Below are 72,089 nucleotides of genomic sequence, written 5' to 3'. Positions count from 1 at the left end.
CGTACGTCGCACCTAATTGCTAAGATTACTTGCATTTAGTTTGAGTTAAATTAATTAGATTTGTGTACAATTACGTTACATTCACACTCTGTAACTAGCGATAAATACTGCTAGATTTGAAAAATATCTGTTGAATATCAAATAGCATTATAAATAGCACGTGTCTACAAAAGAAACATTCAAATGGTTGCAATCATAACAATAAGTTAAAGTATTGTAATATTTACTGTTCCTATCAAAATGTGACAGGGCAGTAGCTTCAAGCATTAGTCTGCAGGGACAAATATTCATCACCTGTATATTTATTTCCGGCTCTGTGCTGTAAAACCACCAAACAGAGGCCAATACAGACAAAGCAGAGGTCTCCCACGCACCGAGTCAGTCCATGGAAATCTTGTCTCGACTCATTACATAGTGAAAGGTTAGAAGGTCTATTTTCAAACTGAGATGAGGCAACCTAATGCCAGCGTTAATAGTAATTCTTTGGCATCCTCCTCATTCATGAAACGGCTGTCGAAAAAATATCCCCATATTTTTATCGGAAAAAGTTAAGCATGGCAATCTCATATTCACCATAGTGTAAAAATCTAGAGAAAATAAGAGCCTCATTGAATAAATTTCATAGAGACATTTTCAAATGACATATATTAAATGTAATTTGACTATTATCTAGCGTAAGAAAATTCATTAGCTCCTGACTGAGCAGAGACTCACGAAAAAACTAAAGCTTATTCACTGTAAAGAAGTTTAGACTAAACACGTTCTGCTCTCTCCTTGCTCAAACTAGCAATTGTCCTTTTGCGACAGAAAATTCGTTATGTTAGTATCTACACCACATAAAATTTTCAGCCTCATTAGTATTAACCAGTATAAATTATAACTGATATTGTAACAAATTCGCTTTAAAACGCTATATCATATTTACTATTAGAAAATATGTCTTACTAAAACCTAGAGAATCGTGCCAAGTTTAAGTTTAAGTGTAGCAAGATGCACAGATGCGCAAAATTAAATTCCTCCTTGTCGCTTCGTACCTTAGGATTTATGTAAAAATATTTGTAATCCGTAAAATCTCTTCTCTGATCCGTTTTATTCCTACAATGCATACATATTTAAATTCAGATTCGAAGATAAATACATATTCATAAATACGTATGTAATGTACAGTAAAGGGGTTTACAACACGGTACTTTTATAACTCGTTTTAATGTTCGTTTTATAACATATAAATATTTTGTTCATAGCATAGTTTTTCATTAATATTCGCTCTTAAATCCTTTTAGAAACAAAAGTTGGACGTGAATTATTCATACATCTTCGTTTTATCTTTAAGATCGCCCAGATAACCAGTTATGAGCTGCCCGCATTCAACGACTTCCCGCGATATTCATTATGACCACCTGGTGGAATCCGACGCACCGTATCTACCGTCTTTTATACAACATTCGAGAACCTTTTAACCCCAACGACCATTCGTACACACGAGATGGTAACAATGATAGTGGTGACAATTCTCCTATAACGCATAACTGATCAAAAGGATTTTACAGCGTGCGTACGCAACCATTTTTTACACGTAAGCAAATTATGCAGTGTTCCTCTGCTTAATTATGAAGGCAACCGTTATTATTAACAAATGTTATAAGTCTCATGAATTGCTTATCGTTGTAATTTAACTATTGCTAATAAGCAATTTGTCAAGCCTAGTAATAGTCACTAAAATTGAATAAATATAATAAATAGATAAATTCAAATCAATTTACAGTTATCGCTGCGTAATTAATTCTTCTAAGGCTCTTCCAGTATTATAGCTTAATCTGAATAAAAGGTAAGTTTTAATTGTAATCTTTTTAAAACGACAACGATGTCTTAGTATAATATATATATATATATAAGAATCGAAAGATCCTCTTAAAATAAATCTAATGACAAGATTCGCATTCTCATGAAGAGAGGTTGGATTATTTTGATGTATATTTTCTACAGTAGCAAGCCACATAAAACGCAAAACAGATGTTAGCTTTAAGGTTCTGAAGTGAAAACCTTCAATTGTAAACGCAACGTAAGACATCCAGATGACGTTGTTAAAGCCATCGGAAGACGCTACACATAGGCCACTTCCAACCGGCCCTATAGAAAATCTATGCAAGAGACCTGTTTAGTGGACGTTCTGGGACTGAAATAATGATGAAGATATTAATTTCCTTACTGATGATGATATGTTGGCTCGTTATGGAACGCACTTATAAATCAAAAAAAATAAGAGGATGCTTACATGTGCTTGTGCGAGCTGGACGAAAAATTAAACCTGTTGGGTGCATGTAGCGACATATATTATAGTATACTTTGTAGATTTATCTTTTAGTATATGTGTAAATATCTCCATAATTTCCTAGTAAAATTACAAGATATTTATTTCTTCATTTCGTTGGCAGCTGTATTAACTGTAGTCTGTATTTCATATTATTAAAAAAAAATTGTAATATACGCATGGGTTCGTGTCATGTGTTTTTGCGTTTTTTAGAATAGATATAAAGAGATACACAAAACTTGCTCAGGTATTTTTTTATTATAAAGAATGTTCAAGAGGATAAACGCATCCATTAAGTTTTGTAACAATATAAACCATTAGAATATAAAAAAGTCAATTATTTTCTTGTAAAAGAATTTAAAACGCTGACATGAGACACTTCAGCTACATATTTAATCCACTTATAACTAAATCCCAACTTCAGTGTCATTAATTTAAATGCGGCAAGCACTTCAAATGTTAACGGCTTTCATCGCCACCGCAATTATTCGACTTTGTTCAACTTTCTGGAACATTGTGGTCTTCCAAATAGCAATAAATTTAAATTTGTTGTTATACTCCGGTACAGAAGAGATATAGTTAAACTATTCTCATTAAAAACATTACTGGTGATGTAAGCGGTTGTCTTTTTGCAAAAAAAAAAATTACTTGCTTGTATTAATAATACTTCATTATGAAGTTGATGATTGACTCAATGTCCAAAGCTTTTGATTCAGTAAAAAAAGTGTGCTGTTCGGTTTGTAGGTAATAATGAGTTTGTTTCTACAAAACGTCTCATCTTTAAACACCGCCGATGAATAGTGAGTCTGTCAATTTTTTACGGGATTAACTTTGAGGAATGCGCTGCAGAACTTCATGACCCTATCCCAACATCCCCATTTCTCTACAGGACGAGTAGGAATTCGGCCTACACTGTCGAGTTTCCTTGGGCTTCTACTCGACATTTCTGATCCGCACAGCCCGAGTGTGGAAAGATCTGCCGACTTCCTTATTACCCGATAATTATAACTAAAGTCTCTTTAGGATCTAAGTGAATAGGTATCTATTAAGTCTGCGTGCTTCATCTTCGACCACATCGTCGCTTTCGATCAGGCAAGTTGGTGATCAAAAACGGATAAGAAAGTGTTATAAAATTGGTATGAGAGCCCAATTAAAAAAAAACATATCATATATCATATCATAATCATATCATAATCATATCATATATCTTGCAACTTCAAATTACGATGGTTCCATGCTCTTTCTGATCTAATAAAAGTCAAAAACAAATTCAATCGGATTTGTTTTCTTTACTTTAGGTAAAAATTCGATGGAAGGGAGAAGGTAGTTATAAGAGATAAATGAAAAAAATAGTTATTTAGTTTATAATAAACTTTATTTGCTATTTCCTAAAGACCATATACGATTAAAATTCACGGTTATCAAATATATTAAGTCGGAAAATACAACATGCAACCTCGCAGAACAGTAATAACGTTGGTGGTGCGACAGAAATAATTTATTTTCAATTTATTTCAAATATAATTTATATAAAAAGTGAATTTAAAATTTTATTTTCATATTTGAAGCGGTCGCTTTTAATTTTGGCGGGAGATATCACGATATCAAATATATTTTCATAACATTTGTACAATTTACAGAAAATTTCAACATTTTCTTCAAAATTACGATATGACGCTAACGTTAAATGAATATAATATGTAATAATAATAATCCGGGTTTTTACACAACAGCAATTGTTGAATACAAAATCTAAAAATTAATAAATCAAAGTTATAAATTTCCAGCGAAGCCTCTTCATATAGTTACTGTATAACTTTGATGATACATTACCGGTAACTATATTGTATGTTTATTATAAATCATTAACATCATTATAGCCGTAGGACGTGCTGGACATAGACCTCCGACATAAATTTCCAATAAGACTGGTTGAACTAGTGTCCGATAACTTTAATAAGGTGATCTATTCACCTTGAGGGTCGACGCGTTACGCTGCGCTTGCATTTCAGGATTTAAAAGCCTCAGCGGCTTCCACTGCCACTTCTTAATTTTTAATAATTTATATAATTGAAGCAGAACTCTAATAAAATCTTTTTCAAAAAAATTATTACAGAACATTCAATACTATAGTAACTATATACTTCAGTTTAATTACAATGTTAAAATAATAATAAGAAAATTTGCATGTAAATATATATTAAATAATTAGCTACTCATTATAAAACATCAAACAAAATTATTAGTTAATGATTATAAAAGAGAAAACTTAAAAATTACAGTCAAAAACTAAAATTAAAGTCGTATTTCTAATTTTGTTTCAAACTTTGTATAAATCTATGAAAATCTGTATCTGTATACACAAGCGGATGTAAATATTGTAACAGAAACTGTTAATAATCAAAGAGAACTGTGAAATAGACTAACGATAACAGCGCGCTAAAAAGTTACTGCGCAGACAATGATTACGAAATATACGATACCGACAATGTTATCAGTAAATATTATTAACTAGAACTTTAGCTATTTCTTCAAATTAAAACTCAAGTTTTTTACCTACCATTGATAGAGTTAAAAGATTTTTATTACATCTTTCAAAACAAAATAATTAATGGCTGATTTGGTTGTTCATAAATAAATTATTGGAGTGACGTACGGACGTCAAGTTTAGTTTACTACCTGCTTAAATGATAAATGCTCCAGACCTGAGAAGAAAAGGCTAAAGCAATTAAGTGGCACAGTATATTTTTCTTATAATATTAAATTACATATTTAATTAACATTGAAACATCCCGAACATTGTTCTTCTATCACTTTTATTATTTATAGTTTATCACTAGTAAATGTTCATAATTGGCATATTTTGCTTGTAACGGTATATATGTACCCGTTAAAACTAAAAACTTTATTTAATTAGTCTCGGAAAAATATTTAACATTTGTGGTCTTCTTACGTGAATAGTAGTAGTTTAACAATTTTGTTCAAAATTTACTGTCAACAGTTGAATTTCTTCTGCTTAGATTTTGGCGAAGGGTAAAATAAATAGTATGTCGTGAACGAAAATAATGTACAAGCATTAAAACCAAAGAGATAACTTCTTAAGAAAAAAAGGTCATATGAAAATGTCAGTGTTAAAGATTAGTAATTTATTTTTGACAGTGTACAAGATTCATCTCTTTTACATGTAATAAGAAAGTCAAAACGACAATACTGAATATGCAAATATGTAAATCAATGAAATGTTTGTGGAAAACGATAAATTGTCTAGTAATTGTGTAATACCGACATAATCCTTGTCATTTTTGGACCCGTCCGTACCGTTCAACAAATAAGTAAATTACCTATTTACATAATCTTGCTTTCGACGGAAGCCGTTGAGCGGAATTTGCAGGAATAAATTGTACACAAAATCTGGTAATTAAAATACTTAAAGAGAACAGAATAGATCGAATTGGATGATAAAATGTACAATGAAATGTACACCGCCAAAATTTTCATAATCAGAACTATAAATGAGGTATTATTCGTTATGATCAAAAACACGTCGAAGTTGTATTCTAATCCTGTTAATTTTATAGAGCATGTCTTTTAAGCTATTGTTGACTCATCGTTGGTGCTCGGAAGATTAAAACTCAAAGATCCTTTGAAAAATAAAACAAAGTACTCATATATTTATAAACATGTTATAAATACAAAGTCGATGTAAATAAACAATAGCTCTTTCAAAACCAAAACGTTAAAACGTTAAAAAATGTAATTGCAATATTACAAATATAATATTCTTGCTTGTTCAAGTGTCTAAAAATAACTCATTAACTTTTCATTATCTGCTCGAGGTTAGCTATTGTGTTCGCAATACCTGTCAAAATCTAGTGTATATTACATAGGCAAAACATTTAGAAACGGCGTCACAAAAAGTCACCTAAGACATTAATATTTCATAACGTAATTTTGAAATAGTATTTATCAATGAAATTAAGTGTGTAATAATATTGTTTTACCTACATAATGTGTGTGAGCATTAGCCCTTTGGGCCCGGCATAGAATAGGCCCACTCCATTTCCTCCCATGGGTGCCGTACAAGACGATAGAGGAATCAAATCAGATGTGAGCTCCAAATTCACATCCGGGGTCCTTGGTGTAGGAGAACGTTATGTTACGTCCTGACCTTGCAGTGGCGCGCTAGCTATCCGCTCGGAAGGTGGGGATCTCCCGCTCTACCCTGAAAAGTTGAGTCAACTTCGTTGAAACTACGGTAGTCTGTGCAAATATTCTATGAGTCTAAAAAAACTGTGAAGTTTTTAGGCGATAGAAGTCTGCCATACACCCATAAAGATAAAATGTACGAATCGTCCATGATACAAAATAATAAAAAGTCAGAATTAAATATAAGTATCTCTTAATATCTGTGAAGATACTTGTGTCCCTATAGAGAGAATATTACAAATATATATCTAATAAAGACGTACAAGTAAAAGAACAAGAGTATGAAATAAGAAATTATTACGCCGTTTTTTTCCTTTGATTTGTATTAGTGGTACTCGTACAAAAATAATAATAATATTAACATGTTAACGTGATTAACATCTTAATATTATCAAGCTATTACGTTTAATGTGTAACATTTGACGAATAGTACGATGCAAAATATATTTATTCTCAAAAACAAGTATCGAGAACGAAACCAACCCAACGCTATTCGGCGTAATTAAAGGTGAGATAGGTTTAGGTCCGTGTCATCTTAAGCCTTTCATTTGTATACATCTGTTATACAACCTTCATCAAGTTGGCTTTTACTTTCAGACTTTAATTAAAGTATGTTATTTTTGTTATATATAAGTTATCAATAATTAATATCAAAAAAATAAATGATTCGTTCTAAAAATAGATTTGTAAGTTCATTGTTGGAACGAAATATTTGTAAACAGTTTACTATGATTTGGTGAATAATTGCAGTATGTTCAAGTTACCTTTTCCATCTTAATCATATTTGACGTAATAATCCATCATCGTTAATTCCTGTATGAACCAAATTGGCATCATATAATACACTTTGATCCGATTCATGTTTTAATTAACATCTAATAATACGATTGCCTAATTCGAATTTTCTCATAAACCAAGGAAGGTTAAAAAATTTATCTTTTACTAGTTATAATGCAATAATAATTAGTGCGAGTTGCAATAAATACCGATCGAAATAAATAATGCATTGTTTAAAAAAATAACTATCAACTTTGCAAGCTAGTTTAGTTATGGTTTCTCGTTTCTACTTTTATATCATACCGAACCATTCAACAACCGTTCTGTCTAGCTTAGGCTGATAAAAGAATAAGTTTTATTAGACAAGTTTTCTTCAGAATAAAATAGGAAAATTTAATTTGACGTTTACTTGAGACCCACTTTCAGAAATATCCTTAATATTGAAAGCGGAGATTGAAGAAAATTGATGGTGAGAACAAGAGACGATGGATTTAGATTTACGGTACTAAACGAAATTTAATCTATCCACGTTTTCTCTGAATAAAAATTATCAATGTTTATACATATTTTAATTATGAATTATTAAATATAGTTATATAATTTATTACAATTACCTCAATATTGTCCAAAACAAACGAATTTTATCACTACCTAAATCAAAAAATAGAAAGGAGAGCGAGATTCGATTCGATACTCAATAATAATGAGAAAATCGTGAACGACAACAGAAGGAATCCTGTGCATACTCCGATAGTTCATATTAGGTTTACTTAGGTTTTGTTGTTATAATAGAACGAATACACATGAGCTTATAGATAAATATACTTTTATTGAGGGTGTTTAACTTTTTCTGAAGTTTTCAGAGCACATAGTGATTACTTTATACAATGAACTATCGACTTTAAGGCTAAAACACCATTTTGGTATATTTATTTTTTGGAAAACCATCAGCTAACACCTTCTTGTTTTTAGTCGATTTCTCATGACTGAGGGTCATCATAAATATAGTCCACAAACGTCAAGCATAGTGGCCAATTATACTCTTCAATCTTCTGTATAATCTGCCGCAGCATGTGTCTTTACCATAACCTAGTTCAAATATTTTCAGCAAATGTTTTATTTTGTAACAGAAAAACGGCAAAAGGTTTATTGAAAATAAATTTGAATCGTATAATAAATTGTGTTTCAAACAATTTACGTATTATTACGTTAATTGATTTAAGCTTTTCTTTGGGAGCTTTATTAGTGTATTTGTGTCTCTATCTTAACTAATAAAAATACTGCGTTAATTAAATATACAGGGAGATTAGTTATATTTATAACAGCTTTAAAAGGGGTGAGTATATCGCCCATTTACAGCAAAACTGTTTAGACCATTTTTACATATTTTCAAATACCCAGGATAAAATGTTGAAAATCTATTGGAATGCGACAGCCCTCAGTCAGCAGGGAAAGCTAGCAAAAAAAAAATAATTTGTAGAAATGGGAATTTTGAAAACACTGTTTCATACTTACGTTTGTAATTATTTAACACCATTGATTTTTGGATATTATGTACCATACCTTAAGTGACAGTAAAACAATCACCCTTTAACGCTTTTCCACCTACTCCACAACTCAGCCTGCACGCTGCGCAAATTTTGATACAAACTCGCCCCATAAGCAGAATGCTTCACCGAGCAAACTGAATATTAAAAGATCCCAACTATTCTCATGTTTCGGTGTCCTCAGTGGGAAAAATTAAATGATTTTAAAATATAAGACTTCGTTTGAGATATAATTATGTAATTGTGATTTATCTTAAGTCCGGAAAAAGAAAAAAATGTATGCAAATTGATTTCACATCAAGTAGTTTACAATAAATTAGAAAATAAATTAAGAAATTTGTGCTAATATTTTTTATTTTACGTTAGTTTTTTAAATGGAACCTAAAAAGTATTTAAAAGATTTTGTATTTTAAAACTGGTACAGTGTCTGTCGTGAGTCATGTAAAAGTCACGAATGAGATGTGATATCCATAATTTCTTTGAAAAGGGAATAAAGATGTATTTTAGACTCCTTAGTCGGCATTAGTTAAGACATATGACATATGCTTTGTTAACTATACATCATGTCATACGTGCCGTAAGTTTGCTTACCTCCTTAGCAGTTTAAAAATTATACATGTTCCCTATAAACCTACTCTAAGAGGCTGATGCGGTTCGAAAATGAGTGGAACTACCATAACTCTTATATTCAAGAACCGGAATTCCATATTTATAATGAAAGCACAAAGTTTAAATCATATTGAGAAATGTCACTCTGACATCATAAAAGGGTTCTTTTTTCTTTCGAACGTACCTGTCCTATAATTTATTTATTTACACTTACACACCATAGACAATAAATAGAGGAAAAAAAGAATCAACTAATACGATACTCTAATATTATTTGGTAAAATTTTACGTAATGTATATTTGCAGTTTTTCATGATTATGTTTCTAAATACAATAAAGATAGAGAATATTTTTTCTTTATTAAAATCTTCGATGCATCTAGAATGTTTACAATAAATAAATTGAACTTATCCCCAATTGTCAGGTCTTTTTCTAATACAAGTAATCAGCACAATTTTCATTAAAAGCCCATAAACAATAAAGTATTAATAGATTAAAAAAATACATTTATTAAAGTTATTTGAGTTTTAATAACATTTACACTCCTGCCTAATTTTTATCTCTGCACCAGCTTCTTGAATGTGTAGAGAATGTGTAATAAGAGAAAGTAAATAGGTTAAGTCATAGTCGAAAGCTACGACGGTTTTAATAAGATTTCACTAAAGAACAGTTGTTCACATAATTATGAAGCCGCAGCGTGTCTTACCGTCCCCACGGGTTTGCTCCTGACGTGAGATTTGGGTAAAGTAATTTGTTACGTACGTCTCAAATTCTTAGACAAACTACAAAATATAGTTTTCACTATTACAAACAGTTATATATCAGCGTTTATGACGGAGGTTATGTTCGTGAAGTGATTTGGAGCTATTTGTGCTCTGAAACAGTGTGAGCTTTGGGCATTATATTCCAAATTACTTCGCTATTCAACTATTATTCAAATAAGATACGAAACTGTCGAATTCCTAAGTACATGCTTACATAAAATTAAACATAAATATGAAATTTTTTTATTATCATTACAAATTTATATGTTAAATTATAAAAATTTATTTTTTTATTCAATAATAAATAAAAAAAAATTCATTTCATACAAATACCACATAGTATAGGTACCAAACCTATTTCCGCAAAAATGCACTTCCTTGTTTTTTTTTAAATCGTCCCGAAATATCGTAGATATTGGCAATGACATATTTTACGATTTATTTGTTTTAACGTATATGAATGAGTTTATACATATTTGTAAATTATATGCTCAGTAATATCTTCTTTTATTATATACACTTTAAACTGCTCTTTTAGCTATTTCTACCATGCAATTGTTATCGTCTAGATCGCTTTATGCGATAAGACCACTTATAAAAACCTTTCACAAATTGTACCTTATATTTTATAATGTTAAATAAAACTTTTTACGTAAATTCCAAATTTTTAGTAACAAGCTTTCCCACTTTTATCGCACATTCGTTCATGAAGAGAACAAAGCATGCAGGTTTATGAAGAAAGGAGTTTCCTTTCTCCATAAACCTTATTGGCGCGGGTTGACGGTTGACACAGACAAACGAGGTTAAACTGACATGTCGCTCTTGCCCGATAGCCGTGCTCGCAGGGCTATTAATTTCGCTTCAGCTACCTAATCCCCTTAAGGTCGCCCAGGTAGTAATTGCTACCTCAGAGGTACAGCGGAAAGGCATGTTTTACGTTGAAAACTACTTTGCTTGCGTATATATTATGGTTAATTTAATCAAAGATCCAAGATTAGTTAGCTGTAAATCTTCAAGCACGACTGAGAACAATTACATTTTCAAATAAAATTAATCTGTAGCTTATTACTTACTTTTATGTTTTCGAAGTTTTAAACACTTTGCAGTATGTTACGGATAGGACAGGTTTTGGTCCGGCAAGCGCACCATAGGACGTCCACCTACAGTTAGACAGACGATCTTGCAGAGGTCATCGGGAAACGCTGGTTGCTTCCGCCGGTTGCCGTTTTCAATCGGTCCTATTGGAAATATACGGAAAAGACAGAAGTCTGAAATGATAATGATGATTATAACTATGTTACTAGATGGTGGGTAAAACTATATGCAACGACGACAAAAACCGAAAGTTTTCTCCTTGATCTCTGAAGACATTGTTGTACTGTTAGTAGAATAAAAGAAATTTCTTCAAAACATTATTGCTTTAAAAGTGTGTTGTTATCATAAAAATTATATTAGTGACTTGGACAAAGCTGACACCGCATATATTTTAAAAAACACTACTGGCGCTATTCCTCCAACAAATATATAATCAACAAATAATAATATTAATCTAGTTAACAATTGTTTTTTTTTTATTCTTGCTCTCAATTAATGATGCAGAAATATGAGAGTATTTTATATTAGTTTCTTATAAAAGATTGTCAATAAGTAAGTAATATACTGCCCTGGATTTGATCTAATATTATCCGTAAGTTTTATGAAAAACTAAGCAATAATGACTACCTAGTAAATAAACTAATAATGTTGTGCTTGTCTAACATTATTATATCATTATTAATAAAATATTTTCATATTATTTACAGGGCTTGTAAATATTTATGTTATCCACGCGATACGCCTGATTTGAAAATGAAAAATGATTATTTCGAAATCAAGTTTAGTTACGTACAAATATGACTTCTTTTAAGAAAATATTTTTACTTATTAGGCCACTTCGCTCTTCCGCCAAATTGTAAACAGTAATCGTAATACGTAACAAAAAAATTATAGTAGTCATGATTTTGTTGTATGGGTAATTCTCATGAAATCTCGAAAAAATGTAAATTAAATTATTCAGAATTATTTTAGTTAATATCTATTAAATTTATCTTAAATTTGTACTATATGTGTTAGTAACTTTAGGGAATATAGTTGTCCCCAGAATAAACGAGTTTTAAATGAAGTAAATCAATATTGATAAACTTTAAAAGTGAGGGAATGATGACTGTGGTGAGGAAATGATGTTTATGTTAGTTTATTATGAAAAATTTAATTATTTATTTTTTGAACACATGTATAACTTTAGTAGGTAATATATATATGAAAATTCTGGAGTTATCTAATAACACAGCTCTGAAAGTGACTCAAATTGCTTACAGCAAAACTTGCTTTCATTTTTATATTAATTGCATTTTCTTTGCAACATGAAACTTAATTAATAATGACTAAAAATATTCAACTCATTTAGAAATTTTCAAAATCTCTTATATAAATCCTAAAATATTGTTTAAAACCATTAATATCAACATTTAGTCTTAAAGTAAACAATATTATATCACACAAGTTAGAATATAATAATATAATAGTCTTTTCTGAATCAGTCTACAATAGAATACCTTGCAGTCAAGTCTTAACTTTTACAATTTAAGCTGATTTATTTCCTTTACGGAAAAATATCCTTTTCTGATAAATTTTGGAGGTTCAATTTTCTGCACAACATCAGTCCAGGGATACAATGCTTCATCCTTGGGTGTAGGCCATCTCCAGGATTTAATTACTCTTTCCATACAATCTACCACAGCGGCATCATCAGAAACTGAAGTTATTTTTCCGGGATAAATTGCGTCGTTCCACTTGATGAGAACGAAATCGCCTATATCATAAGATTCATCAATTTGGGAATCATTATCATTGAAAAAATTATTCGCAGATTGTCTACCACAAGACCGCGTTTGTACTTTTCCAAGTCTTTTTTCAACATGAGGAGTTTTCGAAGATAAGTAGTATCCCAGGTGAAAATGGCTACATTCTCCAATACATTGACAGCAAGAAAGGCTTCTAAACTCTAATATATCACTAGCGAACACAAATTGGCGAATTTTTTGCGTTCCACGGAAAGGCGTAACAGTGACACCTTGAACGTTTTTCAAAAGTGCTGATACTTTAGCTTCAGGAGAGGATAAAACCTTTTTATTTCGCCTTTGAGATCTCTTCTTGTACTTCTCTTTTTGTCGACTTTGCTCTTTTAATTCTTTTTGTAATTTAGCAATTTTTGCATATTGTATTGCTCTACGTTTTCTTAATTGCTTCCTTCTCAAAACAGCTATCATACTTTCACGCTTATTATTATTTTGAAGAACAGGGTCTGCTGCAAGTCTAGAACTTGAAGGTGATACTTTATTGAGGAGACTTGTCAGATTCTTACGGACTTGTGCCTTTCGGTGTCTGTACGATTGACTGTTTTTTTTCCAATTTTTTCTCTTTAATCTTCTTTCTCTGGAACTCATGGCAGTTACAGATTTTATTTGGCCCTTCTGTTTTTTTTTAAGATATGAAATTCGTTCTTTCTCGCGAAGTTTTGCTAACACTTCAGGATTAGATTTCATTTTTTCTCTACGTTTTCGATCATATTCTTTTTTTTTCAATTTTGCTTCTGCATCAGACAGTTTCTTTCCTCGTGCCATTTTTTAGCTCTAAAACAAAACAGAATAGTAAATTTAAGGTTGACATAAGCAAGTTCATTAAAAAACTAAGTTAAAATAGTCTAGACGTCATTACCTCATTAGTTGTCATTCCCTCATTTTGAAATGAAATGAGGGAATGACAAAATAAAACATAACCTCAAAAATCTCCAAATGTAGTAAACTGCTGTATGTAAATTTTTCGGTGATTTTACTGCTTCTAAAAACATACTTTATTTTTAAATCTATATTCGAATATAGTAATTACCTCTTTGTTTTCTTCTCAGTGATGGAATGACTGTCTGAAATGTAATCTTTGAAAAATTGTAAGTTAATCTTCTTCCAACAAGTACTCCGACAATTTTAATACAACTTCGCCATTCTGAGCAATTGTTAGTGTCACCAACTATCAAAAATTAATAGAAGTTCCAATAAAAAATCTCAAGTACGCTAACTTATCGACTGTCGGTAATGGTGTGAGGGAATGACTATTTTTTAAGGGACACATGTCAAATCAACATTTCCTCATTTATTTACGATCAATAATCCTAAATTCGAAGAATTTTTAAAATTTTGATGTATTTTTAATAAAATAGTCACACGCGCAAACATAAATTTTAAGCAATTTCTAGTTAAAAAATTATAACATGTTTTATTTTAAAGTTTGGGACATAGTGAGGGAATGATTTTAAGGGTATTATATATTTATTATTCCTTACAGATATACATAAAGTTTTAAGGTTATTACCAAAATTATTAGCCTAAGTGATGTTCTTTAAAAAAAAAAAAAATACCACCATGAATAGTTTCGAACTGTGTAAAAACTAAAAGGACAAGAATTTCGAGATTCCATGAGAATTACCCGTATACATCTTGGATTAAAATTTTTAATATTTTATTTCTTGGTAATTCGGACGTTTCAGAAATAAAGTCGTGATATATTTAGATAGTTAACTTGCGTATTAATAACCCATGTCAAAACAAGTTATTTGAACATTATAGTTAGGGACTTTTACCCCTGAAGCAAAATGATGTTCGACATTCGCAATGGAATGTATTGGTTGGTTATAGATTTTTATAACATTTTGATTAAAATTTATAGAAGCTACATAAATGATAGAAAACTAACCGAATATATCACAAGACATAGCTTATGTTTTATATACATTTAAATTATAAAAGTATGATATGTATCCGAAGTAAAATTAGAGCAGAGTCTATATTTACCAAGTGAGCAAACTGTTCAGAATAAGTAAAGGAATTATACAACTCTATACACTCTACTACAATTTGAATTTAAAATAAGAATTGACAAATTATTTTTTTTATTTATATCCGTTTTACGAATCAGGCAAGCAAAAGGCTATTTACTAATTTATTTAAGAAATATCAGTTATATTCATACCGAAATACTGACGTGCTCTAACCAATTCGCTAGTGCGCTTTAAAACTTTCGAAGCGAAAAGCTTCCTTCCTTTACGAGAAATATTCTCAACAAAGGGATGGAGCCCGGACGTTTCAATGCCTAGTGATAAAAACGAACTGTCGGAAATAGATCGTGCAATTTCCGTATACATTAATCTCTTTTTACTTTAATAATATTATACTACACACACACGAACATCGTTGCATATTTTTTGTGGTATACTACTGGTTTATTAACAACAATCGTAGTCATTTTCACTATAGCTTTAAAAAAAATACCTCCTTTAAGGACATTTAATTCTGTAAAAAGCAGACATATTTTTTTTTGAAAAATCAAATTAAATGAAGATTATTATCATAAAAACTATGAATATTATTCGAAAGACAAAATACATCAATAGTTAGTTAGCTTTATCCACCCCCTTCCTAAAGAACACACAAGCCAATTAAAAACGAAGAGTCAAGTTTTCTGCACATATTAATATTGAAATAAAAACAGGTCATTATCAATTCTCACTTAGAATTGTGGCCTGAACGTTTGAAAATAGACAATATATAACAAATACAATTTTAACGAACAAATATGGGTTAGATGATACCTTGAAGACAACCTCTGGGTTACCCCAAACTTTATTAAAGAACAAACGGGCGTATTAAAATGCAAATAGTCATGTTTACTTTTCTATTAAAGGTAATGAAGAACATTATCGCTTCTTATCTTAAATAGTTACGTGAATATCAAAATGAAAAACAAAATGTTCTAAATACGATTTAAATAAATAACAAATAATACTACGGTTACATATTTAAGAGATGTCAGAACCTACAAAAATTAAAAGCAATCACCCTTGTTGCGTATTTGTCTTAAAATTAAATAAAAATCATTCTAACCAAAAACCGTGACGTAAATATAAAAATGGTAAAATATATCAAACGCTATTTAAATGAACAAATAAAAGTTACAAAAGCAATTTTGTAAATCACTTCAACAGTTACGTGCTAATGGAAGCTTTCTGTAAAGTTTGCGTTTCGATCACTGTTTTAATGGCGTTCTGACGAATAATTGATAGCAAATGTTATATTGAAACTGACGAGCTGAGTTGAAAATAAACATGTAACTAACATAAAAGTTATTAACTTTAGGAATATTTCTTCTTTGAACAAAAGATCTATTACAATCCATAGACTTTAGGAAGAATGTTAATAGATATGAAAATGATGTCGGAATTTAGTTTTCGGAATCGCATACCTAAATTTGCTTTTCAAAGCCTCTACCGTTGTAATAAAAACACAAAACAATTAACTCTTTCAAAAATTTATGTGTATATTTTAAAAAAAAAAAACAATATTTCGTCGCATTTTCATAGTCAACAAGAAATTTTGTATTATCAAACAGTAGTTGGTAATATTTAAGCTTAATTGGTTTAAAGTGTAAAAACTTTAAAGCGATGAACTTATACCTCCAGTTCATTCGCGTTAAGAATGCGATCAATCATGGAAAATGTTCCACCAATATACCCACGCCTTGTAACAGATCAATCGTTCTTTATTAGCCGTTGTGTTTATAAGCATATCTTCAAGTGGCTAGACTGGCGAAAAATGATTTTTCATTGCATTTTTAACGCTAGTCAGTTTTGCTAACCTAATTCATTTCAAATACCATCTGACAACTCTAAATGCAAAAATTATTAAGATATGTACTGATTTCACAAATATGCGACGTGTCTTTGAAGATGACACAGAAAACTTGTATTGTTACATATAATTTATAAAGAAAATCAATTTGTACAAAAAAAAATATTTACGTCCATAAAATTCCCGACATTACGTAGGTCAATACGTACCTTTATTTATACAACTTGACTATAACCGCTTTCTTTGGTGACTTTTGTGAGAAAGATTAGAATTTTGTAGAATATTTTCTTGTAGCAACATTTTCAAAGCAGGAACTTGCGTGCGACGTGCGCTTTCAGTCTGAAGCCGTATGTCAGAAGACGTGAGAAGTTTAAAAATGTTCCATATTATGTAATTTGTTTCTAGTAATGTCTGAATAAATAAATATTTCACAAAATTTATATTTTCTTTTCTTCAGATGTTGTCGGTTGATATCTCACAGTGGGATCCTGACTCTTATTATCCAATAACTACATATTTTTAAGAGATCCATGGATCACAGTATCGTGCAAGATCTTGGGTTGTCCACCGCTTGAATCCTTGTGATTTTGTTTTTTTTTTACGCTCCATTGAACTTGTGTAATTTAACGGGAGATTTTCGAATAATTTGTCCAAAGAAAAAATATAATGCACAAAAGCGAATTATAAAAGTCATAAATATCATTTTTTGTCAATATTTATATGCGTAATATTAACATTTTACAACTCTTAATAAAGCATTGTTGACGTCATTAATATTTACCGCCTTAATCTTTTTACCACTAAATGAAGAAAGACCTACAATTGCCTCCCTTTCAATTCGTCCTCTACTATTTATTCACTCACTTTCGACCGATGGATTCGTCTATCCATCCACCATTTTACCCTACATGCCGTCATTGAAACGGTAGAAGTGGGCCACTACGGCTTTCTGATTTTAATAGCTACGTCAATCAACATAGTCCGTCGAAAATATCCCACTTTTTTTTCGAAAAATTCCCAGAACAGCTCTCTCTACCACGTAATGACTTTTAACCCGGATATTTGTTTTCAGATCAGTATCCATGGTTCTCTTTCGTAAGTAGTTCTTTAAAATATCGATAGTTTCTCTTTATTTATTTATTTATTGAATTAAGCTATTCATTGAACGTTAAACATAAATGTAACAAATGATATGAAGCATTTAATATCATCGGTGCCATCGTTCATGTAATTAAGTAGTATAATCTTAACAATTCATTTTTCCTGTTTTGTTATATTTTGTTTTTAGACAAAGAAAATTTATCCAATATTTTTACAACTTTAAATAATTTACTTTTACTCTTTATAATTATTCGTATGTCAAAAAATAGCAAGGAACAATAGGTTTAACGGTGTTGTTCATCTTCAACCAAGCCAAAATCAATATGAAAATTTTCTATTTTTTCTGCTACAAGGTTCATAGGTAGTTTAATCCGGTTATAAATTTGGATTTTGGGATTTAAATTGCAAAAGCGCCACTTCAATAGGACTCCGTTCGGAAACAATATTTGCATTCCAATCGAATCGAGATACTGCAACTTTGAGTCAACATTTACTCCCCAAATGAATGCGCCGAATCTCTTATCATCAGTTTTGTGGTTGTACTATTTAATTTTATAATGTTGTCGCATTAATTATGACATAAATTCTTACAACACCTGTTTCATTTGTTTTCAGCTGATTATGAAATAACATGACCATATATAGTACATGCTAAAGTTTATGATCTGCCTTCTTAACTCACCTACACAGTTTTTCACAGACTGGCAGCACACGCCCAAAATGCATCATTAACATTACTCATTATATAAATACATTATTAAATCATTTTGTGAATGGAGACAGCTTGTAACGTTCTTGCTTTATGCGTTGACACACTATTCAAATTAAGTATTTTTCAAATTCATGTACTCTGTTCCGTCACAGCGGTAGGCCGTGTTCATTAATTATACAACGGTGACATGATAACATCTACATGAATGCAGATTGACATACGAAAGTCAGCTATTACGTTGTAACTAAATCTGTCGGCCATACAGTAACTATTGATAGCGTTTTAACATGTTCACAATGGAGCGTATTATGAACACATTTACATAAGTACATATTAGAATTTAATTAAATTTTGAACAGCATAATAATTAGAACAAATAAGTATAATAAAACTTATTATATTCATGCAATATTTAAAAATAATAATCAAAATAATTCTGTATCTATTTAAATACAAATTTTGATATTATAGATATTTACCTGTATGTTATTAAAATGTTTTACACACAATATATGATCCTAATTAAAACTACATGTTTTAAAAAGGATAATGTTTTGTAGTGCTTGGTTTAAATGAAGATTATGTGTAATGTTTTTACATATGTTTGTGTTTAGCCCGTTGATCGGCTTTAAAATAAAACATATTTAAAGTTCTATGTAAAGCTCAACAATATTCTGTAAATAAAAATTAAAAGTAAAATTATTGGAGAAGGTTATAAAACAGAAAATAACAAAATAGTTAAAACAACGTCATTCAATGATTTGTTTATACATAATTTTTAACTCATATACTATATATCTAGTTCATAGTGTACTGTACATTACACAATGTACTTGATGCTATATATGAGATATAACTGTAAAAAATGTTTAATCAAACACATAATCCACACACACTCATCCCTCTTTCATAATACACTCACTACCCTCTATTTTGCTCCTTTTTCTTTAAGGTATCGTAATTTAATTTGAATTGATAATAAAGTGTGCTACATATTTGTCATAGTGTATTTATGAATGTTTATATTCTGTTAAGTACGAACAGTCAGCTGTGAAGGACCACAGAATTAATAAATAAAACCAATAATTTTGATCGCATATACATCTAGTGTTAATAAAACACTCTTCAATAACTTATTTCATATTTCAATATGAATACAGTCTATACAGAGCATATAATCGGTAAAGGTTGCCGATATCGACAATCTAAACCACAAAAGTAGGGTCCGTCGTACGGGTAACGAAATTACTTCCGTCCTTTACAAACTTGCCTCCATTACTATGCGAAGACGATATGAGAAACTTTAAACACGAGTTTTTATCAGATTTTGCTCTTAGTTTGTTGTAAGTTTCAACTTGTTATTGTCACTAGTTATCTTTTGTCTCTGATAAAATATTACATATCGTTTATGCGTTTAATAACTTTAAATTTTTTTAAGAATTTATATCAATTGAATAAAAGTACATGTTTGTAAGAAATAATTATTTTTGTTATTTGTACAGCTAAATTAGGATCTCATTGGTAAACTCAGTCACTCAATGAGCCACGGAGAGCACTTTACTCTGTATATATCTAAGAGATCGAATCAGACATGAGGTGATCTATAAGACGAACTAAAGTAATTGATAATGTCCAGCGGATTGGCAAGTTGGAGTGGCAATGCGCAGGCCACTCGAAGAACAGATGGCCGCTGGGCGCTTAAGGTTCTGGAGTATGTACAACAGACCGACAAGCGCACCGTAAAACATTCACCAACAAGATTTACAGACAACGGTTGGAAGACTGAATTTGAAGAGGGCTCATGTACGGCCTTAATGATGGCGATGACAACTAAGTTATAGACTACAAATTCTTTTGAATTTCTTGTAAAGAAAAAAAGTTATAATTGATAAATTACAAATATAAATTTTCGTAATAAATAACGGACGTTATAGATGTGTTTTTGGCTCACGCAGAGAAAGATCGAAGACCCAATTAATTAAGTAGCTGTTCGAAACACTGTATTAATAAACTAACATAAGCCGTTGGTACTTCGCAGAGATGCCGTCTGTCTGATTCCTCCACGTTACAGTGACTTTTTAGAAATTATATAATTCTTTTATAACCTACGATCCATGCTTCTAAATAGAAACATTAATGTATTTATTTGGAAACGCTTTTTACACGTTGTGTTATGGCGGATTTAATGGCTCTTGGGCATTCAAAACGAAACATGTCGGTAGGTGTGTAAATGACGAGATAGAAAAATAATAGAGAACACATAAAACTCCTACGTATTTCTTATGTAATAAATATATGTATGTGTAACTACTACCTAATTGCTTATAAACATTTACTTGTAACGAAAGATAAACGTTAAATACACTTATCTTTATAGATATATAAATGTGTGTCTGTCTATCTAGACAGATAAACAGACACACATTCATTTATTATCTATAAAGATATCTATCGAGTACAGACGTATTTATTATACAGGCAGTACAGAGGTATCTATTTATATATTTGTATTGATAGATTCAAAAACCGTACATCCAATAACCGTAATTTTTTTTAAAAAATTTAAAGTATACTGTACGGTGTTTGAAAAATTATATGAAGACTAGAAAATAATGTCGCTTTCTTAACTTTAATTCACATTACATATTTAACAAATTTTTATTTCTAATTAACAATATATTCACCTTTATTATCCTATATAGCTTTTGTCATCTAGTATTCAAATTTTCATTGCCGGACTTTCCAGTCCTTAAAATAATTTTTTTCTTATTAGTTTAGTTTTAAGGTATCGAAACTGGTTTTTGTTCAGATATTTAGTTGGATGCAAAACATGGCAACGCGTGAACGGGTACACCCAGTACTATATAAAACACTAGAAGAACATTTCTTGAACCTTCTTTTTTAACAAATAACGATTTGATAATTCACCAATTTAATTTTTTAATTATAAAAATACCTATAAATCGACTCAAAGAAGAACATACCACAAAATAATGCATGAAATAAAAATACTTCCAAGACGATAAACGATTTTTAATTACACCGTTCAAGAAATTATTAATATCTTGTTATATTGTACAATTATGTTATTTCATAAAATAATGAAAACAAGGAACAAAATTATTTGTAACGGAAATTCTTATTATTACGACTCACAGGGTCTTCTTTCTCCATCAATTCTTCGTCAATCAAAATTTCAAAATCCCCTAAAGCCTCCGCCGACGGTATTTTATTCCACCTGGCATCAGGAAAACCATCTGGAGGCACCACGACCGAAATAATATTATCGATCAATTTATATTTCAATATTCTATCGTTATGAGTCGTCGACTGCAGGGACGGCGACGCATTTACTTCCACAAGCCACGGCTTTAGGGTATTATCGATGATAATATCATATCCATAACATTCAAAACAATGTCGATCGTTTGCCATTACCGGTGCAACGGCCTTTAAAGAATGAACTATTAGCCAGTGCATGTCGGAAAATAGTTTCTCGGTAACTGACCGCCCGCGTGTTCCTTCCAAATATAAACGAAAATTTTGCACGCTCATTTTGCCTCCGTGCAAACTGTTATATTCCAGTCCATGTCTCTGCACGCTCACGTTTGTCAAATGGACGTACATATTATCAAGCTCTGTGACGCTTGTATCGTATTTCACTGTACAAAACCTACAGAAGCCGTGTTTAAACAAATACGCTTTCAAGGGCCGGAACGAAGTTACCAAAATATACAGCCTCAGATCGAACTTCTTGCCGCCGATCAAAAGGGGATTGTCAATATACCGCGATATTACGTAACTTTCTTTGCTACTGAGTTGGGGATGAAAGGGTATTTTCGCCTCCCGGGACCACTTCTTCAGCTTTGAAAGTTTGTTTATTAGAAATATTCCAGTACCTTGAGACTTGCCGCAAGGCTTCATGATCCACGTGCTTTGGGGCGACTTTCTATATTCTTCGACGAACATGTTGTAGTCAGCAGGTAACACGTATGTCACTGGAATTAAATCTAAATGCACATACCTAGTCGTAACTTGTCCACTAGGAAGGACGACTTCCGTTTTTTCCGCCAACAGATTGCCCTCTTTTTCAAGTTCTTTGCGATACCTCTTTATGTTTTTCACTAATAAATCTTTACGAGATATTTCATAGTGATTAGGAAAATGATTGATTATTTGACTGTCACTCATTCTGTAACCATTTTCAATACTGAAAATATTGCGACAATTTTGTGTAAAAGACCAATAAAAATTCCATTCATCTTCTGGTCCCACTTGTACCCAACCGCGGCGTTCGAAGTTACTCATTATAACTGATTTCTCTAAATCGGTACAAAATGTTACTCTTTTCTCCATTGTATATTATAACAGTAATTTTAAATATATAAGACAAATCATAAAATATAAAATGGACATTGTCATTTTAATGGACAAGTTTTGTTTTTAAATTTCAACAATTGCTCAGGCAAAGAGATACTAGCTTATCTAATATAAATTTAATCTTTAACTCTGGATCATGTTTGCAGTGTGATGTGGTAGACTAAGATAGTGTTTCATAATTTATAAATATGAGTACACTTAGCATAATATAATTTCTTTTAATTCAAATTTCAATTTAAAGTGTCATTATTGTAGAAGTCCAAATCGATGAAATTACTAACAATGTTTTAATTATTATTAACCGATTTATAATCTAAATCAGCTAATTGAGACAGTAAACAGTCTGAATCAAAAGGGGCTATATCTAATAATGTAAAACTTATAAGATATAATACTGAAATATAAGAGCGTAAGACAATTTAGTAGGCACTTCAGGGTGGTTTAACCACTTGAGCTTCTTTATACACGAATAATATGGCTTCTGTCTTCGCATCTGTTGCTAATTAAATATTAAAAGTAAACTATATGCTATCGGATGATAAAGTTTTAAGACCAAAAAGTATTGCACGAATAATACAAAGAAATAAAAAGTATAGGAAATAGGAATTCAAAATGGTTTAGCATCAAAATAAAGCTAAAAGCGAAAAAAATGTGATTATTACCTTAACCTGTGATATTTTAACTTTGTTAACGAGTGAAATTAGTATGTAGAGGAATGTTAGAGATTTATAGAATGAAAGAAGGGGAAAGTTAAATCACATGACAAATTAAAAAAGAGTAAAGAAATATCAAAAAGTATGTGAAAAGAATGATAAAAAAAAATTAAATGCCCTGTCCCAAATCAGACAGTACGAGAGGATTCCAATAACGGAGGCCATAAAAAATACAAAGGAATTTTTAAACATTTGTTTTTAACAATTGTTTTCTTTTTTTAATTCTATCCTATAAAATATTTTAATTTTTAAAATGCCCCAGAACATATTTAGGCGAAATTACAAATTATCATAAAAAAATTTATGCTTTTACTACTGCCCGTATGTTTGTCTTAATAAGGTTTTATTTTAAGAAAAGATTATGTCAGTGGATAAATAACCCAAAGACTGTCTGAACAGTAAAAAATGTGTCAAATGTTATTTATTGTGTTAAGACTAATTTTATATAATAAAAAAGTCGTGAAAATAATTTATTAACAATTTTTTACAATGGGTGAATGCTTAAATCAGAGGAAACAAAAATCTCAACGTGAAATTTTAAGTTTAAGGAAATTTAATTTTGTCTCCGTTGATTTTAATTAAATTTTTGTTGACACAGTGCAGAGGCTTTCCGTCGACTAACACTGTCGTATTGTTTTTGAAACGGCTAACAGTCGACGTCAAGAATTATCTCTTATTCTATAACATTTTCGCCATATATTTTTCTGAAGATTTCTAAATAAAAAAATATAAGTTATACCAGATAAAATGATGATTACATTTTATTTATAATTCAAATGTAATATGCATATGATAAATTTGTGCTATATAACAAATGTGAATTTACATTTCTACAGTTCTCAGTATTGTCCAAAAAAAAAAATATTTTCCGCCCTTTTACATTGAGACACAACCAGCTTCAAAAATAATTTGTTACAATAAATAATATTCACATAAAACCTACAGCTAAAACTACAATTTTGATTTTTTGTATTTATTTGATTAATAACTTGGAACATTCAAATATTTAACTAAATCAACCGAATCACAAAAGGATAAAAGGTATGTAATATTTAAAAATCTTTAAATATTAATGAGCATAACCTGTATAATTGATTTAGTAACTAATGTATTAAATTATGAAATATATATTTTATTTTGCGAAGAACTAGAGAATATATCAAATTTTAATTTTTTTCTTTTACTGTATAAGCAAAATCTATAAAGTGAAGAATGCAGGCTGATGTTTGAAAGGTAAAATGACATCTAAAAACATTATTTGTTAACTAATCAGCAACCGGGTATCAACACCTTTAGTTCAACATGTGAGTACAATCAGGGTAGTTTACGAAACTACTAATAATTTTGTACAGGTACATTATATCTCATTATGTAAATATAAAGATATTATTTTATAAACATTTAATGTGTGTTTATGTTTAGGTATTTTTTGTTGATGTAAAGATCGTTGGTTTAAAATCTTTTTTCTATTCTCCCTACTATTTCATAATGCATTTCCTAAGAAGTTTTACATCAAAACATAATTTTATTTTTACGATACACGATTTTTATTATTTTTCATTGATCGAGCCGCTGAGGTCGACGGCTCATCCTTCTCCAACAATTCTTCGTCTATGAGTAAATCAAAATTTCCCAAGGCTTCTTGGTTTGGTTGTTTGTTCCAACGAACATCAGGTATACCTTCAGGAGGTAGTACTACCGACAAAATGTTGTCAATCAATTTGTATTTCAATATTCTATCATTAACCGTAGTCGAAGTTAGTGATGGTGAAGCGTTTACTTCAACAAGCCACGGTTTTAACTTATTGTCAATAATGATATCATATCCGTAACATTCGAAACAGTGTCTATCATTTGCCATCACGGATGAAACAGCTTTCAATGAATGTACAATTAACCATTGCATTGCTGCAAACAACTTGTCTGTTACGACTTTACCTCTTGTGCCTTCTAAATATAATTTTAAATTTTGAACACTCATTTTTCCTCCGTGTATGCTATTATAATCGCCACCATGCTTTTGTACACTAACATTCGTGAGATGTACATACATATTATCGAGTTCCGTTACACTCGTATCATATTTAACTGTACAAAATCTACAAAATCCAAGTTGAAATAAATACGCTTTAAGCGGTCTAAACGAAGTAACCAATACGTACAATCTCAAATCAAATTTTTTTCCACCAATCAATAAAGGATTGTCTATGTATCTAGATATAACGTAACTTTCTTTACCCAATTGCGGATGAAAAGGAGCTTTTGCCTCGCGTGACCACTTCTTAAGTTTAGACAATTTGTTTATCAAAAATATACCAGTACCTTGTGACTTTCCACACGGCTTCATTATCCAAGTGCTTTGAGGTGATTTACGATATTCTTCTACGAACATATTGTAATCAGCAGGCAAAACAAAAGTCACGGGCACAAAGTCCAAATGTACGTATCGTGTAACAGTTTGACCGCCGTGAAGCACAACCTCTGCTTTTTCGGCTAATGGACTTCCTTCTCTTTCTAATTCTTTACGGTATCTCTTAATATTTTTCACAAGTAAATCTTTTCTCGACAGTTCGTAGTGATTAGGAAAATGGTTGATAATTTGATTGTCATTCATACGGTAGCCACTCTCAACGCTAAAGAGATTTCTACAGGTTTGTGTGGATGCCCAGTAGAAGTTCCATTCGTCGTCAGGTCCCACATGATGCCAGCCGCGTCTTTCGAAGTTACTCATTAAAACGGACTTTTCTAAATCGGTACAAAAGTTAAGTCGGCATCTTTCTACGACAGGCGCGTTCACGCGTCCGTAGAAACTTGTTGATAGCTTCTTTGTATCGTGATTCATGCTTAAAAACTAGTAATTTACGTGATCACGTATCAAAAAGCACTTGTTACTAAGGTAAACAACTAAAGAGTTTCTAAGCGTTTCAAATTTATCTCATATCGATCTAACAAACTTTAAGACTCAACTTTGGTATGTTTGCTATATTAAACAGATATTTAAATGATCGATTTCAATATTACCAAAACAACTTCATTTATACATTCTAAAAATCAGTATTGCGATATTTTTTCGTAATTTAATAGCTTTTGTTTGAAATTTCACCCTTCAGTTAAACATAATATATTAACGGGTTCTACCCTCTCGTTATACGATAATAAAAACCCGGCTTTCGGTTTTATCAGACATGTTAGATTTAATAAAAATTCGAGATTACGCCGTGGAAGAAAATTTAATAGATTTTATAGCTCTTTTATTATTTTTACGGTCACGCCCATAAAATGAAATATCTTTTGTTTGATATTTTACAAACAACTATAATGTGTCGTAAGTTGTATAGTTAATTTTCATCTAGTTTGTTACATTAAAAGACGAAAGCTTTTGTGAACTATGACTAAGTCATCGATAATGTAATTTGTTTTTACGAACTTTACCCGTTTCGAATTTTTAAATACACAAAAACGCATTCACTTCACGCCTTTATAACGAAAATCATTGGCATGTATTCGTCGCGATAGCAATGAAAGGATTATACATAATAAGGTAGTACACAAAATAAAAATATAAACAAAAATTCAAGGTTTATTTAAAGTGTTTTCTTACATTTATGTATTTAATTTCTCTTACAATATATAAATCTATAGCGGTCAGATTACAGTAGGAAAAGATTGCTACGTGTGATCTGATGTTATAAATATTTGAATCATATAGTATTTATGCCATATGATAGGATAACAAAATCAGCACAAAAGTTCTGTTGTCTATCATACATAGTATAACTAAGTAAAATTTTTTTTAAATAAAAAAATATTTTAAGACTTTGTATTATTTAAAACCACAGCCCATCTTCTGCCTCTTCTTCACTATCCGTGACTTGTAAATCATCTTGTATAGCGGGATCCGGCTTAAACAATAAAAAATAATAATTACAAGATATATTGAACTCGTATATCGTATACATTATGTGAATGATATAGTCATTCACATAATGTATACGATATACGTACATTCACAATGTATACGTATATACGTACATACATACATAATGTATACGAGATACTCGTGGAAACAATCTCTGAAACAATATTTAAGTAACTATTCATGAATAAATTTTATATTTAAAACCACGTGTAACCACAAGGTTAACTGATAATAAAGATAACTGAAGGTCGCCGGAAGACCTAGCGCCTTGTGCCTATACCGATTTTAATCAGTCTCATTTGAAATAATGGGGGATGATATCAATTTTATAATAATTACACAAATTACCAATGAATCAAAGATCATGTAAATTAGATAACTTAAAATTCTTACCTGCCAGTTTTCAGGAGGTTCCTCTTTGAACTGCGGAGGATCAACCGGAGGTCTTTCCATCATCGGTTGGTCCATATTCATATATGGTTCAATTGGCTCCTCCTGGATTAGTATAATAATAAATAAATAATAAAAAATTTAAAGTCCGTGGTTCTAAACGAAACAGTACTTCAAGATACTTCAAGTTGAGTTTCCTAACATTTAAGCATAAGAATATAGTCGTGAAAAGAGATTAATTTTGATATCAACGTGCTATAGTGCTACCGAAACCGTTGTACCGTGTTAGAAAAGCACGGCGAGGAAGAAAGAACATGAGCACCGCAATCACGTTGACTGACGGAATGGAGCCATCGCTATTCCTTCGTCTTGCCGGGCGCATACCTAAAGCACGGTACAGCGGGTTCGGTAGCAATATAGTATACGTTTTAATATTACGTTTTGACCATAAAAGAGTTTTATGTTAAATTCGTGTTTTAGATTCTGTCAGTCTCTACCCTCTACATTCCTATTTATGTATTGATACATAAGCCACGGTTATTTAAAACCTATATGATCTATTATAAAAGGAACCATCTAGGCTGGAAGCACAGAAAAAAAGACAAAAATAATAATACTGAGTATCTTTATCAAAGATGTGTTCCTAAACATAAAATCAATTATTTATTTTCTATAATTAAATCAGTATTTACCTTGACAACAGGTGGAAAACTATAATCTGTGGAGCGTTCCAAATCAACAAAGTCGTCACTTTGTTGCGGCGGCTCGTCCGGTACTTCGCGTTTGATCTTGAGAAACTCGGACGTGTCGAAGCTTGGCTCGCCGTGTGTATTTTCATCTGCGTATTTACAAAACAATAAATAAAGACGATAAGACTTTCACTACAGGAATAGCTTCCACCATAGATTTAATAAAGGACCGGTTGGAAGAAGTCTACATTTAGTGATTTGCGAAGACCTTGACAAGGTCGTCTGTGTCCACCTTGTGGGTGTACGGACATTTTACCCTGCGCTTGCCGGCTGGTCGCCTTCACTCTAAAGCGGTAGGCACCAACGGCCATCAGTTCTACGTGATATAAGGCCTGTCTACTGCCACTATAACTTTCATGGACAAGTAAAAACAACAGATAAATATTAAAAATAATATTTACGGTAGTGAATTACTTCAATTATACTATGTATAATTAGCTAGGTGACCGGACAAAGGTATCTATGAATGAAAAGAAAGTTCGAATAATAAATAAAAAGTGAGTGTTTTTGTAATACTTTTTGAAATCACAACATTATTAGTTGTATTTTATTTTTGTAAATATATAATGTTGATGATTTTGCGAAAATCTTCATTAAACGAAACTCTTCACTCTAACGAAATTCTTCATTATATAAATTTCGTTATTGATTCTACAAAAAAACAAGATTTTAGAAATAAGCAGAAAGAAAAATTGTAAATTTTCTACCGGAAAATTCTACAAAGAATAAGATAACATAAAATATAGTCGAAATGGTGCGATACTTTAATTTACGGGAACGATCACGGAGATCATTGTTATTATATAATTAACATTTTGTTAATTAATTACATACAGTATTATTACTGATCATTAATATGTTTCCAGAAGATAATCAGCAGCATCCTCTGCATACTATAATACCACAATGTGATCGCCAACCTAAATATGTACCATGCGTGTCGATGAGGGTATTCCCCCGCCCCCTCCTCACATATATCTTTGTTGGAGGCGTATGCCTTGTAGTGGTCGCCTATAGGCTAAATAAAAAAACGTACCCGTGTGCAATGATAATTCAACCATAGCTTCCGCAGCATCCTTCTGCTCCACTTCTTCCAATTCTGAACTGCCGCTATCAGAATACTGAAGGTCTAAAAATAAAATAAACATGTAATAAACTTTCTAAACAATATTAATAATAATTAATAGTTTACATGTTAATAAATAGTTCTTAAACTTAGTCTGATAAACTAATAAATATAATGTACGTAAAGCTGCTTTACGTACACAGATTTTTGGATGCAAATATTTAAATTTGTATGTTTTGTACACGTTAACTACCCACTATTTATACAACTACCTTCTCCATAGTGAGTAGTTTTACAGTTTGCTATTTTGTTCCACGTCCAATTTTATATTTATTGATTCTATGTTTTATATTTAGTTATCACATCTTTGATAATTTGGCCACAAAATCGCAGAAACAGGACACATCCTACGTCTCCTGTTAAGGAGCCGATAGTGCCATTTCTACCTTTCTTGTTAGTTATTTTTACACCGATGCAGGAATTCCGAGAATCCCTAGTGTCCCATATTTGTACCAGAATATGTTCCGTTTGGACCTTTATAGGAAAGCTCAATGTGATTGTAGTTCCTGGTGTAGGTGGTTTGGTTTCTTTAAATGAATTTAAGTGGATCATAAAATGAATAATGACACGTACCTTCTTCCAAACTGTTCTGGTCTTTTCTTGGTCTACCGCGTTTCCGTGGAGTAGCGCCTTTAAAAATTTTAAATTTCATTTTCAAATAATTGCGAAATTCATTATGAAAGCCGCTTAGATAAATATATATAGATAACTAATTAAAGTCACTTTTAAAATGCTCTATAAAGGTAATTAACACCTGTCTGTATTACTTCCAAAACTATTCATGTTAGTCAAAATTAAAATTTCCTATTAAGTCATAGATTATGATCCACATTTATTGGATATGAGTGGGAAACTGTAATGGTTGCCTGATATAATGGATTTCGTACAAAATAATTACTATATTGTCTTTTAATTTCTTAGTGTAAACTAAAAAAATTAAAAGAAAACATAATAAATGATCAAATTTAATAATAATTGTAAATGGAAATCTTAAATAATGAATGCAAAGGATGAATTATATAAGATTGTATCCCGGGAACCGTAACTAAAACTTACAATCGCAAGTCTCAGTTCTTACCGTTGTGCTACCACTGCTCGTATATTTTATATAACGTAGTTTATGTATTATTATTATGTATATATTTATACGTATTGTACCCATTGTCTATTTGTCATTGTCCATTGTCACTTCAGATGACTAATTGTTTAAGCTACTTCGGTGACCATGGTTTTCTGTGCATTATTTTCGATTTAATCTCACAGCGAAATTCTAAGGATAGCCCTCTTCGTTATTTTTGTGTGACCTTAAACCTTGTTATGAGGTCCATCGTGTCCAACATGTATATAAACCCACCTTAATAAAGTTATGTTTTAACTTGTTGTAACACAATTTTTAATAAATAGAGATATAAATAACGGCGCGTGAAATTACCGTCTGAGGTTGAGGTGGATGGCTTAAACTTCCTCGGGCGACCGCGGCCCCGTTTCTCGTCCGCGTTGAGGTGTGTCTCCTCCGACTCAACGTCCGACTGTTCGGCCTCTTCCAGCATCTTCTGCTGTACTTTTGAGATGTTTGCTTCCAATTGGCTCACGTGCTCACCGAACTACAATTTTTTTTTAAATTTACTTTATTGCGAGCAGTTCCCAAATCTTTAATTTTAAATATATCATTGTAAGGGAGCTAGATGTTGTATTAGTTTGATATCTTCTGGAATTCTACTCAAAATATCCACAAGTGGTCACCGAAGATGACTTTAAGTGAATAATAATATGAATCAATACTTTACCTAAAATGTATTGATTTTTAATAGATCTTAAAAGATATAGGCTCTTTTTTGAACGACAATTTTATATATCTTACAAAATTTATTTTGCAATCGACGTAAGCTGTATTTCTCTATACTATATAATAATGAAACGGACGGGAAACTCATCTGGTAGTAAGATAACTGTGACTTAAAATGTTGATAAACGTTTTTGAAATACAAATTTTTTGAGTAACTTTTTTTTCTTTACTTTTTTCTGTGTGTAAAATAACTACTGTGGTGAGAAATAAATGATTTATATCTAGATAGATTACTAGATATTTGTGTACTATTACTGCTTGGTAACATGTGCCAAGCCGCGTAAACAAACGGTTATTGAAATAATAATTTCTATTTCATTAATATTAACATTCAATTACTATTTTTATGATTAAATTGTACCTGTTCTAGCGATTCCCGAGTGACTTTCAATATAGTTTCTGCTTGACGCGTGAACTGAGAATTGACGCCATTGTAAGCACGACAGTTGTCCACCAGCAACTGGACGTCTTTGAGGAAATCTTCACGACTGTGATATTTATGAGCTAAAATGGTAAGAATATGTCTTAAAACATTTCTAAACATTATGCCTTCAATTATTATGTAAATGACTTATAACATGTAATTAAATACCTTGAATCTTCTTGCCCATGGTTTCCATATCAATAGGCCTCTTTATGACATTATAATAATCTTTAACTTGCTTTTTGTTGACTGGTTTTACAAACGGCCATGCCTCCGGCATAACTTTCAGTTTGGTTGTTAATAAATTCTCCAAAATGAACGATAACGCCACCTTAGAAAAATACAAATAACTTATAGCTAATCATACATGTTCAGTATTTTTTCATTAAACTTCTACAGTTACGAAATTATTACGACCCTTAAATACCTACTTTAACTTATATTTCATTTCGCCATGCAAAAACTTGAATCATAGAAAATCTACAAACTTTTAGACAATCCTACACTAGCATTGTCGATAAATAAATCACTCTGAACCAGTCGGTTTGCCAAATTGACAATTGTATGGCGCCCGTTTCCATGAAAAGCATGTACATTAATTATGTTAAAATAGATTTAAAAAATTGACGATCAATAAGAGTTTGGTTAAAAATTTCAATAATGAATAAATTAATTTTATATTTCTCTATTTATCGTAACAGCATAACAAGTCCAAAACGACGATTACCTGATCATTGTCATCAAGAAGTGGATTAATTTGTTTTTCCAGTTTCATTAGCTGTTCTTCTTTTTCAGCCAATTTCTCAACACAGCGTTGTAACATGCGCTGCGCGGCCACAGTCAAGCTGCTCGTCGGACCTTGAAATATTAAAAATTATCATCAACTTAACCAGTATAAGTTTTGAAAAATTTAATCTTCGAATCAACGATCAAATATTCAAATGCATATTTAGCACAAGTTAGTTAATTACAAAAACAGGTTACACTACGACGAAATAAAAAAAAACCGGAATGCGAATGGGCATTAGCTCATAGTCATAACCATAATTGCTTAACAAAGGTAAAGTCAACTTAAAATGTTTGTTATTTATAAGGTTTTATATTGTTATATGTAAAAAAAATTAACACAAAAAATATGTAGACATTGCAGATAAATTTATAGGAGAAAACAACACGCATTGAAGCCGCAGCCACATTTTATTTAAAATAAGAGGAATTTATAGTAATATTAAAAATAACCGAGTTACCATTGTAAAGTGTCGAATTTTCAACAATCTGGTTTACGTCTGCCAAAAACTCTTCCCGGCTCTGATAATGTTTTTGGCGTAAGTTATCTCGTATAGTTTGCAAGTCCATTGGCCTCGATACTATGCGGTAATAATCTGCAACTAGCTGTTAACAAAGCAAAGAATGAATTAAATATATTTATGGTTTAAAATAAAAAAAAAAATTAAAATACGTGGGACAAATGGTAGAACATATAGGTAACTGGTTCATACAGAATGTTGCGTTAATTTAAAACTAAACTCATAATGGAATGGGGGTCTTGTTGCCGTATTGTGCCCAATTCCTAAATTACGAGCTGAATTATAAAAAAAATAAAGAAGTCCAATGTCACATATATTTGCCACCTACACACTTAATAATTATTTCTTTCAATTTCTGTTTTAATGTTCCAATAACGTTATTATCTCAAAAGTATTAAAAAGATTTTTTTACCGCCGTGTTATCCCCAACGCTATAAGTCCAAAAGGATAAAAAAATGAATTTATTCACTCGCCGCTTTGCTTTTTCGCCTTCATGGTTTTTGAAGGAAGCCATTAAAATTTAAGCATTATTGAAATTTAACTACATACTCGTGAAACGAAATACAAAACTGACTTGTAGGTATTTCGAAATTCTTTTGAAATTTTGCAATTTAAAGTTTCCCTAGTTGTTATAAATTTCAAAAGTTTGATTATTATGGTTTGATGATTTTGGGTGACTTTGATAAGGTACGAATTACGCTTAAAAGGTATCATGAATGCCTCTAGAAGTGAACAAACCTCTATAAAAGTTTTTAAGCCTGTCTCTAACATTGTTGACAACTTAATTTTTTTTTCATTCATGCACTTCTCTTAATAAACAAAACATGATAATTTCATTGCCTTTGAAAAAGTAACAATATCTAATGAACTCTGAAAATATTATCAACGTCAGTAACATAAAGCTTGACATCTCGTATAGACTAAGAGACTACTAGATAGTCTGACAACGTATATACAGTCATTTTTTTTAATATAGCTGAAAGGATTTTAATTTCGAATTGCAATGGTGGGATGTTGGGACGTTTCGTAAGAAAATATGATTGTAAGGCTATATAAAAACTGAAATTGACATACTTTAGAATTGACAGGAAAGAGGAAGGGCTGAACATCGGGCAAGTGTCGCATATGATTCAGCACGTCTTCCAGCAGCGAGGACAGAGTGACCAGTGGATCTGTTCGACGCCGCTCGGCTGGACGTCGCACAAGATAATCGCACGGCTCGCTGGCAGTTCCGCGCCGCTTATTTCTGCCTGCAGCGCGGACTTCACGACGACCTAGGGCACCGCGACGTTTTAAGTCTTCCGCGGATTGCTAAAACATGTTATAAAATCAATTAATATTTATATTCAAAGAATAATTACTTAGTCAATAAACACTTTACGTGCTAAAATAAAAATATTTTTCACAAAATTGTGACAAACACATGATATGTACATGAATAAAATTAGACACGTAATGCCTTAATTTCGCCTTCAAAAAGTTATGTAGGTATAATATACTTCCTCGATATATTTTAGCCCCTACTTTTCTTAGATTTAAATTTGAAATAATCCTATTTTAATAAAGATAATTCGTGTACTTTGAAACAGAGTAATTATACACAAAGCTAATACATTATTGTATTTTTCCCGCTGCTTGATTACAAGTTTTCTCTAAAATTGTATGGACCCCATTCATCTGAACAAGCCCAGAACTGACTCTCTCATAGATTTTGAATTTTTGACCTTTAGGTGGTTTGCCAGTTTTATGACAGTTTTCCTTGCCGTTGATAAATTGTTGTAATGATAATAATAAGGTTTATTTTTAATCCGAGACCATTAAGCAAAGTCATACAAATAGTAGTCTCCGCATGCAGATGCTAAATATGTTTTTAGAATAAACAATGTATTATTATTATTATAACCATTTTCCACAGACTATATATTAATGACCATAATTATTGTATTGCGTTAATTTAACACTAATACGTCAAATTTATTTTATTTTCTCTCTAACTCACCTAAAAAAACCTACGATAACCACGTTACAAAACTTCTTCATTGTTCACTTATTTTGAAATCTTGAGACTGTACTCAGTTATATACTGGAAAAAGTGTGTAATAAGTGTAGGAGATAAGCTTAAAATTCACCTTTATGAGTTTAGAAGGCAACGTTAGTTTAGTGCCCTCCACATATCCGAGGTCATCGTCGTCGGGTTCTGGTGGCGGCTCGTTTTCGTGCTCAGGCGATAGCGACGCGCTCGGCGTGCCCGTGTATAGCGGACACGCCTTGTTCGTGCGCATATGTCCCACCTGTCCACACGCGCCGCACTGCCAAGAAATATAAACTTGTTATTTTGCATACAATCCCATTCAGTTTTTAATTAAATTTAAAAGTTAAGGCGATCTGATTTCAAATAATATGTAATAATTATCGCAAATTAGATATCTATGTGTTGGCAGTATTACTATTTTTTAAACTTTATTTCTTTTTTGTTAATTTGATTAAACTGCAGTACATAAGAACCCGAGCCCAAACTTTTTAGGGCGCCCTCTATGTTCACTACCTTAAAAGAGGTTTTAAGCTGAACACCAGCAAACGCATTATTACCCCTTCGCACTCGCGAACTGTAAATGCCACTTGGGCAGCAGTGCAACTCAGATAAAAAAATCAAGTCGAGGTTCGAAACCGTCAGACATCAAATAGCAATATCAAAGGACCTCGTCTTGAGGTCAGGAGAATCTAATCACTAGTTACAACGTCGTTAGTTCAAGTATCTTTATCAAACTATTTGGAAATATATTTTGATAAAGTACTGTGTACCATAAATGCGTGAAATGTATAATTTTTTGTCACCGTTATGTTTATTTATATTTTTAAAAATGGAAACTTTATAATTTTTAAAAATAAAAAATATTTTCTAAGTAAAAAATTTGACAAAAAATTTTTTACTACATTTTAGCCCAGATCCGACAAGGATATCATCATTTGTACCAAAACAAAAATATTATAAACAACTTTCAATCTAAGAACTAAAAATATATCATATTTTGTTTATCAATATTTTTGATTGTTTTTTTTATTAATATTTTAAACATGGAAATTGTATCAAACTCTTAACTTTACATGCTATTTACTACGGCTATAAGAACGATTTGAACCACACCAGTCTAACAGACGATGTAATTTTATAGAATACTGTCAAATGTCATTGCTATCTTTTTTATAAAAAAGTGGAAGCCATGATGTACTGTCACTTCATTTGCGAGATCGGTAATTTAATCGATTATATTTTTCTATTTATTTTTGTAGTGTATTATACATCCGGTTTGTGAAGAGTGTTAAAAAAAACTTAATAACATGTCCTTTCTTACTATTTTACCTATCACTAACAAACGCAAATATGATGCAATAGCAAATTAAACTTTTAAAACCCTCGGATCGTTAAATTTTATGAACTACTATCTCTTCGTTACATACATATTGATATTTTAACGCCATTAAATAATTAATTGCCAAAAAAATTAAACCTTCAGCTTCAAATCCGGCTTCAGTTTGTTTCGGCGACGTGACGGCGCGTGTAAATCTGGTTCTTGTTTGATCTGACCCAAAGGAATAAGACCCGGCGATGCCGACCCCAGATCCGTGGATGTTGACAGATTGGCACTACCTGTAATATAAGGAAATAACTATTATTTGTCGATTAATCATAGTTGATTTCCATGAATAATAAATATGAATTCCAATGAAAAAATTATTCTAATGAATATAATTAGAATAATTTTTTCATTGGAATTCATCCTATTTAAGTTTCCCATCGCACAATAAATACAAAACTTATCATTCCATACATTCAATTTTTGCCGGGCGTATCGTAATGTAAGGTTCCTTAATATAGATTATTTTTATGCCACGTCTAAAACCCATTCCAATATTCAGAAGAAACGTTACATACGTTTTATTTATGTTGATGTTTGAATCGCTCCAGATATTTACACGAATAATGAGATTTTTAAAATTTTTGGCTTTAAATGTGGGCTTTAGGTTAATACTTTTTTTCGTTGCCTGGCCATTTTTGAAAGATTCTAGTCTTTCAAACAAAACTGAGTTTTAAAAATAGTCCTAGAGGTGGGTTGTAAAGAAAGATTGGGACCAAACTTTGAGTAAACATAGAGCATATAAGTAATTAACGGTTAGACAATTGCTTATGCAATGTGGTATCCTATAATAACGACAAATATGTCGTCGACAAACGGCCTATGTTATGTTAAAAAAAAAACAAAATTAAATAATCTTACTATCAGCATTTCCAGGAAATATTCCGGGTACTATAACATTTCCAGCTAATCGCTCTCTTTCCTGATTTCTCTTAATACGCCTTAGTTGTTCCTGAAAAATAAATCGATATATTTAATTTTAATATGCCATCTTTTATTAATCTTCCACAAAGTTGTATAAAAAGTAACCTGAATTCTACGTTTCTCTCTCTTCATTTCTTCTTTCTGCGTCTCGTCCATTGTGGCGAATTGGCGAATGAAAGCGTCGTCTTTGGTCGAACGTATCTTCGTATACGCCTCTATAACAGCTGCCTTTCTAACCAACTCCACCCTAGTATACCTTTGTCCTGATGCGTTTCGGAACGTTCGCACAATACGTAGTACACGTCCTAAAATTTAAAATTTATTTTAAATACAAACATTTTTCGTACACAAAGTCTAAAAAATTGATTTGATTTTGGGCTTCCGATGTTTTCATATTAAGCGCGCAACTAAGTTATATCTGTTTTGTCAATAGATGGCTCTAGTAGTGTTAGTCGATTGACCAATTCACAAAAGTCATCAACCAGTATTAGACATTTGGTTAGGAAATCTTTGACACGTTAATGATTTATGTAACTCTTTTTACATTTAGTCCAATGGCGGATTTAAGGCTTTACGGGCATTCTCTACCAGTCAACCTTAAGGGGTGCAAAGATCACAAGTAGACAAGTGGGTATGCAGTGATATAAAAATAATACAAATTTTAAATACTACATATTATATTCATGATAAATATTTCTATCATATATTAATAAACACGTACAAAAATCAAAAGATATACATAAACGAATTACACATATACAGATACTGTGTCATATGTCTACACTGATAGTCGATAGTTCTTGAATTCTCTTTCTATGACACCCTAATTCTGAGAGAGATTTGAATTCCATAAGTCGGAAGACGAAGTGTTATTGACTTTTCACATGGTTTTTAGTTATATAAAAGTTTCTGATTCGGTGCTAATTAAACGACAATTACGGAAAGTGTAGCTTTTCTCATTTCGTTAAAAGAAAATCACAGCAAAAGAGTATCGCGAGTTAAAAAATATTTACTGCAGAATTACTTACCGCCGTAGAGTACCTAACATTTTATGTATAAAAATAATTGCCCTGTTAATATTAGTTGTTTGAAGACTAACCTTGGTTAGAGGTCTGCTGTTGATCATTTTGATTGATTTGCGGCTTCTTTTCCGATTGTCCGAGTATCATTTTTCTCAATTCAGCTCTTTCTGCTTCTTCTCTCTCTAGAGATAACTGTTTAAGAGACAATATATTAAACTATAGAAATAAAAACTGATTTATATACGTTGAATTGTAAAAGGTTCAGAATAACATAAAAAAATATGGTTAAGGCAACATTGTATTTATTTATTCATTACTGTTCAGAAGTTTATATATAGTATGACAAGTACATATACACTTCTGAGATCAAGATGCTTTTGAACTTTCAGCTACCCTATAAAACCATGGAATGAAGGATGCTTTTATAGGGTAGCTGAATCTGAATTTAGTATCTATCAAATGGAGCCTTATTTTTTCAGGGATTGTTTTCATGACATACACAATTGGTACTCGCAAATGATACTATGTTGATATTAATATTTATAACTAGATGAATATATTATACCTGTTCCGTTGTTTTCTTATTGGCCAGCATATTCTCTAAGTTTTTACCCATCTCTTCCAAATCCGACTCCTCGCTGACAGAACTCTCTGCTTCATCTGTACTAAGCACTTCTGTGCTCGTTAATACTCGGTTTTGGAGGTCGAATATACGTTGACATTCTTCTTTGTATCTGTGTTTTAATAATTAATAATACATTTTATAACTGTTAGACTCCTTGAAAATCCATGAATGAGGCCTATGTCCAACAATGGACATCCTGCAACTGAAATGATGATGACGATGAAAGGGAAAAGAGACATAACCGAGCTATGAAGTCCTAAAATAGGTATTGTGTTGAGGTTATCATAGGCAACTGTGTGGGGGATTATAGTACAGCATTGTTATGTAATTGAACTCTAAGAAAATTTAAGAAAAGGGAGGAGATAGACCTTGGGAATTAATTGCTTCACTACAGTATTAAGGATATTGTGAAAGTGACCTCAAAAAATTTTTGTTTTCTGTTGCCTCAGATTAGGTCGCAATAGAAATTCCGGTAGCTTCAAGGTAAAGTATGCCATTATAGGGGAGATAAATAAATAAGAGTTTTGTTTCTGTCAAAATGAGTTCTTGTAGCATTCTTTTCGTACTGTACAATAGTGATCGATTGTAATAAAAATGAATAAATATTTTTATTTAATGTCATTCTTGATTATACCTCTACCACTGATTGATAGAAACCTTTCAATTTGTGTATAGTTTAAGTGACCATTTAGAACGCTTGATTTTTTAAAAATAGAGATGCGGAAGTCTATTGTTTATAGGACAGATGTGGGTTACGTAAGCCATGTAAAAAAAAGCCAGTCCTGTACCCGCACTCGATTGTCGGTCCGACTTTGTCCAAGCACGATTTATTATATTTATTACATTACCGAAATTTAACTGCATTAGTGTCGTTTGTATATCGTCAATACGGTTCACAATGCATACTAAATACCTTAGAGTGTGCAGTTGTTATGCGTTAAAAGTAAACTTAAGAGCATATGATTATAATTTTAATAGTTAGTTAATGCTATGCTTTTTATTTTTATTTCTTTTTTTACATTTTTACTTTCAACTTTTCCATTAAGCTTGTGCTTATCCTAACTTTAATTTATAAAATTTAAAAATGTATACTAAGGCAAACTTGCTAATATCGAATTGGTTTGATTAGCACATAACTATCCATGCTACTTTATGGTGCTAGATATTTTTGATGCCTACCTAAGTGGTTTGATATGGACTTTTGTGACATTTACTTATTTCACTGCCTGCATCCGAACTGATTCATTCATTCCGAATTGATTCTTAAGAGTTAACAAGGGAGTTGGCAAGAGATTTCTTTACATCTCTGTTTGCGACTAAATATTACCAATAATACAAGAAACCAAAAATAACAAAAAATATGCATAATGGTCTTTTTGCCAACACTGTCTGCTGAGTAATTTAAAAAATATATAACATTTACCTTTCTTGATGTTCAGCAATAGAAAATCGATTTCCTCTTGAGAATTTAGTCATTCCTTCCTCACCAGCTTTCGCTTTTTCAGTTGACAAAGTTCTGACGACATCTATAACTTCCCATCTCGATAGTTTTTTAATCTACAAAACGTAAAGCAATTCGGAATTTTCAATTATAGAATATTCACATCTAATTTTGGAAAGTACAATAGTAAATTTCCCCCCGTTTTTATTAACATATGTTGATAGAAAGCCTAAACAAAGCGTTTAATTCATTTTACTAAAGATCATTGATTAATGATAAACGTCTACTGCTAGATATAGGACTCTCCCAAAGATTTCCAATAGGACCGGTTTTTAGCGGCTTCCATCCAACCTCTTCCAATTAATGTATTAATTGATAATTAACATAAAAGGAAGATTCACATAATTTTTTTCATAAATCAATGAATTGTCTATACTTTGATTAGTTAAATTTTTTTTTACCAAAATCTCAGGTACTATATTTAATTTTCAAAAACATAATAATATTCGATACTCACGACAGTGATGATGATATAAAAAATAGACAGCTATATAATAGACAAACACAAAAATATCTTTAATTTAAAGTGGGAGAAAATTGTTCACTGATACATTTAATAATGAGCAACATTTTTTTTCTAAAACAAACCTATAAGAATAGAAACCTGAGGCAAGTTAACAATAGTTTAACGACGGATAATTTTTTCATAACGTTACGTTATGACTTGTTTAATTGACATTTTAGAAACTGGCAGGCAGTATTAAAATATTTTAATAGCTAATCTTTTTTAAGTAAACATAAAAAAAAATATCATTAATAGAGATGCCTTTCAACGACCACTTGTCGTGTAGTCTTTAGTATAATAGTCGCTTCGAGTTAAGAAAGGATTCTACAGCGGAAGATAAGGATATCTTCAAATATAACATTACGTATGCAATACTAGTATTCCTTAATTATAATAATAAAAGGTTGTCAAATATCTCCCTTCCGCCTTTTTGTCTTTTGAATTTCGCGGCTATGTACAAAGCGCTACAGAGCTCGTATCTGGCAATACTATACATAATTTGAAAGGTCTTGACATAACCTACAAAACGACGCTATGCATGATTAGTTTGGATATTGCGTTCAACAGTTATAGACGTGTAAACATGGAGTTCACTAACGCCGAAATTCGCGCTATTTTAAAGTTTTCCTTCGTTAAAGGCAAATCCGCTAGAGAAACGTTCCGTGAGATTAATTGTGTTTTGGGGGATGGTACTCTATCACTTTGAACCGCGGAGGAATGATTTCGATGATTCAGAGCCGGCGAAAACGACACCATGGATAAGCCAGCCGGCGGAAGACCTGTGACGACAAATACCGATCAAATCATGGACTACATCGAGTTAGACCGGCATGTGGCATCTCGTGACATCGCCCAGGAGATGGGAGTTAGTCACCAAACCATTTTAAACCATCTGCAGAAGGCTGGATACAAAAAAAAGCTTGATGTTTGGGTGCCGCATGATTTGACGCAAAAAAACCTTCTGGACCGAATCAACGCCTGCGATATGCTGCTGAAACGGAACGAACTCGACCCATTCTTGAAGCGGATGGCGACTGGCGACGAAAAATGGATCACATACGACAATATCAAGCGAAAACGATCGTGGTCGAAGGCCGGTGAATCGTCCCAAACAGTGGCCAAGCCGGGATTGACGGCCAGGAAGGTTTTGCTGTGTGTTTGGTGGGATTGGAAGGGAATCATCCACTATGAGCTGCTCCCATATGGCCAGACGCTTAATTCTACCATCTACTGCGAACAACTGGACCGCTTAAAGCAGGCGATCGACCAGAAGCGTCCAGAATTGGCCAACAGGAAGGGTGTAGTGTTCCACCAGGACAACGCCAGACCACACACTTCGTTGATGACTCGTCAGAAGCTACGGGAGCTCGGATGGGAGGTTTTATCACATCCACCATATAGCCCGGACATAGCGCCAAGTGATTACCACCTGTTCCTGTCCATGGCGAACGCCCTTGGTGGTGTAAAATTGAACTCAAAAGAGGTTTGTGAAAAGTGGCTGTCCGAGTTCTTCGCAAATAAGGAGGGGGGCTTCTACGAGGGAGGTATTATGAAGTTGCCGCCTAGATGGAAACAGATTATCGAACAAAACGGCGCATATTTGAACTAAATCCGATCACTGTAACACTTTTTATAAAGCATTGAAAAAGAGCAAAAAAGCGTAAGGGAGATATTTGACAACCTGTTATAAACACTTCCAACAGGTCCTTCCAACGTCTTAGAACAAGCCTTATTAAATTTTACTTCATTGGAAATCAATGTCTATCACTTGACATATCACATGACATCCCCAAACTCAAAGTATACATTTTACATAAAATAAGATTATATATAAAAATGTAATTATTCAATTACCTCTTCCTCGGGCACGCCAAACTTTCTTAACAAAGCTTTGGCATTATTCAAACTGAGCCTCCGCAAATCGGCGTCTGTCCCCGTGACAGTTCTCTTAGGTTGTTGTTCTTCATTGGGCTGCTGTGTCGGTTTATTCGGCATTCGCACGTATGAAAAGCCTTCACCACAGCCAGTGGGGTCGGCAGGTCCGGTGAGCTGCAGTAAACATTTGCCACGCATTGCTTGGATGTATGCTCGTGTAGTGTTCCATGGCGCCACTTTCACCTGAAAATAAAAAAAAATCGTTTTTGTCGCAAAATAATATGCAGAGGCTTTTTATTCTTTTTTTAAAACTGCTGCTACTTTTCTTTCTTGACGATAAATTTATTTTAGGCCTCCTCCATTTTTTCTTATTTTACATAGCGAGTATTTAGCTGCTATCCAGCCTTTCCGGAGGCTTTTTTGGTCTCAAGATTTAGAAATGAATCTAGCAGGCACTTGCACTAGGAAACTTGTTTCCTGTGCAATGTAACCGAACCATTCTCACTTGAGTATCATTTCTCCTTCGGTCCTTTATAGCCAATAGCTTCCTCTCAAATACCATTTGATCCACTCTTAGTTTATTTGTGACTTCTTTGATAGTAACTCAAGCTTCTGCTTCATATAGGACGGAGAGAACGCATTGGTCAAATATTTGGGTTAGAATACTTTCCAGTCTGATCATATTTTGCTGCCGATATCTCAATTCTATTTCTAAATGACCGATGTCAATTGGTTACCGTAACACTTCAAGTCCATCTCACTAGCAATAAATAAAATTTCAAATATTTACCTCATCATCCATTTTTAACTGCATTTCTTCATCGTCATCTTCCATGGGAGTGAAGATAAACTTTTCTCCGTAGCCAGCATCCTTTAATCGTTGTTCCGCGGCGGCCATGCTGAAGTACGCACAGCATTGCTCAGGGGACACCATGGCTCGGATTTCTTCTTCAGACGGTAAACGAAAATCAGGCTTTATTACCCACCTAAAAATTAAAAAAAAATACAAATAAAGTATCAAAAGTGCAAATTGTTCATATTTTCTTATTAAACGAATTTATATAGTAATGTATGTATTTGTATTTATGTTTATGTGTATGTTCTAAGTGTATTATGCTCTGAAGTTTATAGTACTTTTATCCCTCTCCGTCCCTCCCCCACCCTAACTGTCCTTACTGCCCTTTCCTATATGTTTCTCATTTCCATCGCAAGGTTGCCTGGTAGAGACTGCCTTAAGCGATATGACCGCATTTTGTACCATCTCTACATAAATATATGTTTAGCTATAATCTATACATTTTTTGTTATATTTTCTTTTAGATGTTTATTGTTATTTCGGTGTGTATTAAAGCATAGATATATAAATAAACCGGGAAAAGCGATAAAAAGGAGATGAACACGAACTAAAAACTGAGGTTATTAAGCGTTTTCACTGTACGAGAACTGTAGGACGCGTAGTATTTAAATATACCAGGTATCTGAATTTAAAAAAAAAACACATGTGGTTCTCGCTCATAGAAGTTATAAAAAACCTATCACCATACCTTCAATTTACCAGTCCCAATTTCGCATACATTACCTAACTTTAAACGTATCACAGTTTTGTACATATTGTGTAAAACGGTATTAAAATATCGTAATTCCGTGGCCCCCATTTGTGCAAGTTTAATTCGTTAAAAGTCGTAAGACCTTAAAAAAGTTACTATTGTAAGTACTCTTTATTTATTATTAACACATTATTAAATCAATACCAATAAAGTGATTACTCTGGAATAGGTTTTATTTATTTATTCATTCTGTTGTGCCGTGACAAGTAATTTTTGGAAGTTCGAAGTCATTCGTAACAGCTAGTAAGTGCATAAAGATGAAAAAGGTAGATAGGTAAGTAGTCTTTAAAAACGTACCAATTTGAATCTAATCCAGTACGTTTGAAATCTGCACAGAGCTTCAGACGCTTTCTAATAGAACTCTCAGAGTGTGACGGGAAAGCTCTTTTAATGTCATCCATCCTTATACGTCGTGGATTATCGCGAGATTTCCAGAACAATCTGTATATATAAACCTGAAAAACATGTTTCATAATAATATCATATTTTATAATACATCATATTTTATAATCAATAAACTTTTATGTAAAGACGCTATTTTTTCCTAATACGGTTAGTTTTTAAAATAAAGGTATTGTACATTATCTTATCATTACTTTATTTTTTTATAAATTTACTTATTCCACTCGCTACTAATTAAACGTTACATAAATATATTGGTTTTATTTCTTTAATGTAAAACATTTTATTGCATAACTAATATTTTACTACATTCTACTAGATATAACTTAGAAACAAGCAGCCTTTGTCAATTTCGTCAATAAGCATGTTTACAAAAAAGCCCGGTTGGACACTTTGTTGAACATCATGAACTAGAAAAAGCCACTATAAGTAGCCAGTAGTAGCAAGCCTCCCCCAAAGATCACCACGATCAGCATCCAGCGACTTCTCGCAATCTTAACTATATGAACGATCCACATACTGTGGGGCCTACCCACAAAAATAAAAGCCTTTCGGGCCCCAAACGCCATCGGTTGTACGGGCGATGTGCGGACCGCAGCCACTTCAAACGAGCAATTTTTCGAGCTGTGTCAGTTACCCTGGTTTTTTTGCACATCTCATTTCTGAATTGAACTCACAGCGACACGCCTGGCATAACTTTCTCTATTGATCTCTGGTTGACTTTGGGCCTGTTTTGAGGCTGGACTTATTTACAAGCAATTATAAACGCTTATTGGTCAATTTCTTTACGTACCAGTGGTATAATATTATACGCTCTAATACAGAATTTACATTCCCTTTTCGTATACAAAACAAACAAGACAAGATGTAAGACAAACTATATTTATCTATTATGGCACTAACCATAAATAGGCGACATAAAATAAAATCTTGAGAAGAACCACGTTTTTCATCGACCTATATATCTTTTGTACTTTGTTGTCAACTGCAATTTTGTATGCAATTGAAAGGAACTGATAATCGAATCTTAGCGAGTGCCAATTATAGTAAAATATCTAAAAAGGTTTATTTTTAAACATATGCAAGTAATAATTTTATTTAATTTTGGAATGTAACATATATGTAGTTCGTCATTATATGTCTCGCTGTATCATCCTGGGTAAAGTTGAACCAAAAATATTAAAACGTATTTTTTTCGTATTTAGGCGATGTTTTACACAAGTTGTAATTTTCTTGTCGATGTAAACCCATTCCTACGTCGTTACGTCCCTCTCCCAACAAGATAAGTTACGCTTTATCTTGTATTAACACTGTCCAGCGAATACAGTATGGATACAAAATGAGACCTTTTAACCATAAAAAAATAGTTGCTTATGACTTTACCTGCAGAAAATCACGCACAAAATTGTTTGCTCTCTTGGAATTAGGACCCGGGACTTCATATAAAGGACACTCTTGACCCGCAACAAACAAGGCGTCAATCTCTCGAATATAGTATCCTTGTCTGAAAACATGGGTTAAATAAAACACGCATAGAACATCCTATAATTTAAATTCCCTATTTTTCCAGCTGATAAATATCATGCTAAAATATTATTAATTTCATTTGTACATATATATATATATATATATATAAATATATATATATATATATATATATATGTATATATATAAATAAATAAATATATATACATATTTATATGGAAGGATGTAGGAACGAAAGGTATAACAGCGAAGGATTTAGATCTGTCAAGAATTGACATCTGCTTATTTCTGGAACTAGCTTCTAAAACAAAATCATCGATCAAGATCATTCACAATTTGGTTAGAGAGTGGAAAGTGGCCTTCTTAAACGAGGGTAGTTAGCTTCAAGCACCATACCCAGCCCTCTTTTTTCCTACAACACGATTTAGTGCTGGACACCTGAATGGTGATTCCATTAAATGCTAGTAAGTTGTGTCTCATAGTCTCAAATATATTAAGTAATATGAAAGTTAGAGTTTGTAATACAAGACTTAAATTAGACTTACCTAGTCCTAATAACTAAAAAGTCAGTCGGTTGTAAACTATGTTCGTAAATGGGCGCACGATACATATTATTTTCCAAAACAGGTTGTGTTGCTCCCGGTGCCAAAATGCCTAAGAACGGGGATGTATGTGCGTATGCCACTTCTCCATACTTAAAAGATTTCGGTCCGTTATCCTGAAAATAATAAACATTGTTTATTATTATTAGTGACAAATATTTTTATAATTTATTTATGAATATACATAAATAGATAAAAATGTATCCCTATTTCGCTGTAACGGCTCTACTTTCCCCTACTACTCTCCCTAATTGATAGTTAAAAAAATATGCAGAAACCCGGAATTTTTTTAAAAAATATAATGGTTATTGAGTCTTTGTGTAGACAGTCAAATACAGTTCATTATGAACTTCATTACATAGTGTACGCGCTTTAATTTATTTATTTCACTTTAATCAATAAATAAAGTGCTTTCTTTAAATTATGTTCCATTATTTTTTTTTCCTATTTTTTCACCTTCTTATACTTCTGCCGTTAAATGGCAGACTTTATATGACTAAAATATTTTTTTCATAATTTTTTTTCAAACTGACTGACTTTTAAACATCTCTCTTCTATTGGTCCAATTTTAAAGTCTTATTTGTAATTATTTATGTCAAACTGTCTTATACATTATTTATCTTCTTCTCCTTGCATGCTTTTCACTCTATTGTGGAGCTTTTATATCAACTTTATCATTTAAACTGACTTAATTTTAAGGGCATTTGGTACATTATTCTCTTTCTTAGTTGACTATATCTTCTTTATTCCTGTTTTTATTTTATTTCGTTCCTGGACTTATCGACTCCCGTCCTAGCCGGCGTGTGGATATAACACTGTGTCCTGCTCGTGTTTGTTTAACATAATTTTTTCGAATATTACATGAACTTATTTATTCATAGCACACATCTCTTTTTTGTTCCAAAGATGATAAAAAAGAATAACTTGGAATAAGTATATTTGAATATTTGATAATATTCAAAACCTGCATTAGAAATTAAATATAAGTTTTATTATTGCTAATGTTTTAACACTTACCTTAATAGCAGTCCGTTTGTAATAATTCTTTATTTTTGAACACATTCCGACCTGGCTGATGAGCGGAGGGTGTTCTTCACAAAACTCGACCAGTATCAATTCTCCGTCCTTACCACTTAAGTCTTCAGGTGTGCGCATGAAGAATACATCCCCACCACCAGAAGCCAGACGTTCCGCTTCTCGTTGCTGGGAATAGTAAATTCAATAGGAATCAATAGGATTCACCATCATTTCAACAACAAACATTCAAACAACAAACATTCAAACAACAAAACATGAAAAGAGCCCTAGCACTGAAATTCTAAGGGCTTTATTCTGAAATTACTTTTTATCATTAAAGTTAATTAGTGCGCTAAGTCAAACATAGGCATAGACTAAAAATTCTTCTTCAAATCGTCAAATTTAGTTTCGCGGGTTTTATACTTACTTATATACATGTATATATGTCAACCCTATTATGACTATCAGTAGTTATTAACACGTTTAAAAATAATTCTGGGAAGCGATACACAAATCTCGACTTCGGCTCGGATAAAATAGCATTTTTCCTCTATTTATAGTCTGTGGTGTACAAGAGTGTTAATAAATAAAGTAAATAAGAGTGTTAATAAATAAAAAAATGAATTTCAGTTTCCTCAACAGTAATTCTCTCCATTCACTTCTTGATACGTGAACACTCAAATAAGAAAGAATTTTATAAGAATTCATTTTGTCACCAAACAGGTTGGTGTAAATATGAGATCAATTTTTATATTATTACATTTCTAGAATATTTCTAAAACTCGACTAAAAATATGAAAATGATATCTAAGTATTGAAAATTGCGTTGCGGTCTCGACGTGTATTGAATATTGAATATACGAGTTTTTACAAGTTGCAAAGGCTGAGCTTTTAAAAATATCAAGCCAATATTCTAAATTATTCACTTTAAAAATCAGATTAATTTTCATAACCCTGGCTAACAAGTTGTCAATTGTTGTCTCACTAATGTATCTCACTAATGTAGACTCAGTCGAGTCTCCCGTGGAATCCTTAGGATTGGGGAAGTAAGGGACTAAATTATTATCATTTGTAAATAATGTTACCTTCGCCTTCTTTTTAATATGTTTCAAAAGAGGTTGTACAGGATGAGGGCCATTCTCAGACAATGGTCCATAGGAAAGCTTTCTCATTGCAGGTCGATGGAAGGCACGTAATCGTGCTGGACCCATATGAGTTTGTATGAATGGAGCCCTAAGCTCAACCACAGGTGTGCTGTGCTGTATAAGTTGGCCACCACCCACTTTCAGTCGAGGGTTCTGAGATTTTGCTTGGTAGTAGCTGAAAAAACATAACCATTGACCTTAACTCAATTATTATACTTTTGCGTGGTTCAGCAGTTTTGGTATCTTTATAGCAGTTTCACTAAGAGGTGTCAGTGTCACTTTCAAACGCAACGGAACTAATAATTGTGTTGGTTTTGGAGGTCGACGAAGGAATCGTGTTGCACTTTTAAAGTGCTCTGATCAAAAATATATAACAAATTCAACTAGTAACATTTACATTATTAGATATATTAAACATAACTTACACATCATTAGATATATTAAACGGATCTCTGTCTGGTGATTTTGGTGGTGGCGGTGGGGCATCTTCTTGTAAAACATTGATAACACCCGCTTTGCCCAATAAAATCTTTGACTTTTTGACGTGTGGGTGAGGTATTTTAACTTTAGGCGCCGGCCCACGTTCTGTAATAATAAAATAATTTATGAAAACTTCTCAAATATGCCATTTAAATTGATGAATGTTTCAAAATTGTTGTGGTGTTTCATATATTTAGCATTTATTTGTTTCAAAAAATAAATAATGACAATTTTAAAACCAACAAACCAAAAAAAAATTTTAATTTATTTAAAATAAAACTTATTAAGCAAATGACAAAATGTTTAAAGCTTTTAGTAAAAACTTTTTTTTACTTGAATCGAGTACATAAAGACTACTTTTATACATTTTTATTATACTATTTTTTTTTTTGCTCTGTGGTGGCTTGTATATATAAGTAATAACAAAAGTAACTGAATAGTGATTATATCAATCTCACCTCTAGTAATTTTAGACGGATCAACATCATCAGGGATGCCTAAAATAATATTTTCATCATTTGGATCTAATGTCAGTATTTTCGGCTTGGGTATTGTCGGCATATTTTCCGCGTCCCATATAACCTCGTCTTCCCAAGTACCATAAACTAATTCTTCGTTTTCCACCGGGAAAATACTGTACCACGTGTTGTCTTCACCATCACCAACTGGACCTCCTTGACCGTTTGTAGCAGACGCCGTTGATCTATTAACAAACATATAATAATATTTACTGAATATTTTACACACAGATAAATACAAAGAAAAGCAATGTATCATCTTCTTTTCAGCTACAGGACGTTCACTGCTTGACAAAAGCCTATTCCATAGTTTGCCATAATGGACCGGTTGGAAGCAGCTTGTATCCAGCGTTTTTCGATAGTCATATGTCCACCTTGTCGGTTCATGGTCTCAACCAACAAAAAATTTTATGCTGTTTTAGATAAACAGTTGTCTTTATCGCTCTTTTTAAACAGTGATCCGCTATCATAGCGTGATACTGCATTTTAAAAAATTATGTTTAGTATACTTTTTATTGGTGTATTGGTTCTAACGTATAGAAATCCTGTTATGAGATTTAAAATAGAAGAAATAATAATATATAGCGAATAGTATTCACAGCCAGTTCCCGTTAATAATGCAATGAATCATAATCGCCTACCATCGTTAACCATGCCTCGTAACCAATCAAATTTGTTTATAAATAATAAGTCAAGTTTACAGTGATCACTTGAGGGCATGTTTTCGAACGCAAAAGCTAATTAGGACTATTTTAGTATGGCGAACGGACTGTAACATAAAAATAATTTGTTTAACTTTAACTAAGAAATTAATAATTCTTCTGTGGGTGTGTACGGTTTTACAAAAAATTATCGTTTAACTTGGCCAATTACTCCCATATAATTATCATTTATTCAAATTAAAAAGTTTATTAAAAAAAAATTACTTTATACTGTACGAAGGATAAATGTGGAAGTAATCACAAAAAAAAACTCTCATTGAGTTCATTAAAGGTTCTTTTTAATTCGGATTTGGAACCCACATAGTGTTAAAGTTAAAGATGACTTAAGAGCGGAGTACAATGTTATTCCACTTTTTATCATATCAGTTTTTTTGTTGTTGTTACATCCTTATTTGATATTAACACTAATAAATAAAAATAAATGAATAAACACTCATTTTTAAATATTACTATTAATACGTAGTACATACTGAATTTACGTATTGTATGTAAAGCATTCAGTCTATAGCAAAGAAATTAATTAAAAAGAATAAAATTATGTACTATCGTGTATATAGGAAAATTATTTATCCAAAATTGTCAGTTATTGGCTCAATGCACGTTGAAATAAACAATGACGAAAATTTATTTACGTCGAAGGCTTTGGCTGCAAAGGAGTAGTAGGTTGCGGGCGCGGATGTGAAAATTGTTGCGCAGTGCGGCTCACCGAAGTAGGCACCCAGCCCGCTGCATTACTCTTACTATTAAGTCGTGCTAACACCTGTGAATAAATAATAAATAACTTATTTCGACATAATTTATTTACACATCAAAATAGTAACAAACACGTGATAAATACAAAATAAAAACATACTCGTAAAGCCTGAATTTCGTCTTAGAAAGTTAAATTCATCGGCCTGAGTATGTACCCTCATATATATAATAAAGTAGCGAAATATATCTTAGCCCTTCGTTTTCTTAGTATTAAATCTAAAATTATAAGTATGTTATTAAATAAATCTCATTATAGCATTAATTTAGAAACTTGATTTGTTGACTCATTTACTCACAAGAACAGACTTTAAATTCAAAATTCTAACTGACTGGCTTTAAATTCTAAATTCAAAAATTACATAATTAGTATGAACATGATAATTATTTTTCATGCCAGAAACTGATAAGACGATCATATCTGTCACCGCTTTAAAATATTTATATTATATAACATAATTTTGTTTAATATTTATGATTTTAATTTTGAAACCCTTTCTTCAAGTTTAAATAATTAACAAATACCTCTATCCACCTCTATCATCTATTGAATGTTGATTTTGTCTTGCCGAAACACCAATGCAATATTTGATTTAGGATATAAATTATATATTCGTACCTTATGTTTTATTTCACTGCCATCCCATATAACGTCATCCTCCCATTGCAATTGTGAAACCATAAGAAATGCATCATCAGGAAAGTCACTTTCAGGATTCTCGGATTCGACCACTTCTTCACCGTCTGCTTTATCAGCCTCTTTTGGTTTTTCTTCTACTTCAGTCGATAGGCCCTTAAAATTTATATTACTAATGATATCACCAATAATTTATGAAATTCAAGGAAAGAAAACTGTATGGGAGAAACCTTTTCTGCTATAATTATTATAGACCACAGAAATGCAGTTTATTTTAACAACAGTGGGCGAAGATATTGAGCGCTATAAACAAACCATATCAATGATTTCACTAATTATTTAAATTGGGTCACATCTAAGTAACATAACGGAACAAATTTAGTTGTAAGATTGAAGAGCAGATACATGCCCTAATTAAATAATGAAAAGTTAGTAAAAGACCAAAAGTCTTAAAATCCAGTTTCACATTAATTAAAAATCTAGCTATATCTTTAAGACTGGTTGCAGATGATAACAACAAAACATACATTTATACAATTTTTATTCATTTACTTACTCTTTCGCCGTTTTACAGTGTAACGGCTAACTAAATGCTGAAGAAATTCACTGCCTGTTATTAGCATTCACTAACAGTCAGGTACTGGCTTAAAATAAATAAAAGGCCACTTACCTTTGATTTAAATCCATAATCGAAACCCTCGCCAGTTTCAGGGACGTTAAGCATATCATACCACATTTGTGCTGGCCCAAAACGCCAGTGTGCAGGTGTTGGCCTTTGGGACTTGTCGCCAGAGTTTTGAGCATTATTATCTGAATTTGCTTGTTGATTCTCTTCCATAGGTCTGTAATTTATTGAAATATTCAATATAATCTAAAATGGTGCTTCAAACTTTTTTAAACACATTCTGCAGAAAACTATTGAATTTCACTTACAAAAACTTCTCAACATACTTATATATGATGACCACATACATATCCCCAAAGATGATTATTATTTCTCTTATGGTCCTTTTATTGTATGTTTAAAAAACGTTGAAGACATTGAACATTTTAGTAAGATACTAATTATATTATTTTTTTTAAAATACATGTTATAGGCATAATACATCATAATAAATATTTTTTTTATGATAAGTTAGGACTTCACATATTCCCAATGGTACTAACTGCAGGTTGCGAATCACTGACATAAAAAGATATTTCATGCAAGCATTGATTCATCACAATTTTTTTTTTATAAAAAAAAGGCAGTCTCTGCACCATTTTAACTAACCAAAGCGGAAAATATTTTAGTTAAGTGATATAGAAACATACTTAAGAAATTTCTCTTCATCATCACTGGCATATTGTGGCTCCTGATTTTCTGGTATCTGTGGTGGCGTATCACTGCTCGTACTACCACTGCGTTTCCTTCTTCTGCGTTTTTTTACACCGCGCCATATTTGAGGCAGACTTGACAATTTTCCAGGGCCGAATAATCGGGAAAATAGAAGTACCTACATAAAAAAAGTTATCAAAAATAATTAAAATCTAAATATTACGAAAAGTTAGAAAAAAGAAGCTTTGGTTCATTATTCATTTACTTTATGTCTCAACCTATCATAGTGATTAAATTAATCAAATTTGGTAAAAACTAGTATCAATAAAACTCCTTGTAATAACATCCGTCAACTTTTGACTATGAGCATTCCAAACACATGCTATATCTTTTAACAAGCCCAGCCAGATTTTTTTTTTCTAATTACATTCACAAAAATCCTTCATACAGTAGATTATAGATGTATCCTCATCATCATCACATTCTCATTTACTTCTGGTCTCTATCATGGATTATTATAGCATATTAGTTAAAAAAAATACATACTTTATCAGGTCGAAAGTCTGGAAAAAGTTCAGTGACATCCACATTGGCATATTTAGAAGGAAGCATAGCCGCAAGAGGAGTTTCCAATTTCTTAGGTTTCTCTGATTTTTGCTTACTGCAATAACAAACCAATTTATGACATGAACCAAATACATAATAGTCTATGACACAAAAAGAATAATTTTTTGTTACTAACGGTACAGTTGAAGGTGGTGGCATAAGACCTCCATCCCCTTCCATGTCTCCCTCATAGCCGTCATCAGTATTCTTGGTTTCCCTTTCATTCTCTTGTCTATAATGTGACTCCTTCCAGTCTTCACTTGTTTCTGTTTTTACGTCACTCTGTGGACAATTATTTGCACCATCTCTGCTTGGTGATTTTTGGGTTTCTTTTGGCTTATTTTCTTCAATTTGTGTGTCACCATCTGATTCCTTATTAGTGCTACCATCTAATTCCTATTAGTGTTAATACAAAGTGTTAATGCACAAAGACCACAAAAGCTAATCAACTAACATGACAAAACATTGAAAGTTACACAATTATTAGAACGGCACATAAAATTACCAACCCAAACATAAAAATATACAAATAAATTTTCACAAAAATATTATTATAATAGGATAATGATAATTCATCCAACACTATATATATCTGAACTTCTAAAGCAAATTTATAACCACTATCAACATTTCACAATTATTGTTCCCAATAAAAGATAAAATTTTAAATCATAAATTCATTTGATGTTTGCAATCTGGTTAAACAAATACATTTCTGAATGAATTAAATTAAACATTAATACTTATCCTTGGAATTAATTGCGATAGATCAAAAAACTACTTAAAACTAATAAGCACAGATTCTCTATGTTATGTTTATGTGAAGTTGAAGCCAGAGTTGTCTTAGTATTTAAAGAACTTTTGGATCGAAACAATCCTGAATCAGCAAAAGGGACTTCAATTTACTTTTGCTTGTACATATGTAGGGACTTTTATAACAATTCATTTTGTTAATTTAACAATTAATATCATTGAAGCCGCATCTACCCTCATAACAAATAACACTGTAGATGAACATACTTCTGAATATATAATTACTAGAGATTTTATTTTAAAATAAAAAGTATTTACACACCAAAAAAAATCTTCTGAAAAAGCCCACAGATTGTTACCATATACCAATATCAATGTAATAAATCCCTCAAATTGAAATTATACATACCTCACTTTTTATTTCTTCTGCAACATCATCAATATCAAAATAGTCAACTGCAGAAGGACTTTTTTCATTGTAATCTGTAAATCATTTAATTGAAAAATAAACTCTTCAGTATTATCTTTAACAAAATAAGGTAAGTCTTTATATCATTCAACAAATCATATGATTTTTTTTCTATAATTTAAATATATATATCATCCAAATATAAAATCCAAAAAGCTTGAGTACTTAACTTCTTCAGAAGATAGGTCTATTTATCACAGCATTTTAATAAACCTTTGCCAAATAAATTCTCATGCAAAAGATTGGTTGCAGTATGAATCTTTCACAAGTTGTAAATTTATGTGGATTTTGATTTTTTACTACACTACTGCCAAACATTTGATATTTCAGCATATAACAGAGGTTCATAAATTTTTAAAAGAAAAGAACTCAATTTTATAACAAAAACTGTTACAAACAGCCTCTTTTCACAATGTGAAGTTGCTTTTGTAAAGCAGTTGAATTTTTAAAGTAGTTATTGTAATTACAAGGATATTACTCTAGCATGTCTTTGCTCAATATATTTGACTTTTTAAATAAAACAACAAATAAAAATCATATAATAGAGGTATAATATTAGGTATAAGATTCAGAAATATTTTTTAAATGAAATATAAATATTGTCACATTTTCTTAAAGAGTACAAACCATGCTTAGCTACATTAGTTATTATTTAACTTTCAAGACAAGTTTCAAATTTTTTGTCAAAAATTGCTCAATATATTATATGATATCATTATCATGCAGTTTTACATTTTTTTGTTTATTTCCTAGATACTTTTTGCAGTGGGAATTTATAACTCATGATGGTAAGTTTTAAAAATCACATACTCTTAGTGCATGTAGTATATATAGTCATTTGTCTTACTTTAATAAATGAGCTATCAGCTGAAATATAATTTAACAATTTAAATAGTATAACCTTTTTCTTCATCCTCTTGGTTTGGTTCATCCTGGTCAAGAACTTCAGATAACATAGAACCTAGACCTAGCCGATTAAGTGAGGAAAGCATTCGCTTAGATTCACCATCAAGAAGACCATCATCTTCTAGCTGTCCTGTTTCATCAATGTTTCCAAACAAAAACCCTGTTAAATCTAAACCAGGCCGTCCATTATCTGCTTGGTCATCGCTATCACACATTATGTCAGAATTTTGGCGCCCTTTTAATTAACAAATATACATGTTTTTTAAGATTTAAAACTTTTGACAAATTATATTACACTCGAAAAATGTGGATTGTAGTCTACTAAAAGCATCAAACATCTTTGACAAATAGTGTCAAATTTTTGACAACAAATCTAGAAACCATAGATTTTATTGTAATGACAAGTAAAACCTTTGTAACAAAAAAATTGTCTCTTAGCTATTTCAATTATACTTTTTATTATTAAACATATCAATTTTTATTTAAATGAATTTAATCATACACAGTGCTGTGTGATAATTAACGTTTCGAAACATTAAATTAATTGGCAGTAAAGAAGGTAAATTTTATAAACAGATAATGAAATAAAAAACGATATCTTTAAATATAAGTAATTATTTCTAAATCGATTAATAAGATGCGACACCGTAGTGAGCATTGTTCCTTATTAATTACATTTACTTTTATTAAAGGCAAAAATACGTTTGCCAGTGTTAACCTACCACTAATTAGAATGGAAAAAAAATATTCGTGTTTCAAAATTTCATAACTTGTGAGAAACTATTTTACTTATAAATTAAATTTATATAACACAATTTATATCTAAAATATTACATATTTTATATGCTGAATTTATTTTTTCAATACAAATTTGTTATTAATTACCGCAATGCATGATTTTTATAATCAATTGGCTATTTTAGAAATTATTCAAATATGTACTGTAATATGAAACAGTTTTTCACTGGATTTGTATATTTCGTATTATAAACAATACAATAGATTAAAAAAAATTAAGTAAGTTATGAAGAAAAATAAATTAGGGATAATTATTTACGTATTACTACATTTATTTATTTATTAACAACTTGGATGAAGTGAGTTTTAGAAGATATTTAAAATTAAATGAAAAAGGTCAGTTGTTACTACCGTATTTATCTAACAGTATAGTATAATGTACAGATGTTTCATAAAGTTTTTCAGTTATTTTTTATCCAAAGTATTAAATAAGTATCGTATCATAATTAAGTGTTATATATGTCGTATCGTTTTAAGTCATCTTTATTAATGTCGAATCTACGGCGCGATGCCCCTTTTATACGTTTAGGAACAACCAGCGATATCTGTCGACGATGGCTGAAACTACAGAATTTCGACACGACGACCCTACGCCTTACTCGCCCTCGTGAGGATAGTTTGAAATGATAAAGTAAATCAAACTAGTCGTTTTTGCTCTTGGCGATATCACGGCACGGTCTGGCCTAGCAAGATCCCGCCTCAAGACTTGGCTTCTCATTACAGATACTTCACTGTGTTACAGCGGCATCACATTATAGTGGTTTCTTATTTCAGAGGCTTCACTGTTTTACAGCGGTATCATATTATAGTGGCTTCCCATTATAAAGGCTTCACTGACAAATAATGGTTCTAGTCTTCTATCGTACGCGCAGAGACACACAAACGGTTTTATAATATTAACGATTTGATAAATTTCATATTACATGACTATAGACAAACTTGGACTTATGATATTTACATTTCAGACAGTCAAAAACACTTTTTAACGTTATATTTTAACTTACATGAAAGATTCATAGGCTCAGTTCATAACTGGCTATCATAAAGCTCTTAAAACTAAGCAACTTGTTTCAAGTAACCAATGAAAAGCGCTGACCATGTACAGGGGAACAGAATCTATGAAGTAAAAATCGATCAGGTACAGAGCTGTTTAACTTGTATGCTCCTACGATCTGTACGTTTTTTTAAACCAAAAGAATAGGGCTAGAGAATTATGACGATCTTGGGTATAGACCCTGCATGCGTTCAGCTCATCTTTGTATTGTCTTATTATATATTATCTTCGTGCTGCATTGCGCCTATAGATGTAAGGCCGGTTTAAAACGAATTAAACCAATCGGTTTAAAACGAAAAAAACCGTTTAAAACCGAAAAAACCCATTTTTTTCGATTTTAAACGTAGTGTTGACGACTATGTTTTTCTTAAATATAAACACATTATCTATTCCAAGCGTAGACATTACCTAGCTAAGTTGAAAAACTATTACCTAGTTAACTATATTGGTTATTTTGAAAAGATTTATCAATCAGTTTCATTCGGTTTAAAACCAAACTCACACACTTGCACTTCTCACGTGGAGAGACGTCAAGATGCAACGTTGCCAGCTCGCCTACTCCACACCACACACACACATACATAGCCTGTTGCGTGCGGACATGTCAGTATTGCCAGTATTGTAAAAAATGTACAAATTTGGATTCAATATAAAGGTACTCGTACCAAATATGCCAAACATTACTAAATAACTAAAATGTAATGAGCTGTTATAAAATTAGATTATTAGGTACCCGACTTTTTCTTGAAAGTAATAAAAAAAACTGGCTAATCTTACACAGTCCACTCGACAACATGATGATCATACAGTCAAGAAAGTCATGAAAATTTATGAGGCGCCACTATCTTTGTAAAACTGACTGACATTTCTGTCCTAAAATTAAATATAGCAACACTTTATTTCTTTTCATAACTTTCTTGACAGACTGTGTGTGTGCATAGCAGTCGGCGGTGGCTCTCTGTCGGCAAACTCTTTGAACAGAAATTGAGGAGTGGACCTTTGAGTAGACCTTAACTACTTCGAAATAAAGGTCAAAACTCCTATCCACAATTTCTTTATGATTTAGGTACATATTTTAATCTATTGTATGTAATATTGTTTCTTTATAATTATAGTACTTTATATGTACTTACCTACATACTCGTAGGTATAAACTGCATAGGTAACTAGCACAAGACCAAGTATTGTCGATAATGATGTGTAAAAACACTGTTCTTATATTTTAGTAGGCGAGTTTTAAACCGTTTAAAAAGATTTATTTGGGGTTTTAAACCGCTACTTTTGGTTTTAAACGTTTTAAATCGGCTTTTTTACATCTATAATTGCGCCTCTTGTGGGCTTTAACGGTAACGATAAAATGTCTTTCGGAGTTCAATGAGACAACTTTGTGTAGGTTGAGTATTAGTAGGACCAAAAAGAGAAAGAAAAATCGTTTATTTAAACTATAACTCTAAGAGAATATTAGTGTTGTTATCTTTTGAGCGGATATGCTCCCCAGTCAAACGAAATGAAAAGAACTTAACGAAGTATTAAAGTTACCACAGATCCACACGTTGATCTTCTGCATCGCTTTATCGGCTTACTAGATAAGGTAGTAATGATTGTTTAAACGTTCACGTTGATATTGCGACGAAATGTCCATACAGTACCAGCGCGTCGATTATTATAACAGGTTAAGTTGTCCGTTGTACGAGTAGTATTAGATCACAAAGAAGTTTTGAAAAAATAGATATCTTTTTTTAGATCGCACTAAATTAGGGTGGAACTCCTTCCACATTATTCATCTTTTAACCATGCCTCGTTTTGAATTCGAATGATTTTTGTTGCAATTGAAAGTACAATAACTTTTCTATTTATGTAAAATGATCTCCATCCTTTTTAAGTTTGTACTGCACGAGAGAGTAACATTCTCTGAAATACTATAACGCGCTGTGAAGAAAGTTTTCTCAAAATATTTTAGTCGAGACATGAATAACACACTTTGAAAGCTAAGCTCACTCCTGCGTTTTCAGCACTCTCGGTTCACGAATGTTTGGCCATGCACCTAACACAATAACAAAGCGAAAATATTAACACTTTTTATCACGATTTAATGCAGGAAGGTGAACATTACCGTCTGAAGCAAATTTGCCATAACCAGAATTAGAATTAGAAATTATCCAAATCTAGTAAGAAATGAAAAGAACCGAACGACAGTATTTATATTTATAAATGTATAGCTCAGCTGATTGACAATTTGAAGTAGCTGTGCAGTGGACAGGTCACAGCGCAGAAAAGATGTCCGCTAGAACCTTAAGGTTCTGGAGTGGAGATCATGGACCGGCAAGCGCAGCGTCCGTCCACAAGGTGGACTCTTTGTCTACCGTGTCAAGGTCATCTGTCCACGTCGAAAGACGCAGAAATCAAGCCGCTCCCAACAGGTCTTATCTAAAATCTATGGCGGTCGCTTGTGTCCAATACTAGACGTCATATAATGATGATATCGAGTAAGACTGACAAGGACAGTTTTGAATCTTTAGATGAATAATAAACACATTAAGACCAAATGTACTTAAATATAACTAAGGTATCGTATATTCTTTAATTTTTTGTGTATTGTTTTTATTGTATTTTGTAAATTTTTCAGTTCTTTAGCTAAGTTTTAAATAATCAAAAATAATATCTTTTTCAAATTAGTAATTTTACTTTTATTTTATGATCATACTCTTTTTTGAAGTGACATTACATGAATTCATCATTGTATGTACTAGTAGAAGTAAGTTTGGGTTTACTTGATAATTGTAGTTCAATTCTTTATTTTTTTAAAAGTAATTATGTCAGTTCCAACTGCAGCCTAATATAAACAATAGAACCTAACATAAAGAACAGAGGAGGCGTGCATGTTTTTTTTTTGCAATGCAGAAAAATGATAAATGTTGGTCTGACACTAATCTTCACTCTCTGGTTGTACAAAACAGTTATTCGCCCTCTGATACTTTCACATACGGAGCTGTATTATGGTAGCTTAGAATAAACCGAAGTCTACGATAATTTTCCAATTTTGATGGCCAGGAACGACAGAATACCAAAACAGGTTGTATTTGATAAAATACAAAATACAATTTCACGAAGATGACCACTGGTAAGGCTTAAATCCGAAGGAAGTTAAGATTTCCAAAGATGACTCCAATATTACTGATGGTTTCGGCTCCGGAACATTTTCAGAAAACTTAAGCATCAGTTCAGCAATGGTATTTGGTAACAACAGCACAGTACTCCACGCTAGAGAGGATTGCCTACCATAAATTTCCGACTCTCCAATACCCTGCTCCGGCTTACGTGACTCCGACTGCGTCTAGAGTCAGGGATCTAACTAGTCATGGTCTTTTGAATAAGCATCTATTTATTTTAGGTGTTACGGACATGCCGGGAGGAAGACGAGACTGCTGCTCACGTACAACTACAATGTACATCACGAAATTAGTAATGTTAATGTTAAACATGATAAAAGTCTCTTCAAGTGTTTTGAATTTTAAGCGAAACTTAACTAATGTGATATTTAAGAGATAATCTATGAAACGTAGCGGTAATGAGCGCATAGAACCTCGAAAGCGCTCATAAATTTAAGAGAAGCCTTCCGCTTAAGTTTCCAAGGCCTTAACCATGCAATAAAGGCAGTTGGTGTATAAATTTAAAACGATTAAAATTTTTTAAAGTGATTTTTTTTGTTGTTTCTTCAGCAAGGTGTTAATTCATACAAAAAAAATTCTGAAATAGTAGGAACAATTTTTTTAAATTGTGCAAATCGTGCGTTAGAAGCGGTCTCCAAGAGTGTTTTTCAATGATCTTAATAACTGTCTTAATAAATTGACTGTCTATCTTTTGAATGTCTTACGCTGCGCTTGCCGGTTCGCGGTCTTTGCTCCAGAACTTTAAAGTTTCTTGTGTGTGGAGAGGCTATGTAGGCTACTACATAGCCTCTCTATAGTGTAGTTGATGTTTTAGTGCTGATATGATACGATTATGACAATATTTATAGATAGAGAGCACTAACTACCCTAATAAGCATCAATAAAAACCCTAACTCATAAATAATAAATAAGGGAAAAAACAACCTAAAATATTTAATCATTACAATTACAAACTATAAAAATGTTCTTAACATTTAATATTCCTACGTTGTTATAATACATTCATAAAATAAGTTCGTAATTAATGTTACCATTAAAGTTTATTATGCTTAGATAACTTTGTAATAAACTTTCTACCGCTTATGAAACTTAAACTTTAACTGTTATTTTATACAGCATATAAAGCTACAATACAATCAAACGTTAAGATCGTGTAATTAGTTACCCTTTTCCTCCATTTTCCACATTTACGTTAAACGTAATAATAAGAGCTTACTGCTAGCTTCGTTCAGAGTACAGAGGCCAGTTTGAACATTATTTCCTTTAATGGAGCTATTTTGGCCATGTAAGAATAAGCTTTTCTCATTTGTTGTGGAATTGTTATTTCGCATTTATGAATGTGGCGTCATTGGTTTAACGGTTTATTGATGATAAATAGACTAATTTAATCGATATTGCTATCAAGCTATAAGTAACTGCTACGATACTATTGCTCACATTACGAATTTTTTCATTGAAAAAAATTTTTGTTGTTACGCACGAGAAAAATAAATTTTGTATAGTTATGTCAAATCCAAATATCTTCCATATTTCCTCCTAACCATACTAATTATGTAGTCACGAAGGAGGTACATGATATAGTGTGTGTTGTTATTTTCCAAATACTAATAATATAAAAAATAGCCGAAAATTTAAATAACTTTCAGTTAATAAAAAATACATACCCGTTTCCGTCTAACAACTCAATGATCAACTTTTGCATTTGAGACTGAATAAGGTTCCTCAGCGTAGATTGTGATTGACGTTTCACGTGATGAAGGTACGGCATGTTTTGTTTTATTTATTACATTTCTGTGTTATAAAAATAATATTGACCTGGTCGATGAAATTATAATAATTACCTAGCACACAATACATATAATACGATGAAAGTACTAGAATAAATAAAACGGAACGTAATGAAATACTAATTATATAAAAGAGAAGGATTTAATGTAAATATTTCTCATCAGCACTTTTGTCTATAAAAAGCTTTAAAGCTTTTAGCGTTTAAGCCTAACGTAAGGTTTAAACTTAGGCCTATTTCTAATCACCCTCTGTATTAATTTATCATTCTGATATATGTCATATTGATTTATATTTTTTATTGGAAGGACAGACTTCTGGTAGTACAGTATTCAGGAAACGATAGTAAACAATAAATATTTTTGATATGTATTAATCCTTATTTTTAAAACGCTTTTTCTTAGTTTATTATCATAACGTTATTTATTATTTCTGAAATCATTGATTTTTGGATAGGGTACTCCATTTAATAATTGTGAGCAAATGAGCTATATATTCTTCCTTTTAAAGCTTATAATAAATGACACTGTGTAATGAACGTATTATAATTTTAGTTTTAATAAACGAATCATTTTAAAAGTGTATATATTCGGCAATTGCATTGATTATTTTACGCAGCATCGAATTTATAATTCGGTGAAAATGTTAGTATATGTTTGTCAAAATAATATTAGCATTTATCCAACTCTGGAAGGTAATGATGTCAACAATATTTTTAATCTATAAAATAGTTACCTTTATTTATGATAAAACCCAATGAACTAGTAAAAGCTTTTTGCATTTTCGAATTCACCGAGCTATACTACTGAGATAAAGTTTCGTTTAAACTGAATGTATACTGAATACACTTTTAAGAAACTTGCTTTGAAGAAAAAATAACAGTAAATAATTTCACTGCGCAGCGTTATTATTCCATATTTAGACGATGTGAAACAATAATGTTAGTATACCAATTTAAGCGGACAATTTCCTGGTAGCGCTGTTAACATGGCTATTAGCTTATGATAGCAGCTTTAACGGCTTGCACGAATAATGAGATATTACAAGCGCTATTACAAATTAATAAATTATTATTTCCATATAACAAGATTTAGTTAAAAAAGAATTTACTAGTATGTTTAATAATTATGACCTGTGCAATCATATATTATACAGATAAATTATAATTATTTTTGATATTGATACTTTCAATAAAACTTGAATTATAGTGGAGTGATAATTTAATTAATAATTTCATACTGATTTGACGCAAATAACTACTAATAATTTAATGTTTATGTATAGTAGATACATGTTAATTTTATTTACCATTATTTCACAGTACTAAAAGCCCTAGCAGGTAAAGAGGGTAATTTTATCGTTGAAACAGCTAATATAAATCGCATTTCCAAGGCGCAGGTGTGAAGCTACTTATCTATATTGCTTGACAGAATACAGCATCGCCTAGTCATACAATACATAGCCAAGGGAGTACTTCCTAACTTTTGAGTCATCCAAAATATGGTTTTTGTTATTTCATAACTTTCGGTGTTTTATAACAGCATTGCAAATTATTTATGTTGCTCAAAATAAAGCATATGACACAATGAACCTGTCATTTGAAAAACGCAATTTTTAATTTTTCCAAATGTACAAATAAAAATATTTATACATAAAAATAAATTTTAAAGAAATTGCAGTGTTTGTATTATTGTTTTGATTAGTTTTCGAAAGTGATTTAACACAAATTCGTCAAGGACGGCAACCATAAGTTCAAATTTGTACGTAGTTCTTTAATGTTGATTTAAAATTCCTATTCCTACGCGGTCTTGATTTAAAAGATAAAGGTATTAAGGAAAAAATGCATTATTTCAAAACGGTTATTAATATGATACGGTTATAATTAGCATCAGTGAGCGTGTGTGGCCATTATTGATGCTAAAACTTAGATATTAGACGATTTTTGAAAAAAAAATGTTTTTTGCCTAAATATACATTTTCAATGTATAGGTACTTTAGCGTTTTAGATATACTCAATGTATTCGTGCAAGTAGGGTTTAACGTCTGAATCTTGTAAGATGTTAATTGTAAGTCGTTACCGGTGCTATTACAATATGGCGGCGTACTCTCGGGAGCGAAATAAGCTTTATTTTGCAAATGTATAAGGTATTTACACCTATTCTAGTTCCTACGATATATACATTTTCATTTTCGTCTAACTTTTAGTCGGCTTAATGGTGTCGTAAATACATGTAAAGAAAAGATGGCCTCTTTGTTTTGATGTTTTTAAAGACATTGCATGAATATTTTAACAATCATGGAGTGGAAATTGCTGACTGGCAAGTGCTATGTACTGAATGTTCACGCACTCGATGTAAAATCGAACTTGTTAAAGTCATCTAAAAACGTTGGAAGCAGCCGACTGTCGACCCCTGATAGGAGGAACGTTCTATGGCTGCAATGATGGTTCTGAAATACAAGTTATATTTATATAGAATTTTTTTTATAAAATAACTTACTATTTATAGAGCGTATTTAATATTATACAGACTTCTATTTTTACTAACCGATCGATCCCAGGTCCTCTTTGGATTTTTATATATGAGATCTTGGAAACGATTTGTACACCTAGTCTTCATGATGCGTGCTCATAAGCTATATATAACAGCTTAGAGGTATCCCAATCCGGTGATAAATAACGAAACGAACCAAACCGAGTTTCTGTTACTGTAAAGTGATCTGGTCTCGTAAATACAGAAAAAAATTAAAACAAGTTCATAACAATATATTTTTTCATGTATTGCTCCGAGCTAGAGGGACTGCTGTATTACCAAAATGTCATGTTTTATTATTTCAACATGTTCTAAAGGTAACAGTGTTTTCTCTACTTTTGTTATTAAAATAATTTCACTGTAGTATGCCGCTACTTTCAAAGACAAAACAATAAAGGAACAGAACAACTGAGGTAGATTGGTTGAATGCTTATAATCATTTCAACAGGTCATTATCTGGCTATAGACTTCCAACGAGATTGCCGGTCCACGGTCTTCACTCTTGGCATGCAGCCTGTCCATTGCTATTTCAACAAGGCTCCTAATATTATTTTTATTATGGTATTATGGGAATCTGAATCCCTATTTTTATTTAATATATAGATATATATTTAATACTTCAATTAACGTCAGTTAAATAATATAAAAAGTGCTATGGATTTGCTTCCAGCCAGCTAGTTTGTTGAAATATTCATTGTGAAATGATTACCGTTCTCGAATACCTCTCGGTGCTTTTCTCGTATCCGACAGCAAATGTAAATGAGAATTATTTCAACTTCCTCCCGGACTACTCGACTGTATTTAACTGATAATTCGTTCAAAGTATACAAAGAGAGTCAGATCCTGAATGCATTTTATACTAGGGACGCTGAATTTAAACGCAGTATTATATTTAAAATTCTTTTACAGAGTAGAATATTGATTTGTTATAACGTTACTTCAAACATGTCTTGCAAAAAGTCGACTTATGTTTTTTTAAGGTTTGATGTTACCTGTGTTGAAGTTAACACAGGCAACATCAAACTTTCTTGTTTTAAACTGGTTTTAATAACGTTATGAAATAAATTTCTAATTTACTGTATATTTTTTCTAACAAACTATAATTAATTTGATTTCTTTTACTTAAGAAAAAGTGATCGTTTACGCTTGGCTATATAAGAAGACTGAAGGTCACCTAGAAAGTGATAGAGGGCGCTACAATTGTAGCTTCGCTGCAAGATCAAATAAAAAATGAGGTGATCCGAAGAAGAATCAAGGACACCGTCGTAGCATTGTCGAACTATTACTCAACTGAAAAAGCAGTGGGAGGAGCACATACTTCGTGCAATCCACGACTGAAAGGTTCTTGAATTGAGACAAATTAGCGAGGGAAATAATGACGGAAAATTTTTAAACTAGGCCCATAAAACCTAAATCTACATTAAAACTTCACTATATTATAAAGACTACTTTGAAAGCTCACCTTTTTACCCAGTAGGTCAGAATATAAACAACAGTGAAAGACAGTTAGTTTCAGGGGTGTCCTGATCATTCATCGATTTGCGTGGGTTAAGTATAATTACATGCTTTAAATCAAAAATAAAATTAGATGAAGCTTTAATTTTATAGACTTTACATTTCTTATGATTCAACAAATCATCAAACCGTAAAAGCAAATATCAAAAATTTGAACACGTTCAGATACTTTTTTTTCAAATGGTTTTAGTCATCGTAAAACTTATACCTATTACCGGGTATGATAATTATACATCGATACATCTTTAATGTGTGCATTAAAAATTGAAACGTCACTCAAAATAATTGAAAAGGTATACATTTGAAAATCTACCAGCAAGTCTCTCTCCAACTCAATTACAATAAATTTTCACATGATACGATAAAATACACGAGAACAGTTTATCGGATTTTATCTTTTACCCGTACGTTAACACGGCGTCATGGAGGTGAACTTATTTATTCGTATCGCATACGAAATAAAATAAAAATTGTCACCTATTATTCGAGTACAATAAATTTAATTTTAAAAGAAGATATTTTGTAACTACGTTAACTGATGACTATAAATCAAGGATGGTCTCGTTCACCGATTGAAAATTTTAATTTACGAAAGTTACAGGAAATTTTATCTTAGTCTTTCAAATCTTTAGACTAATAATAAGCCGGTTTTTTTAACTTACTTTCTCTTTAAAATGCATATACATAACTTAAACCACATCACAAAAAATGTTATTTACGCCGGTTGCAAAAAAAAATTATCACAGTTTTTCAAATCATAAGACTGAAAAATAAGCCAGCTTTTCCCGTTTTTATCCTTTTTCTTTAAATGCATATACATAATTGAGAACTCTATATTAAAAATTTAAATTTACGCCGACAACAATAGATCATTATCAATCATTAGACTAAAAAATGCTGATTATATTAGTTAGGCCGGTGCATTAACATAACAGAAAACGCTTCATAACATTTTCTAGAACTTCATGTTTTTGTCTTTCTATATATCATTTACAAATACTGTTTGTACGTTATCACGCGAAGGGTATCTGGTTATAATCTAGATTTCTGATCAAATAAATATTTATTAAGTCGAACAAATTCAACAAAAATACTTTTCATTTAAAAAATACATCGGCTGGGATGTCGGTTTCCGTGAACAAACTAAAATGAAAACAGTCGAGCTTTTGGAATCGATGTAAGCCGCAATCATTTATTCAATCTTCGAAATTTTGTATATAAACAAGGGTAAGTGTTTTTTTTTAAAGCCGCCAATATTGTACATGGCAAAGTCTTGGATAAATACAATTTTTTCTCACAAACGTAAACTAATACTACGGTCTAAATATCAAAATAATTAGCTTTAAATTATTAGTAAATTTGAATCCGGAGAAAGAAGTGTGTGTAGAATTTAGCCCTGTGAAGGGCGAACATCGGCTCATTTCTTTAACGGCTAAAACAACAATAATAAAAAAAAACAATAAAAATTAACGATTTAAACTTTGGTTAGGTTAGATGAAAAAAAATGAGTCGAAACTACACCGCACGCCAGCCCGCCGATAAATGCGCGTGCGGCAAATAATGCGAAACGCAACTATCACTATTAATTTACTCTACACATGTTTCACTCCTCCACGGCTCTCAAGCTCTAAGAGCTCACCCGGTGTTTGGCACTAGTCGGTGTAACATCTCCTGAGGATGCCCCGTGGATGCCCTTCATTGCACGACTACTGCTACATAGCGGGAATAGCTATATATTAGTCCTTTTCTTAGTTAGGATGATCAAGGTAAGGCCTGAACCTATTACATATTTACATCTTTTTAATTTACTGTATATTATTTCATATATCTTCGTCATGCTTACATTACAAAAATTAAAATTGATCATTTTGTTTAGTGTATTGCTGGACCAAGTACTCCCTGGTACTTAGTACAGGTTAAATAAGACAGGTTATCAAACTTTGAAAAAATGTTTTATTTAAATTAAAAGGGTTTACTGTAGTATAACCATAGTTAGTAAAAATATTCGTTAGATATAGATTTACTTGATATTAGCAAATTAAGCCAGATAATTTTATCTCCTCAATATGACTAATTGTCACATTAAAATAATTTATAAAAGCCAGATTAATAAATTCGAGATTAAGGACTAAGCAGAGTATATGAAATATAGCTAAGATGTACATAGTTTGAAACATTATTTTTAAATTAAACATTAATATAGTAAAACAAAAACATTCGAACGTTTACTGCACTTTATATTCGTGTTTAAGTTGTATGTTGAATGCAACACCATTACCGTGTGAGACTTTTTTAATTTAACTTTACTTTTCAGTGAGAGTTTTCAAATGTAGGTGACTTGAACGCGCCGTAGGCTGTTTGCTTTCCACACTCAAGTGGGACAAATAAGATTGTTTTGAAACATAATTATTTAACCACTAAAATAATATGTTACGGTCTAAATTAAAAAAGTAAAAACGCAATTTTAATTTAAAACTAAATATTAATCAACTACGAGGTACAGGGTTGTAATAACCGACTAAGGCCTACCATCATTAGTCACGGGTTCAATTTTCAAATAAACATTAATTTTGTATGTCTAATATACTATCACTACTGCTCATAGATCATTGGAAGCCTGCATTTAGCATGTCACACAGCATTAAAGTAACATTACATACATTATTATGCAATCGCTGTACGTTTTAACACCTTTTAAGTGCGCGTCAGGTTCAATTATAACCTGCAAATATTAAGTGACAAACGTCGCCTGTTATTTACTTTTAAAATCGATATTTTTAATGATGCTATATGTCAAATTTATTTAAAGCATTTTTTACGTTTTCATTTTATTCATTACTTTACATGTAGTAGGTTAATAATAATAGTTACACATGAAAAAAAAATACTGATACAGTATTTACATACAAAACGAAATACTAACACAATACATATAATTTTGTTTTATATATATATGAAAAAAATGAGCAGAAAAGAAACTTCAAACTTAATAGTATTAACAAAACTTCTTATTTCACTCAAACCACAGAGTATTTTAAGCCATGTTTTCTAAGCTGCCAAACATTTCCCCTAAAAAGAATTAATTTCACGTGCCATGAAATATTATTAAATATTAACTTAATATACTTAACATGAAGAATTTTGTTGAGACACGTACCATAAATGTGGTTACCATAAATGGTTATTCATTGTATAACGGTGTCAAAATAATTGATTCCGAATGTAAAAAGTATTATATGTATCAATTATTATGAGATATATACTTATGTATGTTCTATGAATTACAATAATGCGTGGTATTACTTTGAATTGCGTAATTCGTTTAACATGTCTATGAATTATTGTAAAACAATTCTTTTTTACGTAGTTATTGTTTTTTTTTTAATTAAAAAAGAAAACACGAGACTACAGAATGTTATAAATCACTATATAGTTATGAAAAAAACTATATACTGCATGTAGTGTGAACAATAAATGTCTTTATGTCAATAGTATTAAATATGTAAAAAAAGCAATGCATATATTTTCATTTAATGCTAAAGTATATTATGCTATAAATAAAATTTCGTTAACTAAAAATAAGAGTTAACCATAGAAATTACATTTTGTTAAGATTGTCTAAATTACCTAAAATATTAAACTGAAGAGGAGGTTTTAAAGTTTTCCGTGGAAGCTATGTTAACAAAGATAATTGGCGTTCATTAACAACGGAAGGCATATTATAATTCTTAAGCGTTGCGCTTTTGACCGTGTTTCAATTAGTTTTCAAATAAGGGGAGAGAGTAGCAAAGCTTTTTGTTCCCATTTCTTTTATACGTTTTATCTATTTCAATCCCTTTTCACCTCAATAAATACTCATCCGTTTTCTTACTTAACGTCCTGGTTTATATCTTTTTATAATATTTTGATTGCTTATCTAAAACAAAGACAAAAATAACTACATTGTTTTATGTTTTGCCCAATACTTAATAATCAAGCCAGTTAACAGTTTTATAATGGCCAGCATTTGATTTTGCGCATTGTAAATATGTTTTGTCTGTATGGTATTGGGATATTGTGTACTTTATTCTTTAAGTGTCTTTCTATGTAGACAGTCAATTGACAGCAGAATTGATTTTAAATAAATAAATATTTTAAAATAGGAGCTGCATAATTTTCAGGAATTATTTTAGAAATATTTTTAACGAGTGATCAAATATCTGGAAACAAAATACGGTTTTCGTGTTATATTTATGTACTTTATTTTAAATAGAACATTAATAAAAAAAATCATGACTTGGGAATTTGAAAATGGTGAAATATAAATCGCCATTGAAACGCAATTCGAACAAACGTAACGTCAATTGGGTTA

General features: G+C 31.6%; 2 protein-coding genes and 1 pseudogene across 2 annotated transcripts; all 3 read right to left on the bottom strand.

Moving 5' to 3' along the window:
* Positions 1–21,866: 21,866 nt before the first annotated feature.
* On the bottom strand, positions 21,867–23,102 carry LOC137932426 (polyglutamylase complex subunit TTLL1-like). Its single transcript, XM_068776039.1, has one exon. It carries the CDS (start codon positions 23,100–23,102, stop codon positions 21,867–21,869), a length of 1,236 nt encoding a protein of 411 aa, XP_068632140.1.
* A 2,268-nt stretch (positions 23,103–25,370) lies between these two features.
* Positions 25,371–26,681, bottom strand: LOC137932286 (polyglutamylase complex subunit TTLL1 pseudogene; annotated as a pseudogene).
* A 720-nt stretch (positions 26,682–27,401) lies between these two features.
* Taf1 (TATA-box binding protein associated factor 1) lies at positions 27,402–57,215 on the bottom strand. The gene is made up of 35 exons (XM_068775468.1): positions 56,881–57,215; positions 55,920–55,993; positions 54,894–55,153; positions 54,698–54,812; positions 54,148–54,329; positions 53,504–53,675; positions 52,816–52,989; positions 52,079–52,206; positions 50,665–50,909; positions 50,152–50,311; positions 49,667–49,901; positions 48,582–48,767; positions 47,508–47,680; positions 46,861–46,981; positions 45,373–45,530; positions 44,259–44,454; positions 43,448–43,711; positions 41,011–41,144; positions 39,528–39,696; positions 39,040–39,154; positions 38,046–38,245; positions 37,878–37,968; positions 37,110–37,249; positions 35,730–35,909; positions 34,675–34,911; positions 33,541–33,685; positions 33,021–33,151; positions 32,462–32,624; positions 32,231–32,373; positions 31,456–31,627; positions 30,597–30,653; positions 29,934–30,026; positions 28,841–28,986; positions 28,152–28,253; positions 27,402–27,741 (listed from the first exon to the last, which is right to left on the bottom strand). The coding sequence occupies exons 1-35, from the start codon at positions 57,098–57,100 to the stop codon at positions 27,667–27,669; spliced, it is 5,556 nt and encodes a 1,851-aa protein (XP_068631569.1). The 5' UTR covers positions 57,101–57,215; the 3' UTR covers positions 27,402–27,666.
* Positions 57,216–72,089: the final 14,874 nt, after the last annotated feature.

The sequence above is a fragment of the Battus philenor genome, unplaced genomic scaffold (genome assembly GCF_028537555.1).
Source record: "Battus philenor isolate CCGP_79_NKW_IND1 unplaced genomic scaffold, ilBatPhil1.0.hap1 SCAF_9, whole genome shotgun sequence".
NCBI lineage: Eukaryota > Metazoa > Arthropoda > Insecta > Lepidoptera > Papilionidae > Battus > Battus philenor.
This window is presented reverse-complemented; position numbering and strand designations above follow the sequence as displayed.

What these genes read in the sequence shown, in the direction of transcription:
- LOC137932426 (XM_068776039.1), bottom strand. Translation starts at nt 23,102, where the DNA reads ATGGAGAAAAGAGTAACATTTTGTACCGATTTAGAGAAATCAGTTATA.
- Taf1 (XM_068775468.1), bottom strand. Translation starts at nt 57,100, where the DNA reads ATGTGTGATAGCGATGACCAAGCAGATAATGGACGGCCTGGTTTAGAT. An exon ending in CCACCACCTTCAACTGTACC is followed by an intron (nt 54,813 to 54,893) that starts GTTAGTAACAAA and finishes TTGTTATTGCAG; the next exon opens with TAAGCAAAAATCAGAGAAAC. An exon ending in ATTTCCTGGAAATGCTGATA is followed by an intron (nt 37,250 to 37,877) that starts GTAAGATTATTT and finishes CTTATATTACAG; the next exon opens with GTAGTGCCAATCTGTCAACA.